Source organism: Malania oleifera, chromosome 5, assembly GCF_029873635.1.
Source record: "Malania oleifera isolate guangnan ecotype guangnan chromosome 5, ASM2987363v1, whole genome shotgun sequence".
In the NCBI taxonomy this organism is placed as follows: Eukaryota; Viridiplantae; Streptophyta; class Magnoliopsida; order Santalales; family Ximeniaceae; genus Malania; species Malania oleifera.
In genome coordinates this window covers 90,581,917-90,654,005 of record NC_080421.1, presented here as the reverse complement: position 1 = coordinate 90,654,005, position 72,089 = coordinate 90,581,917, and the positions used below count along the sequence as shown (strand labels likewise).

Here is a 72,089-nt window from a genome sequence, read left to right as displayed (position 1 = left end):
TGTGTTTAGTTCAGATATTCAGTTTTGATATTATTTAAACTGTGTGGCATGAATATCATTTTTATAGATAATATGTTACGTCAGATTTTCAGTAAATATATATTTACAACAATTTTCAGAAAAACCATAAATATTACAGGCAATTATGATCTCAGTATTTCATGATGAACAGTACAAATAATCAACTCAGTATGTTATGATATGTACGACCCAAGGCCGTGATTGATAGCCGGAGCAAGGCCGTAATTATGTACGTCATCTGGCGCAAGACCATGTTTATTATGATATGTTAGAACTAAAAGAAATGCTATCAGTCTAGTTTCATGTTAAACCAGTATATGTAAATGTATTATATGTTATCAGAACCCATATGGTAGTTTAGATCAGTATTCAGGGATCGGTACCATAGCTATTTAGCTAAGTTTAGACTTGTGCTACCACTTCTACCAGTAGAAGGCGTGGGAGATGGATAGTCGATGTGACTTCAGTGTAGTGTTGTATACGTCTCCCTAGCAGTTCGAACTAGGGTGGGGCGGGCCCATTGTACTTACAGACATATTTGACTTGGCAGTGGTCGACCAGCCATTGTCAAGTCCCGCCTTCAGGCTGCACAACCCGTCATGAGGGGTAATACATGACATTAGCATTAGCTAACTCTCCATCCTGGGTATATTTCAGTGCTATCAATTATAGTAGATGATTTTATAATAACAGAAAACCAGTATGATTTAATATGCTTATGTTTATATATCTATTACTTAGTTATCATATTACCAACTTTTACCAGACATGTATCACGTACTGTTTATTTATTTATAATAAGAAAATATTCATGTTGCCATACAATTGTATTTAGTTTATTTCCCTTACTGAGAGGTGTCTCACCCAAGCTTAAAAATATTTCAGGAATTTTTGTGGATTGTGAATAGCTGATAGTGTTATTATGGATGAATTATATATTTTTTGCTGCTTAGGCGTCCGCTTTGTATGACATGTGTGTCCTTATTACCCACGGGTTCAAGTTGACTTTGCTATATCTTCAATTAATGGTATCATAGTATTTAATGTGATTGATTATGTAGTAAATTAAGCAGGTCATTACACCTTCACCTGAAAAACACAAACGAATGCATTAAATTCAATCATGAAAACATCACAAGAACAAAAATTTAACCAATTCACACAAGCATCATAGTCAAAAGCACAAGGACCTAACTTATGCCATAAACCCAAACACAGCCCAATCTCATCAAAAACCAATTTGTCCCAAATCAATGTTGTTTGTCCCACATTGGTAGAATAGTTTCACATTGGTGTAAAAAGTTGTTTTGAATTTTGTCTTTATTTGTCCCACATTGGCGAGAAGTATTTTTTGGACTTGAGGTTGAAGCTATATAGAGAGCTCAACTCTCCATTTGTAAAACACACCTCAAAATTTTACTTTGTCAAGAAGTAATGGATTGATTGTCGGCCCCCGAGGACATAGGTAATTCTGTACCGAATCTCGTTATTGTCTTGTTCTTTTTACTGTCTTTTATTATTAGTTTTTGTATTTGCTTTAGTTCTTTATATTTTTAATAACATTAGTTGTAGTATTGGTGTTTGGCACAAGTGGGGTGCTCGACACAACAATTGGTATCAGAGCTAGGTTGAATAGTGACGATACGGAGGTGTTTCTCTATTAGGATCCTTTATTAGCTTTGGTGTATTCCCAAGAGGGGGGGTGAATTGGAACTTTAAAATTTATTCTCAAGTTTAGCTAATCTAACAGCAGTATATTCGCAACTTAGGGTCTGTCTATATAGTTCCAAATGCGTAGATAAATATAACGTTTGAAAATCAAATCATGCGTGGCATTCAAAATATAACATACATGTGCGATAAATAAATTACGGAAAAATAAAATGCACACACGATATGTTATCAGGGTTCGGCCCCGCCTCTAGCTCGCAAGCTCGAGAATTCTACAATGGCTCACTTAAAGGGTGGGGCGACACCGGTTACAACCAGGTAAATTCAAGAGGTTGACCTCAACCAACACGCCTTACCAGGATGACGCACCTAGCTTTCCTAACTGGGTCTAAGCCAATCCGGGACTATTCAACAGGGCTAGTCTCCCTTTTCAGGCCCGTACCTGGAATATAATAGATTTGAAATACAATTTTTGCGTACAAGGAAATGCTTCTTACATAAGAAAATTTGCACCAATATGCTCAATCAAATAATGCACTCACATATGATAGGATATTAAGCTCAAGTGAGATTTTGTTAACTCAAGTGTTAACTCTCAATCAAGTGTATATCAATGTATGCGTGTGAGAGTGAGACTTTTGATATCAAGCTAATATGCTTCTTGTGGTACAAATCAAATTGTTTCAATAACCCTAAATAGATATCACAAAAATATTTCTTAAATATTAAGCACAGTAGATAATGGGGTTTATAAGCTTGCTAAAGATGTTATCGTCAAAGCACAAATCAAGCTTATGATACTTGCAATGAGGATGCAAGATCTTAAACCACACAAGGGTTTTTCCCAATCAAATATTTATGAATGAAATATTATGGGAAAAACCTTAAGCAACTCTCCAAAAATCAATACACAATCAAATAAAAACTAGGGAGAGTTTAGCCTATGCAAAGAGTATGAAGAATACTACCTTTTTTCAAGATAAATAACTGGATGAGTATAGGAGGTAGATTTTTGCAATAGGATTGAAGAGATATGAAAATATAGAGATTTTGGACAAAAATATTTTCAGAGAGTTTTTCCTAATCTCAAATCCTAATCCATGTTTAATCTTAGCAAATGAGGGGCTATATATAGAAGTGGGAAGAATAATAGTCGTTGGGGACATATAGGTTATTATTATTATTGTTTTAAAACATTTTAACACAATTAACCCTATTTAAAAACTTAACCGCGGTAAAAATAATATGGCAACCCGAGAGCACCGGTCGACCGAAGGCAAGGTTCGGTTGACCGAGTGTTGCAAGTTCGGTCGACCAGGTAAGATTTGAACTAGAAGTTCGGTCGACCGGACATAGTGACCCAAAGGTGATTTTTCTTTCCGCATGGTTCGGTCGACTGTGAGGTTTTGAACTAGGTAGTTTGGTCAACCAGAGCATTAGATTCTCCCACGTGTGGGTACGATCGACCAGGTTGTTGGCTTATGATTTTGGCTTGGTCGATCGTATGGTCAAATGGTTGACTCAGAGGGAGTTCGATCGACCGGGTGAGAATGAACTAGCATGTCTCAGTTGATCAGGCAATTGTCAAATAGTTGACCCGATCACCGATTCGGTCGACCGACAGATTTACACTATGAAAGTTCGGTTAACTGAACATGCATTTTTAATGCATTTCGGTTCCAAATCCCTTATACATTCACCTTATTCATATAAGCATATATGTTTATGCATGCATTTGAATCCTAAGGTCATTCTAGGTCTTTTTTAGGACACTGAAAAAATTCGGCGTCTGTCCTATGGTCATTTGAGCTTATTTAGTCATATTATGCATGAAATGCATTAATTATTACAGACCATTTAAGATTACAGACCCAAATGATAAATATAAAAACATAATACAACTTGAAATATAAATCGGTCTTCATGCGCTGCTCCTTTGCAATTCTATGGAATACGTTGGGATATGCTCGTTCAGGTGCTTTTATGGCTTTCACCTCTCATCTATCAACCATGCTTAGAAACATACACCTGTTCATACACTTAGCACACAGATGAGATACTGTGATTTGTCATAATCAAAACAAGAGACAGACTCAAAAAGTCAACATCCTTGATTCACATTTAATGCCTAAGAAAGACCTTGTCTAAGCGAGTGCTCAGAGACCATTGCAGCTCAGTTGCTCCCTAGAGGTCAATTCGGTCAAAGTGGAATTTCATAGGATAAAACAGAGTAGACACAGTTGGTACGTACTATTCATCCTAGGCCTTTTGCTTTGTTGGTTGCTATTGAATATATAGAAGACGGCAGAAACTAGTGTTGCAATAGAAGAAACTCTGTCCACACGAACTCCAACCTTTCGGCTTCAACATCATCGTCAAAAACGATAGCTAATGCTCGGTTTGAGATGGAGAAATTTGATGGTACCAATAATTTTGGTATGTAACAATGTGAGGTGATGGACATCCTATATCAGCAAGAGTTAGATATTGCTTTGGTTGATAAACCATTGGATATGGGTGATAGAGATTGGGAAAAGATCAATTGTTAGGCATGTGTTACGATTTGTCTGTGTCTCGCTAAAATTTAGAAATATTGTATTATGAGGGAGACATCTGTAAAGAAATTGTGGAAGACATTAGAAGATACATTTATGACCAAGAGTCTAGAAAATCGGCTCTATTTGAAAAAAGAAATTGTTTCGCTTCCAGTATCAACCAGGTATTTCGATTAATGACCACATAAATGCTTTCAATAAAATTTTGGCCGATTTGTTAAATTTGGATGAAAAAGGTGAAAGATGAGGATAAAGCCATATTGTTACTGAACTCTCTCCTTGATGAGTATGAACATTTGGTCACCACTTTATTGTATGGGAAAGATAAAGTTACTTTTGATGTTGTTTGTACTGCATTGATTAACACTGAATGCAGGAAGAAGGATCAGAGGGTCCATAAGGAAACAACAGAAGCACTAACAATAAAGGAATGTGTAGAGACTTGAAGAATTTTGATAATAAAATAATAAGAGAAAAGGAAAATTTAAGAAGGATACTCAGTCGGGTCTCGTCGATGAACGCGCTGCGTTCGTCGACAAATTATCTTCTTGGGCTCGTCGACGAGAGTTTACTGAGAGGCCTATTTTCAAGCCTGAATTTCATCGATGAGGTGTAAGTGTTCGTTGACAAAACCCCTTCTTAGACTCGTCGACGAGGTGACATGTCTCATCGACGAGCCAGCACCTATAAATATACTAAGCTTCCATTTTCAGCGTGAACATTTTGCATGTGAGCTTTCACTCTCTAGAAAAAACATCCCCCTCACCTTCTTACTTCGTTTTCGGCTTCGTTCCTCACTGGTTCGACGATTAGATCTGCCACGTCACTCTTGGGAAGATTCTCTTTATATCTGCTGGAGTGATTTGTTGGTTAGGCCAACTTGGGCACCATCCCAAAATTTGGGTAAGTTGGTTAATCTTAGTTTTAATAGGTATTTGGTATTTCTGGAACTGTGAAAAAGTAATATTTGGAGTAATACTGAAGTTTTGTTAGGGAAAATATTAATTTCAGGGTGTTGTGTTGGGAACACTGCAGGTGCAGGATTAGGTTTTTTTTAGGCTTCTCAGTAAGCTAGGTAAGAGAACAAATTAAATTAGTAATTTTCATGGAAATATTTATTATTTTACAACATTTGATTTCAGGCAATATGTATATTATATAATTATGTATGGGAAAATACTACAGTGATCATGGATATGATTTAAATATATTTTATCAGAAAATATGATTTTAGAATAGTTTTATGTTTAGGGAATTACTCATTTTTGTGTGGCATGAGTATTATTTACCATGAAAATCATGTTAATAAAACATTACGTTTTCCATAATTATTATGTATTTTCAGTTCTTAGGGAAATTATTAAGTAGTACAGAAAATTATGATTGTAATGAATATTATGTAAAATAGTACAAGAAAATCATGTTCAGTATATATAATATGCCGGCGCAAGGGCTGTGATTTTTATGATATGATATGAAGAAATTCATGAAATTATTGTTACGACAGTTATTGTTATGAAACAGCCATGTAATATTATTATATGAAATTTACTATATGATATCAGAACCTGCATGGTTTGGTATAGGCTTTCACACAACACAGTACTGTAGTGAAATTAGGAATAACTTCCCAAGAGGGGGGGTGAATTGGCTTTTAAAACTTTCGTTTTAGTTCTTTTAAAAGTCCTTAACTTCTTTTAATATTTAACCAATTCTTTTACTTGTTTATCTATTTTGTCAATCAAACAAGAACTAAGTAAACATTCAATCTTCAACCACAACACTTATTGCTTAACCAAACAAGTAATCAACTTTTCAACCAAACCAATCAATTTGCCATGATGATCAAACCAAACAATCATAAGAATTCTCAACTTGTGTGTAGCCCTGTTGTTAATATGAATTTGAACCAAGCCCTGTATATATGAATTTGTTCCTTCAATATAATATCCAATCCATCATCCAATCACTCTTTCCAAGTATTTAGAATCCAAATAAACTCTCAGTTAATTTATCTTTGGGTGTTTAACCAAGTAACGTACTCTTGTATGGTTTTCGCAAAGAATGGTTCAACCAACGTACTCCCTTTTGGTTTCCGCAACCCAGATCAAAATTAAACCTTAAGTTTGTTTGATTTCCAAATATACATAGTTTATATGATTTTCAAATTTAAACCATCCACACAATATAAATATGCACTGAAAATAAAGAATAGGGAAAGAGAGAGTGAGACGGAGATTTTTACGAGGTTCGACTTTAACACAGCCTACGTCCTCGCCTTTGGAAAAATCACCAAAGGATTCACTAAACTTTTTCCGTTAACGGGTGGAACAAACCTTTACAACACTCCTTTGTTAAGGCTAGAGCCCGCCTTCTCCAAACGATATCCCCTCGTTCGGTCACTCCTTAACTAGGCCTGAGCCCGCCTCTCTAAGTAATATCCCCTTGCTTAGCCAACGATCCAAACAATCCTTGGAATCGTCAATCTACAAGAAAAATAAAAAGAATAGCTGTGTACAAGAAACACTCTCTAGAAACAGCAAGTTAGTACAAGTTCAGCACTATATACTTCAATGTAAAATATCAATATGAAATAGAATGAAGCTCAAATGTAGAATTCACCATTATCCTTCTTAGATGAGGATTAGCAGTAGGAATTCAAAAGATGAAGGATTAGCACTTCAAAATATCTCAGCCAAAGAGTTTGTCGATGAGTAAACAAGATAACTTGTAAGAACAAGAGTGCTTTCAGCTTTCTCAAACAGATTTTTCAATTCTTGGTGTGTTTTTTATTTGCAAAACCATGTATTTATAGGCTTTCAAAAGTTTCCTTGTTGCTAAAGTTTTCTTAGATAATTTCCTAAGTTTTTAGAAAGTTTGGAGCACAAGAAACTAATGTTTAAAAAATAAATTTTGAAAATTTTCTGCCCGTTAACAGTGTTCAGATGACTGAACTTTCGGGTTCAGTTGTGTGAGGTGGTTCAGCCTAAAAAAAAAATTCAGCAAAAAATCTTTAGATGACTGAACTTAATCTTTGGTTATTTGAAGTTATTCTTCAGACGTTTGAAGTTACACTTCGGTCGTATGAAGTGGTTCTGTGTGCTGTTCAGTCAGCTGAAGTGTCTCCCGTGAACAGTGTTTGGTTGGCTGACAGTTGTGACCCCGCTTCAGTAGTTTGGCCATAACTTTTTCTGTATAACTCCAAATTAGATTTTCTTGTTGTCGAAAAAAAGCTAAGAGAAAATCCTATAACTTTTATGTTGAACACTTTTTAAAAATAAATATTTTTTGATAGAGAAAAATACACCTCGATGCAGATGTATAAAAACTGATAGCATTTGAAAAAAACTCTTTTTGGTGTTTTTCATTCCAAAAATGATTCTAACCTTTTTAAAATAATTTTTAACCTTATAAAAATATTTTCCAAGTATGTTAAAAGGTATCTAGGTCTAAGACGTTAACCTTAAGAGTTTCAAAATATTTCAAACGATATTTTAAACATTAAAGTACTTACATGAGACTTCTAAGACATTAACATTCTAAACGCGTAAGTCTTCATGCTTGCTTTGGCACTTTCTTGGTCTTCAAGCTTTAATATTCTTTGAGCTCTCTTACTTTGCTTTTCTTTGGCTCTTTTGACTTTAAACATTCCTTGGCTTTCAACAAATCATGCATGACCTCATATTCTTCAAGATTTAATATATCATCTTTAAATCCATGCTTTGACTCATTTAAGTTTCATTTGATCCTTGTGAGCATTTTGACCTTACTTTCTCATATGTGAGCCCTGAAATAACATTACTCACACAAATATGTTAAATTCCACTTGTTTGTTAGCATCAAAACAAGATAACAAGATTTTAAGCCTTGTAAGGCCAACATGTAGCTATATGTTCACGATCATGTATATGTTAGTACTATCACATGTCACAAGGGACTGTTGGAGAATGGCAGTCGATGTGGTTTTATGGTAGTGTAGGCTTCCCTCTGGCATTTCGGATTAGGAGGAGCAGACCCATCATACTTATAGACTTATTTTGATCTAGTGTGGTTGGCCAACCATTGCTAGGTCCCGCCTTCGAGTCGCACAACCTAGTCATGTAAGGGTAAGACATGACACCAGCCAGCTATCCATCTAGGATGTTATTTCAGTTACATAAGATGATTTTCATGTATAAAAGCTCAGTATGTTATACCATGTTATGATAAATTATGTTACTCGGTTATGATAAAGACAGTTTTATCAAATATGTTTTATGAACTGTTATTATGTATATCATGAAAATACTCATGTTGTCACACACTGATATTAATTTATTTCCCCTACTGAGAGGTGTCTCACCCTAGCTAGGTAAACATTTCAGGGAACTTGGATAGGAGAGCAGATAGAGCTCCACAACGTTAGAAGTTGACTGTTCTACCTTGTTAGAAAAATAAGTCGTTATCCTAGGGTTAGTTGGATTTTTGGGTTTTGACCCTAGATCACTTTTTGGGATAGGTGTATATGTATATGACAGGTTTTTGTAAAACTCTGGTATTGTGTTTGGTTGGATGATTTGATACGTATATGATGTATGTTTTTCGCTGCTTAGGTATCAAAGAGGTATGACAGGTTTATCCTCAGTACCCACAGGTCTAGGTGATTTATAATTATGGTTATTGTAAATGTTTTTATGGAAAAAAAATGATAAAATATGATAGAATAGGCAAGTCATTACAGGACGTTCTCAGAGTCGTAAGCCTGGAAGGAGGAGTGAGTCTCATGCGAGGAGTAAATCTCATAGGAGGCCTGCTAAAGATGAGTGCGCCTTTTGTCATGAGAGAGGGCATTGGAAGAAAGATTGCCCTAAATTACAGCAAAAAATAAGGGCAAAGCACATTCTAATGTCAATATAGCCAATGATGATGGAAGTGAGTCCGATTCTTTTTTTTGTTGGGACATCTTTGTCACATTATTTTGGTGAGTGAATTTTGGATTCTGGGTGTTCCTATCAGTACATGTGTCTTAATAAGGAATGGTTTTCTAATTTTGAAGAATTAGATGGTAGGGTTGTTTTATGGGAAATGATAATACCTGTAAAACAATTGGAATATGATCAATACAATTGAAATGTCAAGATGGAACTATTAAAACCTTGACTAATGTTTGGTATGTTCCAAGTCTAAATAAAAATATGATTTCATTGGGTGCCTTGGAATCTAAAGGGTTCACTATCACTTTGAAATATTGAACCTTAAAGATTAAATTAGGTGCGTTGGTGGTGATGAAAGGAATAAGGAAAAATAACTTGTATTATTTACAAAGTAGTATAGTTATTGGCTTAGCAGCTGCTGTTTTTGAGAAAAATGCAGGTTCAGATACAATCAGGTTATGACATATGCGATTGGCACATGCAAGAGAAAAATCTTTGCAACAATTAGCTAAGAAAAGTTTGTTGAATGGTGCAAAGGTGTGCAAACTTGAATTTTGTGAGCATTGCATTCTGGGAAAACAAATTAGAGTGAAATTTGGCACTGCAATCCACTAGACTGAAGGTACGCATTGGGTGGTATGCATTATTTTGTCACTTTTTCTTGATGATTTTTCTAGAAGAGTTTGGGTGTATTCTATGAAAAATAAAAATGAAGTGTGTGATATTTTCCTTAAGTGGAAAAAATTAGTTAAAACTCAAATTGGCAGAAAGATTAAATGACTCAGATCAAATAATGGTGGTGAATACAAGAGTGACTTGTTTATGAAGGTTTGTCAGGATGAAGGTATTGTTCAACACTTCATAGTTAGAGATATACCACAGAAGAATGGGGTTAGACAAAAGGTTTTGGGCTGAGGTTGTTAGATAGGCATGTCATCTCATCAACCGTTCTACCATCATCTGCAATAGGGGGAAAAACACCCTACGAGGTATAGTCTAGAAAGCCTGCTAGTGATTATGATTCTTTACATGTATTTGGTACTATGGTTTATTATCATGATAAAGAATCTAATTTGGATCCAAGAGCCAAGAAAGCAATATTCTTAGGGATAAGTGCAGGAGTCAAAGGATACCGTATTTGGTATCTAGAGACGAAAAAAATTATTTTAAGCAGGGATGTGACTTTTGATGAACTTGCGATGATGAAGAAACAATGCGCAAGTAGTCATGAGTTGAAAAGAAAACTAGTGGTACTCAACAACCGGTGGAGGTTAATACAATTTTGGGAAACCTAGTGAGGAATGAGACTGCACAAGATAACTCTCCAATTATGGTGGGGAATGGTGTACAAGAAGAGGAGATTTCAATTCGAGAATCTTCATAGCAACAAGAATCAATTGTTTCTCAGAGGCCAAGATGAGAAATTCAAAAACCAGCTTAGTATACAAATATGGTGGCCTATGCACTTCTAGTTGTGAATGATAATGTTCCTTACACTTTCAAAGAAGCAATAAGGAACTCTTAATTAGACAAGTGGAAAAGAGTGATGGATGAAGAAATGCAGTCTCTTCATTAGAATTAGACTTGGGAGCTAGCCTAACTGCCCAAGGGTAAGAAAGAAATTGGTTGCAAATGGGTTTATGTAAAGAAAGAAAGATTTCCAGATGCAAAAAATATTCACTTCAAAGTTAGATTGGTAGTTAAGGGCTATGCATAGAAGGAAGACATTGATTATAATGAGGTATTTTCTCCAGTTGTTAAACATTCTTCTATTCGAATTTTGTTGACTTTGGTAGCACAATTTGATCTTGAACTTGTTCAGCTCGATGTAAAAACTGCATTTTTACATAGTGATTTGGAAAAGGAAATCTATATGACTCAGCTAGATGAATTTCAGGTTGCTAGAAAAGAAAATTGGGTATGTAAAATGGGTAAATCGTTGTATGGTTTAAAACAGTCTCCAAGACAGTGGTACAAACGATTTCATCAGTTTATGATGGGTCAGGAGTACATCAGAAATAAACACGATCATTCTGTCTATTTTCGCATACTACAAAATGGATCTTTTATATATTTACTATTGTATGTTGATGATATATTAATAGCTTCAAAGAACAGGGAAGAAATCAACAAGTTGAAAAGTCAGTTAAATCAAGAGTTTGAGATGAAAGATCTTAGCGAAGCAAAGAAGATACTTGGCATGGAGATTCATAGAGATAGAATGAAAGGAAGAGTTAATTTATCTCAGAAACAGTATTTGATGAAGGTAGTATAGAGTTTTGACATGTCTGAGCAGTCAAAACCAGTAAGTACTCTTCTTGCTCCTCATTTCAAACTTAGTGCAACTTTATCTCCTAAATCAGATGAGGAACGTAAGTATATGTCACAAGTTCCTTATGCAAGTGTTGTTGGTAGTCTGATGTATGCAATGGTTTGTACTAGACTTGATATTTCACAAGTTGTTAGTATGGTGAGCAGGTATATGCATGATACGGATAAAGGACATTGGCAAGCAGTGAAATGGATTTTTAGATATATTATGAATACGATTGATGTTGGCATAGTATTTGAGAAAAATAATACTATTGAACAACGAGTTGTTCGGATATGTTGGATCTTGTTATGGACTTGTGCTATTCTTTATTGGGTTATCGTTTTCTTATACAAAAATTTGGAAATTCACTTCGAGGAAAAAAAAAAGCGAGTAGCCAAATTTATTGGCTTGTAGTAGTAGAGCAATCCAATAGCACTTTGCATGCAAAAGAATCTCTTATTAAGGAAGGAGGAATGGGAAGTGACCAAGAGAAATCTGAAAAATTTTGAAAGGCCAAATCTCTAGGCAGCCTATTTGGCATTCTATAGTAAGAAAGAAACATGAGGAGCACCATTTGTGCTGGAAAAAAGGAAAAAAATCTGTTGACCTTATAGGTCACACTCGGTTTTGATAATGACAAAGACTCGAGTATTTGATAGCTTTCAAGTTTGTATGCAGGTTTATATTAGAAAATTAATTGATGACACACGAAGTAAAGCCTGAAGACCCTGAAGATTATTTCTTATTGTAATTTATATTATTTGGGTCTGTAACAATTTATATTGGTCTGTAATAATCTCTGCATATCATGCATGTAAGTTTTGTAAGTTCAACATGACCATAGAGACCGAATGACCTTAGGGCACCCTTCGGTCAACCAGCCCGAATTTTTTTGGTGTCCTCATAGACCCTAGAAAGATCCTAGGTCCCTACATAAATGCACAAAATAGTCTCCATATCACATATATTATTAAGGAAAATAATTGAATTAAAAATTGGACTTAATAGGCATAATTGTGAGATGTCGTGTGACTGAACCCCAGGTGTTCAAAACACCTCGAGCGCCCAAATTGCTGGAAAGTCAGCAGTTTGACCAGGCTTTGGGCGACCGAACCTAAATGACCCTATCGCCCTTGAGCAACCGAGCCCTTAGAAGGTTACTTGACACCAACTCGAACTGCCAAACTTTTCAGTTCAAAACAAGCCTCAGGCGACCGAATCCCTTAGTTCGGTTAATCGAATGTATCTTCGGGCACCCAAACCGCACACCAAAACTTTTTGACTTTGGTTCAACCAACCGAGGCCAAACTCGAGCACCCGAACTTGCAGGAGTAGTTTTTCTAACTGAGTCTGTTTGGGCAACCGAACCAAGGTTCAGCCACCCGAATCTTCTCGAGTTACTTATTTTTTACCAGGGTTAAAAATAATTAAACGGGGTTAATTTTCCTACGTGGTTTTAAAACAATTCTAATTATAACCCCTATGTCCTAAACGATTATATTTTGGCCCTTGTCTATAAATATGAGTTCATTTGAGAGGATTAGTAAGAGATTAGCCAAAATAATTAGCAAAAATCCCCTCTATCTTAAAATCTCATTTTGCCCAAAATACTCTCAAATATTTATTCCCTTGATACATCTTGATACTGTGAGAGTTTATTGATTTTTCTTGTGTTTATTGGATAGTGCTAATACTCCCATTTGTTTGGTTGATTGTTTAATTCATTTTTAGGAGTTTGGTTAAGTTTATCCCACAAATTTTAATATTATAACTCTTATGTTGGGATAAACTAACAAGTTTAGGATATTTGCATTGTTATTGCAAGTGTCCCATAGTTTTGATTTTGTTGTGCAAAATATTTTCTACAAACTAAAATATTTTTCAAACTACTTGTGTGCTTATTTCATTAAAGAAAATCTTTTGAGTTAGTTTGAATATTTGACTAGCATCTTTGAAACTTTCATTGAACATTGAGATTTGATATAAACCTGTTTCAAAGATATAGCTTGTTTAGAACACTCTTGAACATTATTGTGATCATATCTTGTTGAGTGTTATTTGCACATATATTCACATCATTAAGCTTACATTACCTATATTGTTGATGTGCATGTGATAGATTACATTGGGTACATATCTGCTTTACTTGAGAAGTATAATCACTGTACCTGTTATTTTGTAAAAAATATTGTTGTATTCTAGGCGTGGCCTGAGGGGGCGGTAATCTAGCTTGTAAGGATTGTTAGGACCTTCTCCAACCTGTAAGGAGAATTTGTAAAGGTTGAGGTCAGTCCTGTGTTAATTGACCTGACTGTATTAGGTGCTGCTCCACCCGTTAAGTGAGCATTAGTGGAATCCTCGGACTTGCGAGCTAGAGACGATGATGTAAGCATAGTTGGTCGAACCCCGATAACATATCGTGCGTGTTCTTTACATTTTCATAATTTATTTACTAGACGTGTATGTTTTATTATGAATGATTGGGTTTATTTTTGCATAGATAGACCCTAAGTTGAGTAATACTGCTGATCTAATTTGACCTAAGAGGCAAAAGTTTTAAATACCTAATTCACCCCCCCTCTTGGGAATACACCAAAGCTAGCAAAATCCCTATTTGTGTGTTTATATAATTCTATTAATGATGTTAACAGAAATTAGCCACAAAACAACTATTTTCTCTATTTGAACTTTCATCATTGATTTTGAATCTACCAAGTGTCAATACATAGGGAGCAGAGGACAATGATCATTTGCCCCCTAGGATGGAGAGGGTTCAAGCTGATATTTATGTAAATAATACAAATTCAAATTCAAGACTCATAATTTGTGTTCTCAAAAATATTTTTATATAAATTTTAGAACTTTGTATAATGGATATTATCGCAAAGACATAATTTTTTTCTCAAATATCTCTCTTGTTAAACCAAATTTAAAGTAAATAAATTAAAGTAAATATCTCTCTCCCTAACAAGACCAAATGCTATGGTTTTGCTAATGGGTGTTTCTTTGAAGTTGGATCAGACTAGAGAGACAACCGGGACTGTTGTCTATGTCCCACTCACCACCGACCAAAGCGATGATGCTCAAGTATACCAAGAAGGGCTTTAGTAGCGAGTTTAAGGCCATACAAATCAATTTTTTGGCTCCATAACAACCAAGTGCCCTTAGTCTTATGGCACTTACTAACACTACTATTTTGGGCAATGCTTATTGATACTATTTTCAGTTTTGACTATAAGATATCTTTAAAAAGACACCTTCTTTTAATACATGCAAATTTATTACACTTAGTTGTAACAATTTTATTAAATGGAAGAATATTTAATAGGAGTGATTTTATAAAATAACTTCTTAATTGGAATACTCATTTACCAAATCATAAAAAAAAAAAAAAATTAATACAAAACTTTTTAATTAAAAACATATTATTGCATTAAACCATCCATTTATTCCCAAAGTAAAGTGAACTTTATTTATTTACGAAATAGTTTGCATTGCTTACTTTATAAAAAGAGTTCAGCAAAAATTATTCACTTATAAGTCAGTTTTAAAATTAAAATTTATTGGAATAATTATAAAACATGACACGTGTCACCTAACATTCATTAATTTGTATTGTTTTATTATTTTATGCGCCTTATTAATTAGTAGACAAAATATGTGAGTTGCTTAATTAATAATTAATATTACTTTAAGGGTAATTTTGTTTAAGAAAATAAAAATAAGAAAAAAAATTATTTTTTCTATATCACACACCACTAAAAATTAAAATTTACTTTTAATAAGATTGATAATTAAGAATATCAAATGTCAGTCGCCTGTAAAATTTTAATTTGTTATATGTTTTATTTTCTTTTTTCATATTTTTCTTTCTTTTTTTTTAAGCTTGATGGATCAAGGATTTTTAATCTAGCAAGAAAAAATAAAGCAAAATAAGAAAGAAAATTTTTTGTTATTTTTTTTATTTATACCAAATCTTATTAAAAATAAAATTTAATTCTAATATGGTAAAAAAATTATAAATTAAGTGTCAATAATATGCAAAATCAATATATTGGTTAGTAATTTGCTATATATTTCACTTTCTTTCTCACTTCCCTTCATTAAAAAGTATGAAAAATTAGATTTATCCATATTTTCTTTTAAATACAAGGAAAAGTTTTTAAGGTTTTAGACCAAAAAATTTGTTCGCAAAAATATCGAGAATGACAAAAGTGGTCTCCAATGCTGTCCCTAGAAGCTCTGTCTTCTAAAGTATGAGGGGCGGTATTGTCCCCACACACGTGTATAACGACTAATTGTTCCTAAATCTTACCTGCGTAGGATATAAGGTAAGATTGGAATTGTCCCTATTGTTGCTTGTGTTTTGATTTCAAGGGCAAGATGTATAGGTTGTCCCCTCTTTTCTTTTTTTTTTTTCCCCCTTGTATCAGTTTTCTTATAGTATTTTTTTTTTCTAATGTTTTCCAAACTCTAAATAAGATGTTAATATGTTTCCAGTTTCAAATACAATCTAAAAAGAAAATTAAAATAATTGACAAATGCTATGAAAACTACAAAAGAATAATGTATGTCACCCCTTCGTTTTCCACCACCATAAATTATGTGTTATCCTTATTGTCCTGTAAAAGAGCACTTTCTCCTTCTCATTTTGACACACACATTTCATGCTTGAAGTAAGTATACATATAGAAAGGATGAGAGAAGAGAGATATTTTGTAAGAGATATTTTGTACAAGACCGGTTCCAAATCATCTTGTAATTCCTCCGAAGATAATGAAGTTTTTTTTATCCCATTCACCCGTGAAGTAAGCATAGTTGAACCACGTAAAATTTCTGTCTCATTACTATTTATTTTCCTGCATCTTTTGTAACACGTTATTAGCACGAGACTCTAACTATATGAGATATTTCTTTAAATCCTATTTAATTCATTTCGTGTAAGTTTTACTCTACAAGAGCATAATATTCTTTAGAAGAGAATATGTCTTTTAAAGTTTGAAGAGTATCAATCTCTAGAAGAGATGGTAAGATAGACCTCCTGAAGAGGCTATATATTTAATCTCCCGAAAAGATAGACTTCTTGAAAAGGTTATGTATCTAGTCTCCAGAAGAGATGGTAAATATTTACCTCTTGAAGAGGGTATATTTTTGACCTCTCAAAGAAATGTTAAAATCAACCTCCTGAAGATGTGAGACATTTATCCTCCAGATGAGATAGTACATTTAACCTCCGGAAGAGGTGGTAAATTATTACTCATTTCTATATTGTAATTGAAATCATACTCTTGAAGAGTACAAATTGCAAAAAAATAATATTCTTAAAGAAACATATTTAAGTACCCCCAAAAGGGTGAAAATAATATTGTATTTGTTATTATCTCAGTTTTATTTTATTTTTTACATTTTGTTTTTCTAAATTGCCTTATTATTATTAATTTATTCAGATGTCGAACCTAAACAAAGTTTTTGTTCCCCTTGACATCAAAGACAACAATTATTTATCTTGGATTCTTGATGTTGGTATTCATCTAAATGCAATGAACTTGGGAAACATTATTTTAAATGAAAATACCGTATCCCTGCACGATCATGCAAAAGTTATGATCTTCCCCTATCATCATTTATATGAAAAATTAAAGATTGAATACCTCACTATCAAATACCCACTTGTCTTATTGAAAAATTTAAAGGATAGATTTGATCATTAAAAAACTATAATTTTACCAAATGCTAGATATGAATGGTTGCACCTTAGGTTGCAAGATTTTAAAATAGTTAGTGAATATAACTCAGCTCTACATAATATTAGCTTGAAGCTAAAACTATGTGGTGAAAATATTACTGATGAAGACATGCTTGAAAATACATTTACTACTTTTCATCTCATTAATGTGCTCATGTAGCAACAATATAGGGAGAGGAAATTTACTAAATTTTATGAACTTATATCATGTCTTCTTATTGCTGAGCAAAATAACGAGCTTTTGATGAAAAATCACCAAACTCATTTAACTTATTTAACCTCTTTCCCTGAAGTGAATATGAATACATCTCGTGGTCGAGAAAGAGATGGCGGATATGGTCATGATCATGGTCGAAATAATCACTGGCATTGACGTGAGGCTACAATCCCCCATAAGAGGGATGACCCCTAGAAGAGGGATGGGCCCCAGAAGTGAGATAATGATCAGGATCAACGACCCAGTTATCATGAAAATAAATGCTATAGATGCGAAGGAAAATGTCATTAGTCACGTTCCTATTGTACGCCTAGACACTTGGTAGATCTATACCAAGTCTCTATAAAATAAAAGGAAAAGAGTATAGAAGTTGAAAGAAATTTTGCTGATAATGTTGTTCCAATAGATCTTGATGCTGGACCATCTAACACTGTTTATCTTGATATTGTTGATTTCCTTGTAAATTAAGACGAAAATAATGATGTAATATTTTAAGATGTAAAGTAAGCAATATTGTATTTGGATTTGAATAAATAAACTATCGTATTTATTGTTACTATGATCAATTATATTAATGAATTTTTAAAATATGTGTTGTAGTGTGAATTGTCTTAAAGCTTTGATCAATTCTTATATGTCTTTAAAAGAAGTTTGTTTAACTGATCGTGCTATAACACACATAATTCTTCGAGATAAGAAATATTTCCATTATTTGAATATATCTTCAACAAATGTTAATATAACATCTGGTTCTACACATTTGATTAAAGGCTTTGAAAGAGCTAATATAAAGTTACCCAATGGTACTTTATTACAAATTGATGAAACTTTATATTCCAGCAAATCCAGAAGAAATTTGTTAAGCTTTAAAGGTTTAAGGCTCAATGGATATTACATTGAAATTTAAAATGAAGGTTGTAAAGAATTCCTTTATATTACTTCTATTGTTTCTGGGAAGAAAATTAAGAAAAATTGCCAACTTTATCTTCTGGATTATATTATACAAAGATTAAAGCAGTTGAATCATATAATGTCTTGCACCAGAAGTGCAATGACTCAAAGTTATTTATACTTTGGCATAATCGTCTTGGATATCTTGGAGATGTAATGATGTAAAGAATCATTGAGAATTCACATGGTTATCCACTAAAGAACCCGAAGATTCTTTTATCAAGTGATTTCATGTGTACTGCTTGCTCTTAAGGGAAATTAATTGTCAAACCATCCATTTCAAAGGTAAGTCTTGAATCTCTTAGTTTCTTACAAAGAACTTATGGTGATATATGCAGACCAATACATCCACCATTTAAACCATTTAGATATTTCATGGTTTTAATTGATGCATCTACTAGATGATCATATGTTTCTCTACTTTATACTCGTAATATTGCATTTGCTAGACTTCTTTCTCAACTGATTAGATTACGAGCTCATTTTCTCGATTATCCAATTAAATCAATTCATTTGGATAATTCTGGTGAATTTACATCTCAAACTTTTGAGAACTATTGCATGTCACTTGGAATAGATGTTGAACATCTTGTTACTCATACCCATACAAAAAATGGTTTAGTTGAATCTTTTATTAAGAGACTTCAACTCATTCCTAGAACTATGATTATGAGAATCAAATTGCCTTTATCTATTTGGGGACATGCTATTCTTCATGCTGCATGTTTAGTTCATATAAGGCCAATTGCTTACAATAAACTTTCACTCATGCAATTAGTTTCTGGGCAATAGTCTGATATTTCTTATTTAATAACTTTTGGTTGTGCAGTATATGTTCCTATTGCCCCTCCTCAAAGAAAAAAAATATGTCCTCAACGTCAGCTTGGTATCTATCATGCAGCTACGCACCCCCGAGCTTTTGGCCATTTCAGCCATCACCTACTGTGTAAGAACCCGAATTTGGAGAATAAGGAAAAATACAATATGAAAGAATATAGAAAAGAGAAGGGAAATTAAAACAGCTTAAACAGCAGAGCTCGTCAACGAGGATCCTTCTCTTGTCTATGCAGCTCAACGACAAAGTTCAGAGGCTCATCGATGAGAAGAATCTGAGAAATTTTGGGAAAACCTGAAATATCAGGCTCGTCGACAAGTTCTATAACGCCCCAACCCCCTACGTGGGCCCGAAGTGCTACTAATCCATCCATTTACCTGATAATCCACATACTAATATCATGTATACAGTAGAAAACATAAATATAATCTCCACAAATATAATACCCGAGTTTACTATTCCTATACATAATTCATATTAACTATTCATCACCTATAACCACATATATACATGTCTCCAAAACATAATCCCCAAATACCAGTATTCTCAACCATCCATATCTCAGAAAACTTAAAACATAGAATATAAAATATAAATTTATACATCTCAAAATTAACATAAAAATATACCCTTTTCTCTTTCTATTTCCTAAAAATGCTATAAAACCTCGAGCTCTCTAAGATCAATCTCGAGGAAATTCTGAACAAATAAATTCATATTCGGGTAAGACACGTCTCAGTAAGCAAAGAAAAAATATATTAAAACAGTGTGTGGCTAACATGAGTTTATATAACAACATAATATTTAACATTTGAAAATCGTTTAAATAATTTCTGAAATCATTTTTTGATCTTATTAAAACACATGCAAGGTATTTTACCAATGAGATTACTTAAGGGTAGGGGTGATTACCCGCCCATACAAGTAGCACCCCTTTACTCTGATACATTTGGCAATCTGAGGGTCACTAGTGAAGCATATCAAGGCACTCACCTTACTCAGTAAGCCCTCCAGTATTAGATTGATCTCGTACTCACACAGTTCAAACAAAGGTTTACTAGTGAAGGCCTCAAGGATAGGGAAATCTACCCGCCCATACAAGTAGGTTCTCTCTGCCCTAGTACATTATGTAGTTACTGCCACCTCTAAAATTACTAGTGCATTTGCCTTTTTCAGCAAGCCCTTAGGCGAAGAGTACACCCCGCCCAATCGTAACATGTTCTATGAGCATAGAAACTTCTAATATCATAATACATTATTCTTTCTGTCATTATTCAACCATTCACGTCTGTTCATGTTCATACTTTAAACATTACATTGCATTTCACTTTAAGTGACTCTTTCCTATTTATATCGTTCACATTTCACATTTCATTCCATTGTTATTTTATTCCATTTTCATTTCATTCATTCGTACTACAGCCGCTCTTTAGCCGTCATTAGTTAGTCCACATAGAAATGTGCTAGCATCTGCTAACACAACTCCTTTTAGTTGTCATCAGTTTGTGTACATGGAAATGCCCTAGAATTTACATGGTTGCATTAACATACACAAGCAGCTTGGTTCATATCATATTTCATTCTTAATGCTTTACTTACTTAACATGCATCTCATACATTTAACATATATTTGCACATAACTTACATTTACTCATACCACACAATTTAGCAATAAAATTCATACATATTCCTTGTAAAATAAGTCAACCTATATTTAGCATTTAAATATTGAAAATAAAATTTCCATTTCTTACACAATTTCCCAGAAAATACCTTTCACTTTCATTAGTTCATTTTCACATATACATAGCTAAATAAGCGGTCCTAGGCTTAAAAAACATAATTTACATGGTTGACATTTTAAAACCCATACCAAAACATATACGTAAGTATAACATAATTTATTATCTTTTATTTCAAAAAACCTGATTTAATATATAATTTCCCCTTACCTGGTTTCTTGAACTACACCAACAAGGACCTCGAAAAATACCTGCAGCGCTCACCCGTACCTTGAATCAAAAATCTTAATTTCATTAAAGTAATCCTAAATAAAACACTATTTTAATATTTATTAAGCCCATAAATTCTCAATAAATAATTATATCCTCAAATATAACCAATCTACCTAATTTCCCAAATCCCACTCTCGCTTTGGTGTGGGGTCTAAAAAAGCCCAATTGGAAATTTACTCATGCCAAAATGACGACGATCACGACTAGGACCCCGTGGTGGTGCCTGATCGTCAACTTAACGTCATATTTAAGGAGAAATTAAGGATTTAGAGGAAATATACCTTTCCCCAGGAGTGGTGCCTACGTCACTCCCACGATAAATCTGCTCTAGTAGAAATGTCGGTAGCGGAGTTAGGAACCCAACGACACCTTCCATTTCCTAATCAGCCCAATATTTGTCAAGAAATGAGAGGAGAGAGAGATGGAGAATGGAGAGAGTGAGAGACAAGAAGAAGACTGACGTCTCCAAGGGGCCGTTGTTCAAATGAAATTCTCCAATTTCATTCCTGAGGAAGACTTCCTCAGGTTGTCACTTTATGTATATATTTTATATATTATAACTTTACTTTTAAATATTATATTATATTGTATATATATATATATATATATATATTTCTATATATCCATTACATTTTTTTATCTAATAAATCCAATTTAATAATGTTTAATTAATTATAATTAATTTTATATTTATTTTTTTTTTTTTCGGGATCACTATATTCTCCCCTCCTTAAAAGAATTTTGTTCTCGAAATTTTATTGGCTAATCATCCTTTCACATTACTTGAATTCATTACCTAACGATATCTAACACAATTCAGCATTTATATCGTCATATAAACTTCTCAATCATCCATAGCCAAATAAAATCATAATTATCTTAATCATAAACTCATACCTGCACTCCTGATATTATCTAGCTCAGTCAGGATCAACGAGTTCACTCATCCTGATCCACCTCTACCTAAATGTTAGAAAAGGTGTATTCCCAATAGGGGGGGAGTGAATTGGAAATTTTAATTTTTCTCCTAGGTTAAGTTAGAAGTCAATATGTTTTGGTAACCTAGGGTCCTTCTACACGGTTCCAAATGTGCTGATAAATAAAATACGTGGAATTTAAATCATGCACATCATTCATACAATAACATATACGTGCGGTAAATATAAAGTGCTGAAATGTAAATAGACACACGATATGTTATCAGGGTTCGGCTAACTGTGCCTACGTCCCCGCCTCTAGCTTGCAAGCCAAAGGATTCCACTAATAGCTCACTTAAGGGTGGAGCGGCACCATTTATAATCAGGTCAAATTAACACAGGACTGACCTCAACCTTAACCAGGTCAATTAGCGGGGCTAACCTCAACCTACACGCCTTAACAGGACGATGCACCTAGCTTTCCTAACCGGGTCTAAGCCAATCCGGGACTATTCTAGGACTAGTCTCCCTCTTCAGGCCCGTGCCTGGAATACAACAGGTTTGCTCAATAAAACAAACGGTATAGTGATTGTGCTTTCAAGTAAAGCAGATTTGTACCCAGTTACGTTCAATCACATACACCACAATATGAAATAATATGTAAGCTCAATGTGGTCTAAATGGATCAACTCTCAAAGGTATTTTCTATCAGTATAATGCGTATGTGAGAGTGACAAACAAACAGTCTTTGTATCACAAGATATGTTCAATAAATAAGTTCACACAAAGATGTCTAGTCTCAAGTATTTCAATCAGCAGGATATTTCAAGCATGTGAGTATCAAATGAAGTATATGCTCAGTTTGCAAAAGATGCATAATCTTTGTATTCAGCAAATAATATATGAGTGAAAGAATATTGCAACAAAGACCACTATCTCATAAACAAATATCTCTTCAAATATATTTATCAATATAAAGCACATTAGATATTTGAAAATGATTTTGAAAAGATTTTGCAAACAAAATACTATAAGATCTTCTCAGGATATTGCAATGAAGATGCAAGCTTGGAAGATCCAACAAAGTCTTCTTAGGGTAGACTTATCAACAAAGTCCCCTAAGAATCCTTAGGTTTTGCTCTCAAATAAAATTATGTCTAACGAATAAAATACGGAGAGCAAACCTTCCCAAACACAAACTCAATCCACTTACAAATGATGTAGACAATAATAGAAGGTAAGCTTGAGTGATTTGAGTAAGAAAATGATTAGTATAGGGTTTTTATTTTTCAGAGAAAAATTCCCTAATCAAGGTGGCTAATCACACTTAATTTTCTCAAATGAACTCATATATATAGACATGAGAGAAAATATGACCATTGGGGACTTATTGGGTATTATTAGGAAAGTTTAATGATGTTTAAGACATTTTAACCCTATTTAAAAAATATAAACTGCGGTAAAAAATCAAGACAGCCCGAGAGGTCCAGTCGACCAGAACAAGTTCGGTCGACCAAGTCTCATATGGTTTGGTCGACCAAGGAAATATTGAACTAAGGGCTCGGTCGACCAGGAGAGGGCGATTTCCCAATTTTTCGAGTTTCGATCAACCAGGCCATTTTGAACTGGCTGGTTCGGTCGACCAGACCGCTGAGAGTTCTCCCGAGGACCTTTCGGTCGACCAGGTAGTTGGAGTACAAAAAGGGTCGGTCGACCAAATGGTCAAACTTTTGACCCCAGGAGGTTTCGGTCGACCAGGGCCTTTTGAACTACCTGGTTTGGTCGACCAGGTGGTCAAACTTTTGATCCAGGGAGGTTTCGGTTGACCAGGGCTTTTTGAACTACCTGGTTCGGTCGACCAGATGGTCAAACTTTGACCTAGGGAGGTTTCGGTTGACCAGGCCAAAATGAACTGACTTTGCTGGTTGACCGAAAGTGCACCATGTGTGCATTCCGATCCTGTTTCGAAACAGACAAGCCATATTCAAGTGCCTAACAAACATATGTGTAAATGTGTGTGTCCTAGGGTCACTTGGGATCCAATTTGAAGACACCGATAAAGTTTGATGTTGGTCGACCGATACACCCTAAGGTCTTTCTAAGGTCATTTCTCATTTATAGTTTGTTTGAGCTTACGTAATAAATCATACATGTGATGTGTGTGAGCTTATTACAAACCAATCCCTATTTACTATTACAGACCTTTCCGACTTAAATATTATAGATCCGAATATAAATTACAACAAATAAATTATATCTAGGGTCTTCAAGGTCTTCGTTTTCCTCCGGGTCTCCGAGTGCCATCATAGGATACTACCAAGATAAACCTGCACATCAACTCGACAGTCATTAAATACCTGAGTATTTGTCATAATTAAAACAGGGTATGACCCATAGGGTCAACACTAGAGGTACTTGCTAGTTTCCCCCGATACCATAACCTCAGAAATCAACTAACCAGCCTCATACCACACATTTCCATATACTCTAATTTAAATATCAAACACTCAAGTTGACCACAAACCGTTAAACCACAACACCTAAATTATTCTTCTTTAAGATTTTTCTCCCTAAATCAACGAACCTAACCATCGAGTTTAAATTCCAAGTTCTAATTTCTCTACTTGGAAACATCACCATCGATGGATTTACCATGATTTTCTGAAACTAGCTACTTCTTCAGAAAAACACAGAAGACCATCAAGGGATTTCTGCCCCCAAGCTTACGAAACACAACTCAGAATTCCTAACGGTATCTTAATCTACCCATCCTTATCTTTATCACAACTTAATCCTATACTCTGGTATAAATCATTCTTAACTTAATACTCTAACATTTCCATATCCAGGCGATGTGAAATTAATCACACTTCCGGCTGGACACTGCTCTGATACCTTCTGTAATGCCCCGACCCCCTACGTGGGCCTAGAGTACTACTAATCCATCCATTTACCTGATAATCCATATACTAGTATCATGTATACAGCGAAAAATATAAATATAATCTTCACAAATATAATACCAGAGTTTACTATTCCTATCCATAATCCAAATTAACTATTCACCACCTATAATCACAAACATACATGTCTCCAAAACATAATCCCCAAATACCAGTATTCTCAACCATCCATATCTCAGAAAACTTAAAACATAGAACATAAAACATAAATTTTATACATCTCAAAATTAACATAAAAATATTCCCTTTTTTCTTTCTATTTCCCAAAAATGTTATAAAACCTCGAGCTCTCTAAGCTCGATCTCGAGGAAATCCTAAAAAGATAAATTCATATTCGGGTGAGACACATCTCCATAAGGGAAGAAACAATATATTAAAATAGTGTGTGGCTCACATGAGTTTATATAACAACATAATATTTAATATTTGAAAATCATTAACATAATTTCTGAAATCATTTTAATCCTATTTAAACATATGCAAGGTATTTTACCAACGAGATTACTTAAGGATAGGGGTGATTACCCGCCCATACAAGTAGCACCCCTCTGCTCTGATACATTTGGCAACCCGAAGGTCACTATTGAAGCGTATCAGGTCACTCACCTTACTCAGTAAGCCCTCTAGTGTTAGATTGATCTTGTACTCATACAGTTCAAACAAAGGTTTACCAGCGAAGGCCCCAAGGATAAGGAAATCTACACGCCCATACAAGTAGGTTCCCTTTGCCCTAGTACGTTATGCAGCTACTGCCACCTCTGAAGTTACTAGCGCACTTGCCTTTCTCAGCAAGCCCTTAGGTGAAGAGTACGCCCCACCCAATCATAACATGTTTTACAAGCATAGATACTTCTAATATCATAATACATTATTCTTTCTGTCATTATTCAACCATTCAAATCTGTTCATGTTCATAGCTTAAACATTACATTGCATTTCACTTTAAGTGACTCTTTTCCAATTACATCGTTCACATTTCACATTTCATTCCATTGTCATTTCATGTAAGAACTCAAACCATGATATATGGATTAAATTAATAAAGAGAAGGGTAAAAAAGGTAATTGAGTAGGCTTTATCGATGAAGCCAAAGTTCGTTGACGAAGGCCCTTTATTACTCGATGACGAATTTGAGGTGCTCGTCGATGAGAAGAGGCCGAGAAGTTTCAAAAAATTGGGAAATCTCAGGCTCGTCGACGAGGCCATCGTTTCGTCGACGAGCTGACTATTTTGGCTCATCGATGAAGTCGCCGTTCATCGGCGAGGTTGGCCAAGTCAGAGGGCAAAAAATATCAGTTTCCTTTTCTTCTAAGCTAAGTTAACTAAAAATCTTCTCTCTCTCTCTCTAAAACTCGAAGGGCTCTCTCTCTCTCTCTAGATTCCTTCGTTGTACATTGCTGGAATCATCGATCTGATGTTACCACGAGGATCAGGGAAGGATTCTCTTCAAGATTTGTGGATTGGATCTTCATTTCGGACGTTTTCGAGTTTCGGCTCAAAATCGAGGTAAGGCGCGGTTTTCAATTCCATTTTGGTAGTTTTGTAGAGAATGGAGTTGTGAGTACTTTATGTACTGTGTTTTATAGGTTTTGAGAACTCGGTTCGCTATTTAGGAGCCGTAGAGTTTGGGATTGGTCATTTAAGGAAAGGTAAAGGGATTCTATTTATGTCGGTTATTTTTGAAATCGGACTTGGTAGAACTGTGGTTCACGGTGCTTTATGCATTTTGGTTACTCATTTGAGAGAATCTAATGGGTAAAATTATTGGTTTTTCATGTTACAGTTTTGGGAAAAAGGGGGTATTGGGTTGCATCCCTGGTTTTGTTGGAAAATTGTAACTATATTATGATATATATTGTGCTATAGGGATGACCGTGCCTTGACTTGTTTGAACTGTATATTTTTGGAAAATCATGATTTTTGGATTACCAAATGGGTGTGGTTTGTTTGGTTATATGAGCATGCATGGTTGTGTTTTGATGAAATGCAATAGGAACTGGGTTATGAATTGTTCCAGGTACTGAAAAAGTGTCAAACTCTATATCCGAGGGCGTGAAATATCGCTTGCCATGTGTGGCAAGAGTGTTCGACTCTATATCCGAGGGCGTGAGCCTTACTGGCTGATCACCGAAGGGTGTAGATCCACCAATTGTACCGGTATGACGCCATAGGAGCCTGGGGCTACGCCATGTGCCGAGGACGCCGTGTAATACGGGCCAGCTTTGGGCCGAAGGGTGTGACAACACCGGGTTGCTTGATCATATGTGTGTGCGTGTATGCACTATACTGGAACTGTTTGGTTAAAATACCGGAATTGCGTTGAACTATGTATGTTTTGTGTCATGATAACACTCAAATGCCACACACCGATATAACATGTATCTGCCGTACTGAGATGTGTCTCACCCTTGCTGTATATACATATTTTTTAGGTCCTTCGAGTAACCAGAACTAGCGTCCTTGAGTGGGAGCGTAGTAGCTGGTGTACTGTGGATAGCGTTTGTGTAAGCGCTAGGACTTTTGTTTTTCGGGTTGCCATTTTGGGGTATGGTTGGCGCCTGGGTTTATGTTTTGTATTATGGAGCCTGGACACTTGATGTATAAACTTTGGTATGGTACTCTGTATGTATAGAAAGACCTTTTTTCTGCTATGTATCTGTAATGTATGTGAATGTGTATAGGGTGCTCGAGAACCCCACGAGGTCTGATCCTCATTCATTTGGTACTGTATCTTTGGCTATTTGTATGATACAAGGATAGGTTAGGTTACTTATTCACCCCTGGGTCCCGTTATCGGGGTCAGGGCATGAGAAATTCCATTTTTATTTCATTCATTCGTACTACAGCCGCTCTTTATCCATCATTAGTTAGTCCACATAGAAATGCGTTAGAATCTGCTAACACAATTCCTTTTAGCTGTCATCAGTTAGTCCACATAGAAATACACTAGAATCTGCTAACACGGCTTTCAGCTGTCATACATTTACATGGTTGTATTAACATACACAAGCAGCATGGTTCATATCATATTCTTTCTTAATGCTTTACTTACTTTGCCTGCATCTCATACATTTTACATATATTTGTATAGAACTTACATTTACTCATGCCACACAATTTAGCAATAAAATCCATACATATTCCTTGTAAAATAAGTCAACCCACATTTAACATTAAATACCAAAAATATAATTTCCATTTCTTACATAATTTCCCAGAAAATACCTTTCACTTTCATCAGTTCATTTTCACATATACATAGCTAAATAAGCGGTCCTAGGCTCAGAAAACATAATTTACATGGTTGGCATTTTAAAACCCGTACCAAAACATATACGTAAGTATAACATAATTCATTATCTTTTATTTCAAAAAACCTGATTTAATATATAATTTCCCCTTACCTGGTTTCTTGAACTGCGCCAACAGAGACCCCAAAAAATATCTGCGACGCTCACCTGGAGCTAAATAAAAAATCCTAATTTCATTAAATCAATCTTAAATAAAACACTATTTTAATATTTCCTACGCCCATAAATTCCCAATAAATAATTATACCCTCAAATATAACCAATTTGCCTAATTTCCCAAATCCCACTCTCGCTTTGGAATCAGACCTAAAAAAGCCCAATTGAAAATTTACTCACGCCAAAATGACAGCGATCACGACTAGGACCCCGTGGTGGTGCCTGATCATCGATTTAACAGTAGATTTAAGGAGAAATTAAGGATTTAGAGAAAAAATACCTTTCCCCAGGAGTGGTACCTACGCCACTTCCACGATAAATCCGTTCCAGTAGAAATGTCGGTGGCGGAGTTAGGAACCCAATGGCACCTTCTGTTTCCCGATCAGCCAAATATCCGTCGAGAAATGAGGGGAGAGAGAGATGGAGAACGGAGAAAGTGAGAGACGAGAAGAAGACTGACGTCTCCATGGGGGCGTTGTTCAAATGAAATTCTCCAATTTCATTCCTGAGGAAGTCTTCCTCAGGAAGTCACTTTATGTATGTATTTTATATATTATAACTTTACTTTTAAATATTATATTTTATTGTATATATATATATATATATGTATATTTCTATATATCCATTACATTTTTTTATCTAATAAATCCAATTTAATAATGTTTAATTATTATTATTATTATTATTATTATTATTATTTATTTATTTATTTATTTATTTATTTATTTATTTCCGGGGTCACTACAAGTTCACCTTCTTGTTGATGAACTCTTTTGTATGGCTCGTCAACGAGGTCGCCGTCTCGTCGATGAGGTTGGCCAGGTCAACCTAGTTATAAATATCCATCTTGTTTGCTTAATGAAGAAGAAAACAAAAGCTCTCTCTCTCTCTCTCTCTCTCTCTCTCTCTCTCTCTCTCTCTCTCTCTCTCTTTACGATTCTTTGTCATTCATCGTCTATTTCTACGATTTGATGTGACTGCGTAGATCAGGAGGAGGATCTCTATAGTTATAGCGGATCAGATCGTCGTTCTAAGGATTTTTGGGTTTTTCCCTAAAATCGAGGTAAGGATCTGATTTCGTTTTTTGTTCGCTAGATATATAGTAATAGGAATTATATTGAAGTTTTGTTCTTCGGGTTATAGGTTTTGAGGATCCCGTGTCGTTGCTTTGGATCGATTCGTTCATGTTTCAATTTTTAGAAAAAGGTAAGGAGATTTTTTTACATTAGTTATTTTAGAAAACTAAATCGGTAGAAAGTTAGCTTATGTTATTATGTATGTATTGACTGTCTGTTTGCGAAATTCTACCGGGTAAAAGTGTCAGTTTTACGGTTTTGGTAAAAACGAGGGTTTTGGCCTATGATCTCCAAATTTATTTAAAACCACTTTATTTACATTAAATTTAACATAGGAGAAGTTTGGAACCCTTGCTTTCTGTTTAAATGATATTTTGAGTTGTAAATTGTATGTAATGGATTTTTGACCAAATAAGTGTGGCGTACGATATATATGGAACATACTGGATTGTTAGACATGTTTATGAACTTTGGGAACTGAGGTTCCAACTAGGTTATTTGAATATATGAAAAATAGGTGTCGGTTAAGTACCGAGCTAGAGATCCAAAAAGGGTTAAGCCGAAAGTGATTGTGCCGGTTTATACCACAGTATGATTGAATGAGATTGTGAAAATATTGGAATTGGACAGATGATTTGTGAAATGAAAATAGGTTATTATGTTTTATGATAAATTGTATATATGATATTGGGACCGCAGCTTGTTACCAGGAGAGTTGAAATTATACTCTGAGATATATGTGAAGCACGGTTCCGTTGCTAATAGGGTACAGTGCAACCACACTTGTGAATCAGTGTGGGTATAGAGATAGTTGACTTGCATTGGCAGGTACCACTAGTGGAATAATAGACCAGGTGGAGCATTCGTACTATAAGTGATGGCCTACCAGTGCCTGCACGAACAGGGCTCTGTCAGAGTTTATCTATGCACAACCCGTGCCATGGGGTAATCGAGCATAGTTATGATGTTTCTAAGCTGGTCATCGTTCTAAATATGCATATACATGATTTAAAAATCAAAATGAGCTAAGTCACATGGTTAAGTACTGGGAGGAGGGATCGTACAGTGTATGGGCCTATATCTTACCCTAACCTCGAGAACTCTCACTTGTAATGATGTCGAATTATCTACAGTATGGGTTATTTAATTATCTCCTATATTATAGAATTGTGAATGTGTTATTTATACAACTATCTTATACTGGAATAAAACTGTACAGTTACGCACTAATGTAATATCTTCCACCTTCCTGAGAAGTGTCTCACCCTAACATACAACCTTTGTTTCAATTCCTGTAAGGCGTCGGTCCTAGTCTAATAGGGAGACTTGGAGCAAGGGTATCTATAGTTGACATAAGTTTTTGTATGGGTACTAGATTGTTAGCTTGACTGGATTTTGGGAATGTATGACAATTTATGTTTTATGCACGTATGGGTGTATGTAAAGAACAGTTAGAATACTCTGGTTTGTGTCTAATAGAAACCCTATGGATGTTTATGTTTTTCGCAATGATATTAGAATGTAGATCAGTATGTTATACTCGTATGTCCCTGTTTAGGGTGGGTTGTTTATGTATGTTTATCAGGATCTATACAAGTTACGTATGTATAATAACACTCTGAGGTCATACCAAGGGCCAGGGCGTTACATACTAGGTGACGCTACGCAATATTGTATCGGAATCTCTGCCCCCCATATTGGATGGTCTTACTCCATCACCCCCAGCATTAGTGTCACTAACCCCAGGGTCCATCCTGAAAAGAAAACAACCAGTCTCAGAATTCCATCACTATCACACAATCAATATATATTTATTCATCAGAACATAACTCATAAAACATCCTTATAAAATCATTTATCTTATCTTCCTCAGATCCCATTTAAGATTCAATCCTACCACTCAAAAATAAGGACCTACGATAGTATCCATGATATTCCTGAAATCGTCACCTTAGGAAAAACACAAAAACAACCACGGAACTCCTACTTCCTGGTTGCAAGATAAAATCTTAAATTCTCAATCTCATCCTTTAATAATCTCATACTCATTTCTCATTCTATCCACTTTCCATTTTCCTCAAAATCCATTTCTATACTCTGGTATTGTATTCCGTTGTCTACCAAAGTCTACAGAACCTAACAACTTAGACTCTGATAACAAACTATAACGTCCCAATTTTCTACTCCATTTATTTATTTATTTAATCATACATATCGGCCACGTCATCAACCCTGACACCAAACCCATAACCCGACCAGCATGGGGTACATGGTGTACCAGTCATATCATAATCAAAATACCTAGCAGCGAAAGTCACAATACATATACACCACAATGAATACACATATCAGAGTATCAACCATATAGAAGTTTATACAACAACATACATCCCAAATTAACATAACTCTAGGGGAATCATCCATCCTTAGTTTACGCACTCACCCTATATGTTAGGGTATCAGCTCCACTCTATCGGGGAGCTCTATCTCTAGCTCGATCTCGGTTTCTTGAAATGTTTAATAGTTGGGTGAGACACATCTCAGTAAGTTGGAATAAGTTATTGACAGTGTATGGCAACATGAGTGTAATTACATCAAAATATATATACATAATCTTTAAGATCATTAGTCATTTGAGAAACTAACAGATATGTGCATATAGCCATTTAACATAAAACACAGCTTTTATAAAATTTTAAACCCATTTCTAGTTTCATTCATTTTTCCCTTTATGCGTCTTTCTTTCATTTTCCCCCTTTTTCATTATTCTTTCATATTTCATTTATTCGGCCCATAAGTATCCTCGGTAACCATTACCATGTCGTGCCTGTAACTTATAGCTATTTCCATTTCACTATCTAGCCCATGGGTATCCTCTATAACAATTTCATGTCGTGTCTGTAACCCATGGCTGCCCTAAGGATTTTTCTCCACATCATGCTTCCCCCCATGGTCAGAGTTGTGTGGCCCGAAGGCCGGATCTAACCGCAGTTGGCCAACCCAGTTAGATAAAATAATACCATATACTTGTTTGTAGTAACAAATGGCTTGCCTCATACCCTGGTCCGGAATCCAGGGGGCAATATACAACCCTTCTCTAGCCCATTCGTACTACCACGCCATACACTCCGCGAGTCTGTGTGGTTGCACTTTTCATCCGCTAGCATCGGTACCATGCTCGATATCATAACCCATCGTTGGGGTTTACATATCTTTCCATCTGGGTTTATCATTTCCACTATTTCACTTTTCTCATATCAACCTTTCCCATTCCAATATTCATTGCAATTGTTACGTTGCAATGTTCACGTTTCCATTATTCACATTCATCATTCATAAATCAGTAGTTGCTTATAAATAATCTCATTTCAATATTCCCAGTAGATTCACATTTGTCTACAATTTGATTCTCAGTATTTCAATACTTGTTTCATCTCATAATAAAGTGTACACATATACAAGAATATATTGCATTTCACATGTTTCACCATTTCCAATATGCACTTATGAAGATTTCATAATTTTCCCCATTTCATAAAGCCATTTCTCCATGTACACATATATCAGTGTTTCATACTTTCATTGTTTTCATAAAATCATTTCCATACATCCATTTATCCCATTTCATCATTTTCCAGAATTGTGTTTACATTTCCACATTTCAAATCACAAGTTACACTATACATTTCATCATTTTCATATAATCATATGCCACACAATTTTCCACCTATTAATCATATCATATTAATTTTAGGAAAAATACTATAATTCATTTCACATATAATTCAATCAGTATTTTACGAAAATACCTGCAATAACTTATTCCCTTACCTAACTTACTAAGATGCTCACAGTCAACCAATCCCTACACCCATGGCATTCATAGCTCAAAAGCCTAAAATTTTCATTTCCTAGGACATTCAACAAAATCTCAAAACAATTTACATAAAACACTTCCTAGGTTCCCAATAATCCAAATAAACCATTAAATTCCAAAATACAACTTACCCTGGTTTTGAAATGTTACCCCGGAGCTCCAACTGAAATTCTATTCCAGTATGGTCGTAGAGAATCTTCCCACGAGCACCATGGCACCTCCCGATTGCCGATCCGGGATTTAAAGAAGCCAAAAATCTAGAGAGAAGGAGGGAAGGCCGTGGTTTCCATGTGTGTGTGTGTGTGTGTGTGTGTGAGAGAGAGAGAGAGAGAGAGAGAGAGAGAGAGAGAGAGAGAGAGAGAGAAGTTTAAAATTTTGTTTTAAAAGAATTGCTCTCGGGTTCCCTATTTATTTCAGCCTCTGCATGGAAAACCGGCGACGGTATTCTATTCTTCATAGAAAACCGGCAATGGTTTTGACTTTAACCGTCCTCTTTAACCATTTACCTTTCACCGTTCCGCAGTAATTTAGAAAATCGGCGATGGTTTTCTAGTTCCCCAGAAAACTAGCGACAGTTTGGTCTACACCAAACCAAAAATCTTCTCTCTTTCATTTTCATTTCATTTATATTTCTAGGTCTCTACACTAATAGTCACTGAACGACTGAGTATGTGTCTTATGGACGTACTAACAGCATACCTATGTGGATCGTTGGATTGTGAAATTTATATGAAAATCCCTAGAGGATTTAAATCGCCTAAAGCAAAACCCAAAAATTTATATTCAATTAAACTCCAACGTTCTTTATATGGATTAAAGCAATCTGGAAGCATGTTGTACAATTGATTAAGTGGGTACCTTGTTAAATAAGGATTTATAAATGATCCAATTTATCCATGCGTTTTTATTAAAATATCAAAATCCGGATTTGCTATAATTATTATTTATATTGATGATTTGAATTTAGTTGGGACCCCAAAAGAGCTCACTAAAGCTGTTAATTATCTAATGGTGGAATTTGAGATGAAAGATTTAGGAAAGACAAAATATTGTCTTGGCCTACAGATTGAACATGTTAATGGTGGAATTTGAGATGAAAGATTTAGGAAAAATAAAATATTGTCTTGGCCTACAGATTGAACATGTAAATGGCGGAATTTGAGATGAAGGATTTAGGAAAGACAAAATATTGTCTGGGCCTATAGATTGAATACGTAAATGACGGAATTCTTGTTCATCAATTTAAATATACCGAAAAGATATTACAGTAATTCTATATGGACAAGGTTCATCCTTTGGGATTTTCAATGATGGTACGATCACTTTGTGTTAAGAAGGATCCATTTCGACCTCATGATGGGGGGAGGAATTACTTTGTCATGAAGTACCATATTTAAGTGTTATCAACTCTTTGATGTATCTGGCCAATTGTACAAGACCTGACATTGTATTTGCTGTAAATCTACTAACAAGATATAACTCTACTCCTACTCAGCGATACTGGAATGAAATTAAGCACATTCTACGCTATTTGAGAGGTACATTTGATTTGAGTCTATTATACTCATTTGATTCCAAGTATCAATTAGTAGGATATGTAGATGGTGGATATTTATTTGATCCTCACAATGCTAAATCTCAAATTGGATACGTATTTCTTTATGGAAAAACTGCTATATCTTGGAAATCAATAAAGTAGAGGGTTACAGCAACGTCCTCTCATCATTTTGAAATACTAGCTATCAATGAAACTAGTAGAGAATGCGCGTCACTCAGATAAATGATTTCTCATATCCAAGTGAATTGTAGTTTTCAATCAATCAAAGGTATTTCAACAGTTTTATATGAAGACAACGCTACATGTATAGCTCAACTAAGAGGATGATACATAAAAGGTGAAAAAACGAAGTATATCTCTCCAAAATTTTCCTATACACATGAATTCCAGAAGAATGATGATATAGATGTTCAGTAGATCCAATCAAGTGATAGTGTAACATATTTGTTCACCAAAATTTTGCCTACTACAACATTCAAGAAATTGATTCATCTCATCGGAATGAAACATTTTAAAGATCTTAGAAGAATGAGTTAATATATGAGTGACATCAAAGGGGGAGTGTTATGAAAACCATAAAAGAATAATGGCTGTCACCCATTCGTTTTCCACCACCATGAATTCTTTGCTATCCTTATTGCCCTATAAAAGGGCACTCTCTCCCTCACATTTTGACACACACATTGCATGCTTGAAGTAAGTAGACATATAGAAAAAATGAGAGAAGAGGAGAGATAGAGAGGATAGATATTTTGTAAAAGATATTTTATACAACGCCGGTTCCAAATCATCTTGTAATTTCTTCCAAAATGGTGAAGTTTTTTTTATCCCATTCGCCTGTGGAGTAGGCATAGCCGAACCACATAAAATTCTGTCTTATCTCTATTTATTTTTCTACATCTTTTATAATAACAAAAATATTTATGTAATTTTATAGTAATTTTTATTCAAATAAAAAATTAAATTAGTTGAAACACAATTTGGGTGAGACAAATTTGTATTGTGATATTCAAAAAATTACATAAAAAGTCCCATTGATTACTTTTATGTCAAAATATGTTACATGTTACCTAACAATATAAGAATGCACTAGTCATTGTTGAGTGAATTATTCATCTATCTCTCTCTCTTTCTCTGTGATGACCCAAAAATATATATATATGATTAAAGTACAATAATAATAAAATAATAAAAATAGTCATTAAGTTAATATCAATACAGAAGTGTTTTTCTGTAGGATCTTTGATTCCATGTTTGATGCCTAAGAAAGACCTTGTCTTAGCGAGTGCTCAGAGACCATTGCGGCTCAGTCGCTCCTTGGAGGTCGGCCTGGTCAAAATGGAATTTCATAGGATAAACAAGATAGACACTGTTTGTACACGTAAATAAGTATATATACATGAAATAGTGTTTTGACAAACATAATTTGTAGAAATACATAATAAAATGATAATAATATAGGTATCATATGTGGGGCCCACAAGACTATGTGGGGTCCACATGAGTCTCGGAGCCACAAGACACTGTTTATATACGTAAATAAGTACATAAAATAATGTTTTAACTGATATAATTTGAAAAAATATATGATAAAATAATAATAATATAGGTATCCTATGCGGGGCCCACAAGACTGTGTGGGGCCCACATGAGTCCCGAAGCCATATGGAGGTTTACACAAGTCTCAAAGCTATGTAAGATGCATAAAATCGTATAAGAGTTATTCGAGTTACGTAGGATCCATTCGGGTCTCGAAGTTGTGTGGGGCCCACAAGACCGTGTGGGGCCCACATGAGTTTTCAAAATTCAAATTTAATTCTTATTCAAAAATAAATAAATACTAAAAATGGTTCAAAATTAATAACAATGATAATAATAATGATAATAATGATTAAGAAAAATAATAAAATAATTAAATAATTAATTAACTAATTGATTAATTAGGTAAGTGATTAATTAAAAATTTATTTAATGGGAATGGTGGCAAGCACTCCCACATGGCCTCCATCCCCATCCCATACTCAACCCATACCTTGCCCATCCCTTGCCCATTCTTTAATTTTTAAAAATTATAATTTCATCAATCTCCCCACACTTTTATAAATTTTATTTATTCCCCAAAATTTTCCTATAAATAGGGAGCTCTCAACCTGCATTTTTCACAACAATTTTCCAAGGAAGAGAAGGATTAGTGAGTGAAAGAATTTGTGGTGGAGAGAGAATTTTGAGTAAGTTCTCACTCACCCACTCTTTCCGATCTCATTGCTTAAAGATAGTTTTTGTGTTCGTAGCACACGGTAAAAGAAGAAGGTAAGTAAATTTTGATTATGTTAGTTTCTTTTTATTTTAAATTCATACCCAAGTTTATTTTGTACGTAAATTTTAATTATGTTAATTAGTTCCACAAAATTTCCATGAGTTTATTTTTACGCATATTTAATTATACCAATTCTATCTTTAATATACTTGCATCTATTTTTGGGTTAAGAAATGTTCCAATCCCCTCGGGTAAATTTTCAGCATTTCTTTCTATTCAAAAATAAAATTATATATATTTTTAACACAAAAATTGTGTGGCATGAGTTTATTTCTTCGTTGCATTTTTTATGAAAATATGAGTAAAGATGAGATTTTTACGATATTATTTTAAATTGCATAAATTATAATAAGATGATTTTAAAACCCCTTATGACAACGAAAGTTCAAAGTTACAGATGCTCGGTACCGCAGCTTAAAGTTTATACGGATCAGAGTGCACCCACATTGTCTACAGAGTGATTATTTATGTTAGTGGATTTCTCCTGAGTGCACACCTGGTTCCGGACCAGGACTTAATAAGAAAAATCTCACTTAAAGTTTACGTACGTTGATTTAGTTTGGTCGGCCAGCCAGCTAAGTCCAGTCTTCGGACCGCACAACCCAGTCATGGGGGTAAACATGACTTACGGCAAACAGGCCTAAGGGTGGTTTTTATAATATATGTTTATACATATTTAATTACGTGTACAAAGTTATTGATGATTTGAAGGAAAAGTGTAAGTTTACGTGAAAAGAATCATTTTGGTGCTTAAATGACGATCTAAGGAAAACGTATAAGGAAAAGTATATGTATGTTTATCATTAAATATTTTTATAGTTTTAAAGTTAAAAGTTTAATTTAACAATTATAGTATATGATTGTAAAAATTTACTGTTGAAATTGATGACAAAAGTTTTATGCAAAAATTTTTAAATCTATATTTATTCTAAAAGCAGTCTTGAAGTTATAGTATTAAATATTATTTTACGAAATTCTTTAAAAGCTCATTTTGGCCACACACTAATAATAATTTTATTTACTTACTGAGCGTCGTCTCACTCCAATCATATTTTTATTTCAGATAACTCTGAAGAGCATGTTGGAAATCAGGCTTAGCAAGCATACGGGTGGGGATAGAAAATTAAAGATTGATTAGAAATATTAGTATGGTTTCAGATATTTATGTTTGTGTAATTTTTCTTCTTTTGAAATAAATGATTGTAATATGGATAATTAGTGATCTGGTTTAATAAAAATTGAGTTTATTTTACTTCTACTGTAAATCAGTAGTAAAAGTTAATATCCCAGGCCCCTAGGGGTTGGGGTGTTACTCTCTCTCTCTCTCTCTCTCTCTATATATATATATATATATATATATATGCCAATATATTTGTGTTTTATTTTATACTAGATTTTTTTACCCAAAATGTGCGAGTTGATTACTAATATATTTATAATTAAAGTTCCTTTAAAATTTGTTTCCATCAAAAAAATTATTTGAGAAAAAAAATAAAATATAAAATAAAATAAAATTAAGTTTTCATTTATTTTCTCTATATCACATACAACTAATGTTGATATTTTGTAACAACCTAAAAAAAAAATTAATTACCTAATTAATTAAAAAATTATTATTAATTAACTAATTATTATTAAGAAATTTAAGAATTTTGGGTATATGTATATATATATATATATATAAGTATATATAAAAGTAAAGTATGGATAAAGGAGGAAAAAAAAAAAAAAAGATTTAGTGGTTAAGTCTCTGATGGAAGCACTTGGAACAAAATAGAAGTAGGAACTCACGCTGGCGCAAACAGAAAGAGAAAAAAGAAAAAAAGAAAAAAAAAATTCACTTAACTTACGTTCTCCACTCCTCTTTTTTTTACGATTTCGCTGCGGATTTTCGTCCAATTGAAAATCTAAAAATACCACCGAACTCCATTCTCCGCCACCGACATATCTACCGAAGTGGATTTGTCGTAGGAATAACGTGAGCATATCTCTTGGGGTAAGCCAAATCTTCATTCTTGTCTCAATTTTTCCTGAATTTTAAGCCAAATGGGCGATTGGACACTACCACGAGAATCTAGGGATGATTCTCTACAAATCTAACGGAGCGAATTTCTTGTGGGGTCGTTGTGGAAATAGCCCTAAAACTAGGATAAATGAGTTATTTAGAAATTAATTGATATTTAATTATTATAAATTAGGAAATGTTAAAATAATATTTTTTTGGGGTTGATATGATTGAATCAAGGTTCGGGTGAGCACTGCGGGTATAAGTTTGGGAGCCTTGCAGGTGTGATATAGGGAATCAGGTAAGGGGGAATAAAATTATATCAGTATTTTATTAAGGTGAACCAGTTATTTACGAGTGTATGAAATTTATTATTTATCTATATGATTTTTAGAACCGTCTGAATACTAAAAAATGATGATTTTGTTTAAGGTTTATATTTGGGATAATTGCATATGATATTAAATTCGTGTGACATGAGAGAAATTTTTCCTAATAAATTGAATATGAATTACTGTGGTATTTTGGTTTGCATGTGGGGGTGTTTGAAATGATTATGACATGATGAATGAATTGTTATGTTTGACTCCTGTGTGGAAATGTATTGATCTGTTGGATTCTTATTTGGAAATGTATTATGCGTCTGTGTGAACTAACTGGTGTGGTTATTCGTATGCATCTCAATATAACGTTGGCATGAGGAAGTTATTATATTGCCTAGATATAAATCATGATGTGACGTTAGCAGGTCGAGGAGTTCGTCATATTGTCATTTATATGGGGTAGGACATTGGAAGGTCGATGAGCTTGTTCTACTGATGTACGACAGGTAGGTCATGGGAATTGGATACTGGTGAATAGTGGTGCCTGTGTGGGCCGCGTGTTGCAGAAGCTAGAGTGGTGCTTGTGTGGGCCACGTTATATCCTGTGTGGATAATGGCGCCTGTATGGGCCATGTTATGTACCCTGTGTGGGTAGTGGTGCCTGTGTGGGCCATATTATGTACCTTGTGTGGGTAGTGGTGCCTGTGTGGGCCACGTGTAGATAAGAAGTACGTAGGTGCCTGTGTGGGCCACGTACTGACATGTACGCAGTTGCTCTGTGTGGGCCACATGCTGAGGACATTGGAAGATTAAGTATAAATTGCATGATTCCTGTGTGGATGTGTTGTGCGCATGTGAATTTTATTATAGCATAAAAATAATGGTATAACATATTATGAATGTGTGTGCATGCGGTAAGGTAAACATACCACCGGAGGCTTGCTGAGAAAGGCAAGTGCTCTGTTAGGTAGTTTCTTGGTATTAGTGCAAAGGGATGCTACTTGTATGGGCGGGTAGACATCCTGATCCTCGGAAACCTTCGTCTTTAAAATAATAAAGATGTGTGTACTGACGGCGAAATAATACTTCACCTGAGGGCTTACTGAGTAAGGTGAGTGCTCTGGTAGGTAGTTTTTAGTACCAGAGCAGAGGAAAGCTACTTGTATGGGCGAGTAATCTTCCCTATCCTTGGAAATTTTCGCTTGCATAAAATTTATGCACTTGTGCATATTGGATGTGTGTATGACATTAGATGTCGGGAGTGTTATTAATGATACATTTTCTTAGTTGTTATTGACATTATGTGAGAAGCAGTTTATTTTGATATGTAAATATTAAAACTCATTTGTCACACACTGTTATAATTTATTCCACCCTTACTGAGAAGTGTCTCACCTTAGTGGATTAACAATTTTTCAGGTTCTTTTGGAGACCAAGTTTGAAGGCCTAGGCTGGGACTGTTATTGTTGGTTTTTTTTTGGGGTATTATGAGATACTGATATATGTATAGATATATTTGTACGAGATTATGTTTTAAATACTGGTTGTGGATATAGATATCTGGATATTGTAGTGTTTGTTTTTGGATTGTTATATAGAACTCTGATATTTATTTTTGGTTATTTATTTATTTATGTGCCGCTGCGTGTATGTTAATTATGGTATCGGATATAGGTGACTGGAACACGTAGCACCCGGGCCCCACTTGGCGGGTTCAGGGCGTCACATATTTAGTCATGAAGTTTGGTCTCTAAATTTTGATAACAAGATTAAGAAAAAAAAAATTGAGCAAGCATTTTCTTAATTTGCTTATTTTATTTTAAAAATGGAGTCATTACTTTATTCTTTTTCTTATTTTACACACGATGTAATTATATATGTGTGTCTCTAAGATAGTATTTTTCTGAAAAATATCTTTTGAAAAAAAAAAATGAAGTAGTGATAGGGAGCAGTCAACCATTCACTTTAACTGAGAATTGATTGCAGCAGTAGAACTGTAAAACTTCTAATTTTTTTTTTTTAATAAAGAAAAACACAAGTTGCCCTAAAGCTCTCCGGTCTCCACTACTTGAATTGCAATTTTAATTCCTTTATTTTAATTAAATGCACAACGCAAACACAAATTTTAAAATATAAAAATAATTTTATTTTGAAAATTTGGCTAGACTTACAGAGATTACAGGTTGGCTGACTGCCCGTGTGCCATACCTACCAGTCGATCATTCCCTTGTGAGCAATCAACCTCTTGTAAGTCACTTTTTCTTCAAAAGAAAAAATTATTTTCATGTAATATTAGACGCTAGAAACATAAAATGAAACGTGTACTAACTTTAAAAGAAAAAGTTTTGAAATGAAATATCGTGAAAATGACATTAGAAAGTAGATATTAATCACGTGTAAAATTTAATTTTTATTCTTATTTGATTTTTTTTTTTTTGACAGTTATGAAAAAATAATTTCTTTCATTTTTTTTCTTTTTCTTTAAATTCGTTTAGCTTCATTTTTGACTGAAATAAGAAAAATAGTTGAAACACAAATGAGGTAAAACAAATTTATATGTCAAATTTATTCACTTTCTGAGCAGAAACGTTTCAAAAAAAATACGGCGAGTATCAGCACACCGTGCAAGTCAGCAAGTACGGCTGAGTGCGTTCCTTCCCATTACCAATAATAATTCCCTGTCAGAAACTCCGAAATCCTTTATAAAGCCTCCAACCATTCATCTTTCATTTCCATTTCTCTCTCTCTCTCTCTCTCTTCTCGAAACCCTAGAATTTTACCTTCGCGAATTGCAAAACTTTCGCTGAGGGACCTAGATTTTCTCACCGCAAGATCGTTTCCCCGAGAAAATCTGGATGAGTTGTTCCGATTCGGAGTCCGCATCCGTTCGATTCATTTGAATTTCGGGCATTAACCAGGGATATCTCCGAACGTGCAATTCGCGTTACTTTTGTAAGAAAGTCGCCAAGGTGCCAATTCTTGAGCTGGTTATTCGTTTCCGTTGGGTTGGGCATGGGAAGGGTTTTCCGGGAGACCGCCAAGCCCTCGTCTTGTTCTCCTTCTTCTTCAGGCGCTCCCGATGTGACCACTTCGACCTCGATTACGGAGACCGTTAACGGTTCTCACCAATTCAAGATTACGGGGTATTCTTTGTCGAAGGGGCTTGGGATTGGCAAGTACATAGCCTCTGATACGTTCATGGTTGGCGGGTATGCGTGGGCGATCTACTTCTACCCGGACGGGAAGAGCGTGGAGGACAATGCAACGCATGTATCTCTGTTCATCGCGCTTGCGAGCGAGGGAACGGATGTGCGGGCGCTTTTTGAGTTGACCCTTTTGGATCAGAGTGGTAAGGAGAGGCATAAAGTTCACAGCCATTTTGGGAGGACATTGGAGAGTGGTCCGTACACGCTGAAGTACCGGGGAAGCATGTGGTAAGTTGGTAAATTTTGGGTTGTTAATTTTGAAAATGTTCATGTCTAAATGGGCTTTTATTTACCTTGGCAAGATGCATATTTGGACAGGCAATGCTTGTTTGTTTAGGCAGCTGATTCCTTGTTCATATTCTTTATATTTAGGAATATAATGGTAATTAATTTGTGAGTGGAAATGCTTAGGTGCAATGCACACAATTCAAACCTGTAAATCCTACCGGTTTTTGTGACAAGATATATTAAAAGCTTAAGCTAATTTTGAAGAAATGAGTTGCTTGTAAGGCTGAAGTTTTGGTCAGTGAGACATGGATCTGGCTGGCTGGCCGGGCTTAGTCTTGCAGCATGGAGTTTACAGGGTGGAAAATTCCTTCTCATCGTTTGAGCTGATGTAATTCAGTGCATTTGAGCAGATAGTAGTTTGACCTATTATAATTTCCCATTTCTAGCCTCTTCTCTTTGAAGGCAATATCTCGGATATTCCATTTTATTGGGAAATTGAATGAAAAGAACGGCTGGCCTCATTTTGTTGGGGAATGCTCAACTCTTTCCAGGATTTTGCCCAGGCTTGATGGAATATCTTGGACCTTTGATGCTTCTGGAATTTTTTTCTCATAAATTTTTATTTGCCCATTTGATTCCAGTTCCTTATGCTGGCCATTTCTATATATATTCTCATATTTGGGAAGTTATGACCTCTTTCAATTCTGAGCCTTTTACCTGGTTTGAGTCTTCAATTGAAGATGAACTGTTATAGAAAATAAGACCTAATTAAAGCTTAATCCAAATGCATTTGCTATTCAGATCGGTGAGACTACATCCTCGTGCTGTATTTGAAGTAAGATGTTTAGAGGGTTTTTGGGAAGCAGTGAGTTTGTCTTTCTTCCTTAGAGGCCTTTTTCTTAAATGTTGAGGGGTTTAATTGGTGGTAAGGGAAGGGTATTCTTTGGAAGTGTTCTACATTTGCTGTGGTTTATGATATATTTACTTGGAGTCTAGCGCTCAATCAAGTTCAAGTGGTTTTAATGTTCTATCTTGTTCATGTTTTTGGTTCTGTTTTGTTGTTCTATTGTTGGATTTTTTAAAGGTGTGCACTTGGTTGATATGTTGATGGATTGGTGAGCCTCGCTTCATTTATCTTTTCAGCTTTGTTTTGCTTCTTTTTCGGATAACTTGCCCTTCTCTTTGTATTCTTTCTTTTTTCCGTAATTGATATTTAATACAGTTCTCTGTTTATCTCAAATGTAGTTCTACTTGTGACTCAAGAAAATTTGCACAAAAAGTGAAAATCATAGTGAAAATGATGGATCCTTGTAGGCTAATGATTATTATTTTTTAAGAATAATTATATTTTTTGATGTGGAAAAAAATCAATAAGCGGAATTTGGTTAGTTGTTTAACAAGACTCTGATGTTGTCTACTTGTTCATTTTTTTTTTTTTTTTGGTGTGGTTTTCAATTTAATTCAAAAATAAAAATAGATGCTTATCTATCATTATTTTTTTGTTTGATTGTTTATCATTAACTGTTGTAACTTTAAGTTTGAACCTTGATTCGTATTTAAAAGATTGTTATACATGTCATGATAAAGGGGATTAATCCTTGGCTTATATATGCCTTCCAATGCTTCCATGCGGGATTAGTCTGTTAATTTGTTCTTAATACATGGGAATGGATGGTATTATGAGTTCGATATGGTTATGTTTCAAACATCAAGCAACTGATTAGTAATTACTGCAAGTGTTGGTCAAAACACCTGGAAACTTTAAAAAAAATTGAGGATTTTGGTTCATTGTTAGATTGGGACTCTATCTGATAAAAGCTATATTTGGATTTTAAAACATTTCTAAAAAATTCAATGAGGCAATGATTTGAAGTTGGGTGGAACCTGATGTTACAAGAGGACGGCAAGTATAAACTCAGATCTATCATTCTTGACTAGTTTTGAAGTTGAACTTTGTTGAAATGAGACTTAAAAGCTGGAGTAGCCTACATCAGAACAGTTATGGTTATTTGGCAGTATTTAAAATTTCCATTTTATTTTTTAAAAATTCTAATTTTTTTTTTGTTTTTTGTAAGGATTGTGATTTGAAATTAACTTTCTTGTGAAAATAGGTTTGTTGCTATCTATATGCTTCAGTCTTATATTAAGGGGTTCTCTTCCTGGCTCTCTGCTTTTAAATGTCCCTCTGTTACGAGGTATTAAAAGGACAAAATGTATGTACCTTCAATAAGCACTTCATAACTGCTAAAGAATTTTACTCTCAGTCCCTTTTCCTCAATATTTTTTGCTAATTATGGCAATATGCGATCAAGAATGCACATCTGCTACTAAATATTATATAAATATTATATAATCTAGTCTAAAATTCCTAAGATTCTAAAATCCTAACTGATTACATGGACTTGGGAACTTAATAATTGGGATTCTGGATGTTGGCCTTTAAGGGTTCTCCCTACTGAAGACATTGGAGAATACATATTGAACTGGAAAAGTCAATGCTAACAATAATCATCTCTCATCTAATTGGTGTCAGGATGAGCATTTGATTTTTTGACCTTGTATTCTAGAAATAATAGAAAAATAATTTTGCTTTTTTCATGCTATGTTCTTTTTAAGAAACTGTGTGCATCCCTTCAGTGAATATCAGTTGAAAAATGTTGATAACTCCCCGTATCTCTATGTTTTGCTGAACCATTAGAAATTCTGGAAGAAAGAGATGAAATGGGGTAAGATTTTTCTTTTAGAGAGAGATGAAAAAAAAAATGGTGACTTGATCGTTTGCTCATGAAGATAATTCTCTTAAGAAGATCTTTTACGACCAAGAATGTACATCTGCAATGAAATATTATATAATCTTGTCTAAAATTCCTAGGAATCTAAAATCCTAACTGATTACATGGATTTGGGAACTTAATAATTGGGATTCTGGATGTTGGCCTTTAAGGCTTCTATCAACTGAAGACATTGGAAAATACATATTGAACTAGAAAGGTCAATGGAGAACAATAATTATCTCTCATCTAATTGGTGTCAGGATGAGCATTTGATTTTGTGACCTTGTATTCTAGAAGTAGTTGAAATTTTTTTTTTTCTTTTTTCATGCTATGTTCTTTTAAGAAACTGTGTGCATCCATTCAGTGAATATCAGTTGAAAAATGTTGATAACCCCCCATATCTCTATGTTTTACTAAACCATTGGAAATTCTGGAAGAAAGAGATGAAATGGGGTAAGATATTTTTTTTTCTGAGAGAGATGGGAAAAAAAATAAAAAAATAGTGACTTGACTGTTTGCTCATGAAAATAACTCTTTAAGACGATGAATCTTGTACTTAAATAGTTGTACACATGAAGCGGTGAAAAAAGCCTTGCTGTTGCAGACAGATATTTGTTACTTGTATATTCTCTCAATGGAGGGGCTCGAGATTCATCCGTTATGGAAATGTCTTTAGGAGTGAAAGCTGGAAGGAAGGCTTGTTTCGCTAAGCTTGTACTGACTGCATACTGTTTCATTAATCTTTCTTTTGTTGAATTTGAGAAACTTGTTTTGGATCTTAAGGAAATTTTATGGAGTATATCTGCCAAATACCTGTGTTGAAGAAGTAAGAACTCCGATAGGCTGTGTTTCTGGTAGCTTGAGTGGGTTTTATTCTTCTACATCCTTATTTTAGATTCCTTCCACTCTGGCCCTGCTCCATCTTAGTTCCCCTTTCACCTTTCACACTTTGTAATCCTATCAAGAATTTTGCACTGTTTGAGCTGAGCTGGACTTTTGTGTGTTGAAGCTCAGCTTGATAAAAAATACTCTAGTTTGAATTCAAGCTTGAGCTTGACTCAAGGTCAATTATTTGTTTGAACTTGGTTCAAGCTTGAGAAGATTGAGTTCAAGTTTGGTTAGGCCTATTAAGAGTCAAATTTTTTTAATTTAAATTGTTCTCATCATGGTTTTAAAAACCCGGATTGGTTAGCAACCCAGTGAAGTTGTGTGTTGGTTCAACCAGTCTGACTGGCAGGTCGAACCAGTGATAAATATTTGTGTGTTCGTAATAAGAATGTTTATATTGATACTTATTATTGTCATTAAAAGTTAAATGAATAAATATTAAATAATAGTGTGAGAGAATTGATATTTTGAATTTATTTAAAAAAATAAAATGTTTTGATTGATTAATAAAATATTAAATTATAGTAATATAGAGTTTTATTTACTTTAAATTTATTTACTGTCTAGTTTTAGATCAAGAATTTATTTTGAAGAAATAAAATATGTAGAAAATTCATTTTCTGTTATATTTTTATATTAAGAGTAAAAATTTATTTTAGTATTACTCAAAATCAAGAAAACATAAATGTTAATATTCAAGAGTGTAAAAAATTAAAATTTTGATAATTAATTTGCTATATATTTTTGTTTTCTTTTTGTCTATGTATAAGCCCAAGTATAAAAATTTTAAATTCCTTTGTATTTCGATGTTATTTCTCTTAATATTTTCAAACAAAAATTTTATGGTAATAGATTTCAAATTTTGATGAATTTAATATTTTAGAGCGTGTATTATATGTAAATAAATTTACTGTGGTTATCCCATATACATAATTATTCAGTTCATGTGGTAGGTCAATTTCCCCGCAGGCGGGAGGTCCAGGGTTCATTCGCATAAATTAGCCGGAAAAGGATTCATGTATTTGAACCCACCTAGTGGGACTTATGGCTTGGTTTTTGTTGTTGCTGTTGTTGTTGTTGGCGGGTCCTGGGTTCAAACTCAGGATGCTGCAAAAAATGCCAGCATTTTTTATTTTTAATGAAAGCCTGGTTAAACCAATTCGACTTGCTGGGTCTTGTGAGCTGGGCCAAGTCACCCGAGGCCAACTGGGTTGACAATGATTCATTCAAAATCTGGTTCAAGTCTCCTGTCCGGACTGGTTACTTGGCCAGTTCTGGTCCAACTGGGTCCAGTTTTTAAAACTATGGATCTCATATTGAGTTTGGATTAAATTTCTTATTATAGTATAAATAGATTTAATTGCTTAAATATATAAAAATTACATTACAAATATGTGCCTGTTTGCATGTCTATTATGTACAAATCCATTTCGAAATTCCGCAAACAAATGGCAAATGCCTAGAGTTGCATATAAAACTGTGACGATGAAATTGCCTGAAGTGCCTCCATAACTTTGACTGAAGTTTAAAGTTATTGTCTTTAACCAGATTGTAAGATTTGCATACACCATACCTATCTTACTAAGTTCTGCAACACAGGGCATGTTTCCCAACTAGTTTGTCCCAATTCTATTTGGTAGTCCTTATTTTATTGATATGTTGCATCTTGTTAAAAAATAACATTTCTTTTTCAGCATGCTACAGAATATAACCATGTTTTTTAAAGAAAAAGTGTTATGTTGTTGGACAATTTTTCCTTAGTGTAGAATAGAGCTCTGGTCAATGTGGGTTTTGAGGAGGGCAGCAGTCTGATGCTTGCAGCCTTACTCCACATGCAGGGAAGCTGTATGCACAGCTTGAACCAATAATGCCTGCCAATGTGGGTTTTAAGGAGGGCAGCCGTCTGAAGTATGCAGCCTTACCCTACATGCAGAGAAGCTGTATGCACACCTTGAACCAACAATGCTCATTTCACAATGGGCAACTTTTCTGATGCACCAAAACTCACCCTCATGAAATCTTTTTCTTTCAGGGGATAATGTATTGCATGAGATGTTCACAACTAAACCAACTTATTTATTAGCGTAACATTGAAAAAACTAACATAAAGGCCCTTGTTCTTGTATAACCTCAAATATAGTGACACTGGAAATTTTAAAACTAAAGAAGACATATTAAAGTTTTGTTTTGGGAAAGTCTATACAAGAATTTCCAACTTGACCAACTGCTTAAGGTAAAGGGCGGTGAATTTGGTTTCATATTTTCTTTAATCTTTATGATGGATTTTGAACCATGTTTAAAATTGATGTACTAATTAAAGTCATGGATTAAACCAACACACGATCCTGTAAACTATTGCTGTAAATGTAGACATGAATCCAACCATTTTGGGCAGGGTTCTTTCCTCGGTATATTAGAAAAATCGGAAATATTTGTTGATGAATAATTAACTGGTAGGTAATTGGTCAGCAGTTTGTAGTTCACCTATTTTTAGCCCCATCTATTTATAATTGTGATTGGTCTAGATGCCTTAAAACTAATATCAATCTGAGCTTGTCTATTTCTAGCATGACCAGCTGGGTTGCTGAATCTTGGTTTGAAACTGCCAAGCATGCCTTTTTGCCATTCCTACATATTGGAAACTTGTCCATTTCCAGCTTGTTGGCTGGGTTGGTGAATCTTGGTTAGAAATTGCCCAACATGTCCCATGGCCTTACATTTTGGAACGCTAATTCTGTATTTGTTATGATATTGAAATGATTTTTTTAAATGTAATATTTTTCTTCTTTTTCTCTACCAAGTTGCTCATAGGGGTAGGAAAATGCTGGAATTTAATATTTTTTCCAACAACATTGTTTCAAATATTTCCATTTAATTTAAGATATTTTATGAGAAATAATTGTATCTTAAGTCATGGGCTGGGGCAAGTTTTTTGGTTTAAAGCCTACATGGAGGTATTGGAGGTAGATATGCTTGTTTATATTGAGAGAATAAAACCAAAAGGAGAATGTTTTGGTTTTGTTCCTTCTTTTGTTGTTTATAGAGACTTAGGAAGTGATACTTTTCTGAAGAATGGAGTTTGAAAATTTTGATGCAAAAAAAAAAGGGAAAAGGTTAGAGGTTAAAGAAAGCTTCTGGCTTTCATTTTATGAGAATTTGGATGACGGTCTTACAAGTAATTGATCAATTTACTTGTGTCATGTGCCAACCAGTGTGTCAAGCAAATATTGAGTATTGTATCTTGCTTCATTTTTCTTTAAAATTACTCTTTTTGATCAGTAAAGAGAGAATTAATTACTAGGGCATCATGGCGGTGCAACTCAAGTATAGGAAGAAAAGATGGGAATGTACATATTTTCAAAAAGAGGATCATTATACTCTTGATGTGTGTATGAAAAATAATCAAATTTTCCACACAAAAACCTTCTAACAGTTTGTAAGAATTAAAAACATGTCCTGAACATTTTAGCAATCATAAATTGAAAAAATTCAACTCTTAATTATCCAATTATCCAAAATAATGGGGCACTATGGTCTCAAAGTTTTGATCTTTGAGTTATAATAATAATAATAATAATAATAATAATAATAATAATAATAATAATAATGCTCTCATTTTTTTTTTATTTCTATTTTAATTGTAATAATTTAATATTTAAAATACAATAATAGCATATAGAGGTGTTAATGTCCAAACAGCCACAAAAGATGGGAAATTTAGTCCCAAAGATAACTCTTGAAACTTACAGTGGAGCATGAGAATGAGATTCTTATGTTTTATACACACTCTTCATTCTCAGGGAATGTGAGCTTAACACGTCATATTCTAACTGCAAAGCAGACATAGGAATCGGATGTTATGGACATCACATTACAATTGCATCCCATTCCTAGAAATGTTGAAAGATGCTGTGAACCGAATTACAAATTCTAGTTGTAGACTTCTCTAGGATAGGGTTTGGTTTCCAATATCATGGATTGCAAAAGGGGACCTTCTCTCTGCTTAGCATGAGACTTCTAATTTGGTGTCTGCTTTGTTTCCCAAAAGACTAGTATAAAAATTGATTGAATAGTAAAGCTAGTGCAATTTAGAAAAATATTAGGTATTGTGTAACAATGTTTTAAAAGGCTCAATGAAGGCTCGCCTCAAGGCAATACAAGCTTAAAATGCCTTGAGGCTCAACCTAAAATGCCAAATCCCAAAAAGGCCAATGTATTAGACGCTGAGGCTTGCACATTTGTACAAAAGGCATGCCTTTTGTGCCTTTTTAATTGGGGCTTGCACGTTTTGGGGGTGTGGTTCTCAAGTTAGATTTGGCTAGAAAAGTTCTATTCAATGTTTATATAAAAGGATTGTCATAGTTTGAGTTGATTCTAATACTTTTTGTTAAAGCTTGATATACATTGTTGGTCTGCAACCTAATAGCTTAAGCTTTTAGGTAAAGTGGTAATCTAACATGGTATTTGAGTTGGTTACCAAGAGGTCCTAGGTTCAGTCTTGTTGCCCATGTTTATTGTGTGGTGTTTAAAAAATTATTATATTTTCTGTAATGGGTGCTTTTTATTGTGTGTTTATCTCTCCAGATGCTGTCAAGCTGCACATGTTGGGGAGTGTTAAATCTTGATATACATTGTTGCCCCATAATCTAGTAGCTTAAGCTTTGAGGTAAAGTGGTCTAATACTCTTGAACCTCAACTTTACAAAATAATTGAGAGTTGTATCTTAGATCTTGGAAAAAATTGAACTTTTTATAGCCATCTCTTGTCATGATTTATGTAATAAATTCAAGTTAGCAATTTTTGAATGACCAACAAGTAGTTTGCAAATTATATTTGATGATTTTTAACATTATACTTGTGAATATTTTTTACAGTATATTTGTTATTTTTTATTACAAATTTTAGCATATATGTAATTTATTTAAATATTTTATTGGAAAATAAAATTCTCAAAAGGCTTATGCCCCATTGCCTTAAGGCTTAGGCCTCACCTCTTAATGGTTAAAACGCCTCGCTTTACACTGTTGCCTTTTAAAACGTTGTTGTGTAACTAACCCAAAATTACTCATAACTAACACATAAATATTAAAATGTGAAAAATAAATTTATTATATTAAAAATTAAGATGAAATAATAATTGAAAACAACATATGAATCTGCATAGAGTGGTGCAATCATGGAATGTGATAGTACATGTCTTGGTTTTCATGTGTGTTTGCTTGTGCGCACTTGTGCAATACTGATGTATTATTTTCCCAGACGTTCTCAACCTTCTCAAGTTTTTAATTGCTATTTGTGAGTGAATGATTTGTTGCGGGGTTCGCTATGATATAATGTGTTCCATTCATTATGCAGGGGTTACAAGCGGTTTTTTAAAAGAACTTCCCTGGAGACATCAGACTACCTGAAAGATGATTGCCTTTCAGTTCACTGCAGTGTTGGCGTTGTTAGGTCTCACACTGAGGGGCCAAAGATTTACTCTATAACAGTACCTCCCTCTAACATTGGTGAGCAGTTTGGGAAGCTTCTGGAATGTGGAAGAGGAACTGATGTAAATTTTGAAGTTGATGGAGAGAGATTTTCTGCTCACAAGTTGGTACTTGCAGCTCGCTCACCTGTATTTAGGGCCCAACTTTTTGGTCCAATGAAGGATCAGAATACTGAGTGTATAAAAGTCGAAGACATTGAAGCTCCAGTTTTCAAGGTTCTTTTTCATTTGATTGTAGAGTTTGATGTGTCATCCAATTTAATGTGTCATCCAACTTTGTCCAACATTCTTTTGCTTATAAATAAGTTGTAAGAACTAGCATATTGATAAGCATTTATCGATTCATGCTTACCATGTATGCACAAAGTAAATCCACCTTAATGTACTGCTCCAATGTAAATAATCATTAAATTTTTTGCGGACAAGGTATGGACAGGTAAAAGCTCATCTGACACTGCATTTGAGCAGGGCTCAAATATCACTGTTCCAGTGTTCCCCTCTTTATTTATCTGTTTTTAAAAAATCATAATTTTATTAAAAGTTGCCTATCATTTGTTTGTCTATATTTTTTTATGTAGAGCCTTAGTGCTTTGTTTGGCTGGATGGAAAGGTATTTTTAATCTAAAAATAGGAGAACTATATTTCAAGAAAAAAGTAACATTTTTGTTACTTTTTTGTTTGTTTGCTTGGGGAGATAGTACTTTCTTTCTTTGTGGAAGTTATTTTCTACTCTTAGATCGAAGATAATTTTTTTCAAAAAATATTTCTTCTTTTACTTGTGGCATCAGACCAAGGAAAACATGTTAACCATTCTCCAAAAAATATATATATTTATTTTCCCTCCATAGCCTACATTTAAAAAGTTTGTGAGACAAGTAACTGATAGGGAATTGATGATCATTAGCCATTAGTGGCCCAAAGTCTTGTTATGCTTATTTTATTAATTTTCCCTTAATAATTATTACCTTATTAATAATTGATGACATTAGATAAGGCCTGGATTTTGAACTAAATATTTATTGGTTGATTGCTGTTCTTGTTATTTTGTGTGTGGAGCATGTAAAAGTATCAGTTCCTTGTGTATTCTAATTTTCAATAAGGAAAATTAGCTGAAAAAAATTGTAATAATAGAGATGGTCCAGATCCAATTTGCTTAACTGGAATGATGTATATAAGGTTCTATTTTTGCATGTAATTTGTCTATATTACAACTGTGATTTCTTGTTATTTGTCTATATTTTTTTGGGAGGCCATGACTTTGCATTAAAACTTGGTATGAAGATGACCATTGTGTTGCTTATCAGCTCTTTGTTGCCCGATGCAGGCCTTACTTCATTTCATATACTGGGATACTCTACCTGATATGCAAGAGCTTACTGGTTTGAACTCAAAGTGGGCGTCTACTTTAATGGCTCAACATTTACTTGCTGCAGCAGATAGGTATTGTCTAGAGAGGCTCAGGTTGCTCTGTGAGGCCAATCTTTGTGATGATGTTGCAATAAACACCGTAGCAACTACATTAGCCTTGGCAGAGCAGCACCACTGTTTCCGGCTGAAAGCAGTTTGCCTCAAATTTGTTGCATTGCCTGAAAATTTAAGAGGTGAATTGCACTTTCATGACCATTGTTCCCTCAATTTTTTTCTTTTGGTAGCTAGATTACTTCTGTAAGGTAATATTCTGCTTACAAATTTCTAAACCAGCTCCTCCCTTGAGATAAACACCAAGGGAAAAAGATTAACAACACCAAGGGAAAAAGATTAACAACTGGTTTTGTTAAGGATGATTCCACGTGTAAGCTTGCACCTGGGTAGTGTCATTTATAATAAATGCTAACTGACCATTGTTCCAAACAGTGGTGACTAGAAAAGCTGTTGAGAATCACCTCCAGAGCTTAGATCTACTAATGAGTAATGATCGTTAGCTGTCAAATGTGAAGTCCTTTCAGTGTTTTAAGAGGCTTAATCAAGGCTTGTCTTGAGGTGTGCCTCAAGATGAGGCATGCCTAAAATGCCTTGAGAATAAAACAAATCCCAAAAAAGGCCAACATAACACAGACTGAAGCTTACACATCTGTAAAATGAAAGGAATGTTGTAATTTTAAGTTGATTTCTAAAGACTCTTGAACCTCAAACTTTCCAAAATAATTGAGAGTTGAATCTTAAATCTGGAAAAAAGATTTTTAACTTTGTAATGTTATATAGCTGTGGCATGATATACATAATGGCTTCAATTTAGTATCTTTTTTTTGAATGACCAACAAGTTGTTTACAAAATACATTTCTTTTTAAATATATTTATTTGTAATTTTAATTTTTTTAAAAAATATATGTAATTTATTATATACTTTAATCTAAAAATAAAATTCTTAGAAGGCTTACGTCTCTATTTTTGGAACAGCCAACTAATAGTTTACAAATTATATTTGATTTTTAAAAAATATATATTTTTATAATTTCCTTAATTTCTTTATTTTAAAAAAATTTATATAATTATTACATATTTTAATCTAATAATAAAATTCTTAGAAGGCTTATGCCTCAATTTCCTAAGGCATACACCTCGCCCTTAAGGGTTAGAATGCCTTGCATTACGCAGCCTTCACCTTTTAAAACGCTGAAGCCTCATACCATCAGCTGTATGCCTTATCTGGAAGCTGATGATCATAAATGCTTGAGCCTGTGGCTAGAGGATTCATTGATCAGTTCAGTTGAACCGAGCTGACAAATCCATGCATTAACCTGGTTCGTCAACAGCAATGACATGCACGTACAGCAGAAAGAGGTATTGAGCTATTTTTTGTTGGGTACATTGGCAATGCTCATTCAAAACTCCTGTTCAAGTCCTTAATTCTCACATCCTGGTTGAGGGATGATGCAGAATATATTCAATTGCGAGCGTGTGGGTTGATTACATAGTGCAGTTTCAATTACAATAATAATGTAAGCCTTAGGTCATCTTGCACTAACCATCTGGGAGCAGCTTTTGAAAAGTCATGAAAGTAAAAGGTAGAGGAAATGTGAGTGTAGATGTTTTCAACATTGCAGGTGGCAACTAAGATTTGGTTTGTCTCGTTATGAAATCAAATGACCCCAGTATACTCCCCTGCTTATTTTGGAACTGGCTCATCTGGCCCTCGTATTGGACTGTGTCCAGTTTATTATTGCCAAACAATGTAGTAGATCATAAAGAGTTACAATTGAATGCTGTTGTGCCATCCAAAGTGTTTTTTTTTTTAAATTTTTTGGGGCAGGGGTGGCTTGATACCTTGATTTATGATTAGGCAGTAGCTTATTTTGCAGCCTCAGGCTTCTGTTCATAGCTATTTTGTGCATTATAAACAACGTATTTTAATTTATTAATCATTCTTGTTAGATTATCACTTTACCTAAAAGCTTAAGCTATTAGTTTGTGAGCCAACAATGTATATCAAACAATGTAGTAGATCATAAAGAGTTACAATTGAATGCTGTTGTGCCATCCAAAGTGTTTTTTTTTTTTAATTTTTTGGGGCGGGGGTGGCTTGATACCTTGATTTATGATTAGGCAGTAGCTTATTTTGCAGCCTCGGGCTTCTGTTCGTAGCTATTTTGTGCTTTATAAACAACGTATTTTAATTTATTAATCATTCTTGTTAGATTATCACTTTACCTAAAAGCTTAAGCTATTAGTTTGTGAGCCAACAATGTATATCAAACAATGTAGTAGATCATAAAGAGTTACAATTGAATGCTGTTGTGCCATCCAAAGTGTTTTTTTTTAAAAATTTTTTTGGGGCGGGGGTGGCTTGATACCTTGATTTATGATTAGTTTGTGAGCCAACAATAAAGCTTTAACATTTCTAATTCTCTTTTTGATGTCATAGATTAGCATGCTGAATCTTGTTCTGCTGTTGTTTCTCAGCTGTGATGCAGACGGATGGTTTTCAGTATCTAAAGGAAAGCTGCCCTTCAGTCTTGGCTGAGCTTTTGGAGTACGTAGCTAGGGTTAGCGAGCACTCTGCCATTGTATCAAAGCACGCAAATGAAGCTATCTTTGATGGCAGCGATTTTAATGGCAGGCGGGTTAAGCAGAGGCTGTAGTGTAACTGGCTTTCAACAAGACCTCTTTGTAGCCTATTGAGGTGGACTAAAAAATTCTAGGAAAAGTTTTCTAGGATTAGAGTTCTTTTTCAATGTTCAGCTTTACAATTTGTGAGAGATGTAAATTGAATGTTGTGTGTATGTTTGTCTGTGTAATGCGAATTCATTTTTAAAAATAGTTTGTGTTCTCAAGTTTTCCTTTCAACTGCTTTGTCTGGGGGTTATCTGCATCGAAGAAGAGTCGATATATTTGTTTTTTCTCTTTTTGAGGTGGTGTTCTGTTGTTTCCTTCCTCCAATTTTGTGTGCCAGTGCTTCCAATTGTTTTTTTTTTTACCTACTCGCTAATGCTTCGTTTGGAGATCATTTGGAGCAGTGGGATGAAATGGGTGCCGATTATTATTTCATTCCACTCCTATCTACTGTTGCATTGGGTGTATGTGGCTGGAAAATCTGATGCATATGATTGTTGTATAAGCAGGTTTTATAATTGTATCGGGCAGTACCCCTCCAATTCTTGCTTCAAGCTTCGTCTTTGTAGCATGGAAGAGTAGGAACACTCTGCTAATTCACTCTATGGGCAAGAACAAAATAGCAAGTTTCATTGGAACCATACTCTGGAGAATGAGCTTTGCTAGACAAGCACAGGCATGAACAATATGGCTGATATATTATATTTACGCTATACTTGATGATGTCAAACAGCATCCATGGACTTGAGAATGCTCATAGAGTAGTTTTAATGTTTGCCTGTTGCATGTCCTAAAATTAGGTTGGCTGTCACGAGGTTGAGTGGTGAAAAAAGGCCATTTACGCTGACTGACACCTCACTTGGGGATGGCAATATGAGATGCTGTCAATAAACAACAAAATTGTTTACGAGTATAGGCTATATAGCATACAGGTGATATGGTTTAGACATACCTGTGAAAGCCATTAATATTGACGTATGATCTAATGACCAGACCCAAAAAAGACACCAGCATGCATCACTGGGCTAGTCTTTAGGAAATGAGACCTAGTCTTTTATAGAATTATATACATACCCTAGGTAAAGTCTAACCCAATATTTTTTCCTTGTACATTTCTTCAATGACTGATCTCATGTTGTAAATGGTGGATCACAACTCAAAAGCTATCACGATTACAACCATCAGTCTTGAGCAACATTCTACTTTGAGGTATGGCTCCTCATTTTTTAAAAACATTAAAAAATCAAAACAAGCCCACAAAAGGTCTCATATATAATAGAAAGATAGGATTTAGTATCATATATAATAGATATGATTTTAGTACCTTGATTAAAATCCATTTATTAAAAACTTATATAGATTGTGTTTGGAAGTGTGGAATTCAGAATTTGTTTGGATTTGTACGAAATTCAGTATAATTTTATATTGTATCTTGTTTAAATTTATATAAATCCAAATTTAAGATTCAAGTTTAATTTAAATTAAACTCTTGTAGAATATTAAAATTCAATTATTTGAAAATATTGGATACAAATTATTATCACATTCACCATTATATCTTTGTTTTTATTTTTATTTTTTTTAATTTTATAACTTTTAAAAAGATAAGAGAATAAAAAATTTAATAATTCAGGTTTTGAATTGATGCATATTGTTTATTGAATTTGACAAGTGTTAGTATATTAATATTATAAGATTTTATATATCAACTTGGAAATAACATGTACCTTAAAGTTAGATGTTTATCTACTTTATTAAGTTATTTGTAGGGCCAAAAAAGAGACGAGCCAATTCAAGTTAAATAGAGCTTTGCCTTGCTCAAGCTTGTTCATTAATTTTTTAACCAAACTCGAGCTCAAGCCGAGCTTAGACCGAACTTTCATATATTGACTCAAGTTTGTTTATTATATAAATAAATGAACTCATGAGCCCTTACTGAGTCAAGCTACTGAGGTGCTCACTAACAATTTGATTTTTTTGGAACATCTCATTTTGAGAGAGAGAAGATTTTGTGCCTTAAAGTTTTTTTTACCCCACCAAGCTAGCCTATTAACCTTATTACTAAATCAAGATTATGGAGTTTGAGCTAAATAATTTTTATGTAAAAATAGTTTCTACTTTTAAGATCATTGCAGTCTATCAAGTTGATTCGATCTTATTTGTTAAAATTGGAGAAGGATAGATGTCTTAATGTATCGAAGAATACGTATAGCATCATCATAATGTGGCCGTCTAGGCAGGTGCATAAATTGACTGAGAATGTTGACCGGAAACACAATGTCGTGACGAGTGATGGTGAGATATATCAAACTTCCAATGAGTTGCCAAAACAAGCTTGGATCGGAGAGAAGATCACCATCAGTATTATTGAGCTTGATATTTTGTTCCAAGGGAAAATGGGCAGGACGAGCACCAAGATGACCGCTTTCAGTGAGGATGTCAAGAACATATTTGCGTTGATTAAGAAATATGCTAGTGGGAGAGCGACCAACTTTGAGGCCAAGAAAATATTTCAATTTGTCAAGATCCTTTAGTTTGAATTTATGAGCAAGCATGACTTTAAAAGTACTAATATCAGAGAGATCATTACATGCCATGAAAATATCATCAACATAAACAAGAATGAGAGTAAACGACTGATTCCGAGAGCGGGTGAAAAGAGAATGGTTGGCCTGAGATTGGGTGAAACCCGCAACAAGTAAAATAGAAGATAATTTAGAGAACCAATTGCGAGAGGCTTGCTTAAGACCAAAAATGGATTTCTGAAGATGACAAACACGAGTCTCCCCCTGTTTGCAATAACCTGGTGGAGGGAATATATAGACCTCCTCATCGAGGTCACCATGGAGAAGAGCGTTGTTGACGTCCAATTGAAGGAGATGCCAATTTTGAGTTGCAGCCATTGCAAGAACACACCTAACAGTAACGAGTTTAGAAACAGGAGTGAAAGTGTCAGATAATCTAAACCTTCTACCTGAGTGTAGCCCTTGGCCACCAAGCAAGCTTTCTGTTGCTCTATGGATCCATCGGTCCGAAGTTTTGTTTTGAACACCCATTTACAGCCAATTGATTTTTTTTCCAGGTGGAAGGTGTTGAAGAACCCACGTATTGGTTTCTAAAGCTTGGGTTTTAGAAGACATGACAGCACGCCAATGTGGGTGTAGCACAACCTGAGAATATGAGGTAGGTTCGGGATGTTGGGACATGACAAAAAGAAAAGCCAAATGTTAGTTAGAGAAACGATGATAAGATAAAAAGGAGGAGAGACAATGAACTGTACTTGAGGAACATCTTGAAACCGTGGAGGACTTTGGTAAAGTAGGACAGATATAATCAACCAAGTAAGAGGGATGTGTGACAGCTCTTTTGGGTCGTGAAGAGGTGGGTGGAGGGGGTGGTGGAAGAGGTGAGGGTGGAGGTGCCGGGGAGGAGACCAAGGGAGAAAGAGGGAGAGATGGGGGGTTAGGGTTAGGTGTGGATGGTGGAGGAGGTAAAGTGTAGGAAGGATGTATATCAGGAATAGGAAGAGGAAGGACTTGAGAAGATGTAGGAGTGAGAGAGATGAGATGATAGGGAAAAATATTTTCTTCAAAAATGACATCACAGGAGATGAGAATTTTTATATTTTCAAGATTGTAGACACGATAAGCCTTATAATGAGCAGGATAACTTAGGAAAATACATCGGGGAGCATGAGGAGAGAATTTATCGCAGTGTTGACGAGCAGTTTGGGCATAGCACAAGCACCCAAACACGCGCAAGTGTGTATAGGACAGTGGTTTCTGAAAAAGAAGTTCATAAGGAGACTTATGATTGAGGCTGGGTGATGGAGTGCGGTTAATTAAATAAGTGGCTGTAAGAATGCATTCACCCTAAAAGGAGATGAGAAAATTAGCTTGAAAACATAAATACCGAGCCACATTAAGAAGATGATGATGTTTACGCTCGGCAACACCATTCTATTGAGGTGTATCCAAACATGTGCACTTATGAAGAATACCTTGATCATGGAAAAAAGTTTGAAGTGAAGTGGATAGAAATTCTCTGCCATTATCAGTGCGCACGTGCTTAATAGTGCAATTGAATTGATTTTTAACCATGGTGCAAAAATTCGTAAGGTAAGAGAAAGTATCAGATTTCATGCGCATAAGATAGACCTGTGTAGCACCTGAGTAGTCATCCACGATTGTTAAAAATTAATGTGCAGCAGAAAGTGAAGCCATAGGATAATCACCCCATATATCACAATAAAGCCGATTAAAACAAAATGTACTCTTAGTTGTAGATAAATAAAAAGGTAAACGAATATGCTTTACTCTAGCACAAACATCACAAGGTAGATGAGAAGAAGAAATATTTAAGGTTTTTGGAATACATGAGATAGAAGAGTGACCAAGACATTGATGCCAAAGAGTGGTGTCAGAAACACGATGAGAGTGGAAAACTGAGGCGGAGGGAGGTTTATAGTGATAAAGCCCATCCCGTACTTCACACGTTAAAATCTTGATAGGTCCTGAAAGATACAAAAGGTGGGAAAAAATATAGCAACACAATTGAGATCCGTGGTAAGTTTGCTGACGGATAATAAGTTAAATTTAAATGAAGGCACATAAAAAACATTAGAAAGAAAAAAAGTAGGAGAAAACAGCATAGTGCCGGTATGAGTTACAGAAACAATGTCACCATTTGGAAGTTTAATGGGGCATGGCTGATTGAGAAGTTGAATATTATCAAGAGAAAACAAATTTGAAGTCATGTGATCGGAGACACTTGAATCAACAATCCATTCAGTGTTAGAAAGAGAAACAGAATGACAAGAGACAAGATTACCGGCAAAATTGGTAGAGTTGGTGTTCAAAGGCGATAGAAGATCAGTTGACGGTATTGTACGCTGGTGAGACTAGAGATATCAATCTGAAGAGGTTGGGAAACCGGTGACAATATTTGCAGCCATTAAAGAACCAGATGTTTCCATAACGTCAATTCAGATGAATCAAACCTCCCAATCGAGGCAGATCGAATCTTTGCGACGGCCAAAAAAGCATAAATCTTTGAGTTGATAGCCTCGCCGTAAGAATTGAAAAGCAAATGCAGCGATTGTTTAATCAAGAAGCCGAACGAACAAGTCACAGCAGTTGATTCTAGAAGCAAGGCCTTGCAGCTTTTGGGTCAGTTGTGATCATGTCTTTTGAGAATATCCCTTCGTGGATCAGCAGATGCTTGGAAGAGGGGGCAGGAGATTTCTTCCTGAAGCCAGTTCAACTCTCAGATGTAAGCAAGCTGAGACCCCATCTGCTGAAGGGTAGAGCTAAAGAGCAGCAGCTTCACATTAATGTGAAAGATGAGCAAAGAGGCAATTCTGCAGAGCGAAAAATTACGAGAAACAGAACTATTGGGTCGGAGAGGACTACCATGACTGCTTTCACCGGAAAAAATGGAGCTGGCGGGGACGAGGCCGAAGAAGACGAGAGAAATGAGAGAAGCTTCTGGACTGGTAACAGAGAGGGACTGAGAGATATGACCGGAATTGCAAGATGGAACCGAGAATGCTGGACTGAGCGCTGGGACTACAAGACTGAATGATGGAAATCGAGGGTGATGGCAGATTGCGATGAAGTCTGAGATCGAGGGCGACGGCGACTGAAAATTTGGTCAGTAGTCGTGCCACGGCGACTGAAATCGAGGGCAGAAGAGAACTTCAGAGGAACTCCAGAAGAGACGGACGACGACAATGACGATGACGGCGACGGCGAACGACGAACGATGATGATCGACAACAAAAACTGATAAAGAACTGCAATGCCAAGGGAAACGACGAACGATGATCTGGGAGGAGAGATATGACGCCGGCGACTAAACGGTGCACTGAGATGAGGCCGGAGAAGGTAGAAGACGTTGAGCGAAGGCGTCTGGCCTGAGAAGACAATCAGACTGAGACAACTCCGAGAGATGTCGAAAAAAATAGGGAGTCGAGAGACAGAGAGCAGAGAGAGCAGGGAGCGACGCCGGAACGGAATGAGCCAGAGAAGCCGGAAGACAGAGATGCAGCCGAGGACTACGTGCATGCGAAAGCTACGACGAAAACACGCCGGAGAAGACAAGATACCGCTGCAAAAAAAACAGAGAGAGACGGGAGAACTGCGACAAGAACAGGGAAAGCCAAGAGATATCGCGGGAAACAACGATAACTTGAGCGGACGGCGGCGGCGCAAAAATAGGTTAAGAAACCATGCTCTGATATATATACATGAGATAGTTGAAAAAGAGGAAAATTTATATTTTTCTAAGATGAGAAGTATATTTCTCTAATATTATAAAACTAGCCCATAAATGGTTCTAATTCAAGTCTATTAAATAAGTTTAAACTTAGCCTATAATTGATCCATGTTCAGGCTCAACTTTTTTATTAAATGAGCCACAAAATTGAGCTTGGGAATCACTTATTTACATAATGAACATGCTTGAACGAGGTCTTCTCGAGCCAAGATTTCAAGCCACTTGTGAGCGGCTTGGTTTGTTTGCAACCCTAGTTATTGGTTGATGTGTTTCATAAATTTAGAATATTAATTATGTGAGTGTACCTTGAATTTAGGTGTGATCAATTTATTTTAGATACATTTTATTTTTTAAGTGTGTGGATAATAAAAGGTCTTGTGTGCCTATAAATAGACTCCTAAAGCATTGGCTTTGCACATAATTTTTATATACCAATCCCTTCACATCTTCGCACCATCTCATTATGGAGTGTAGAGATTCTAATAGCCAAAAAAAGGGTTTTTTTCTGGTGGAATTTTGGACTTTTCTATTTGTGCAGAATTAGAGATAGTTGTATGATTCAAATTAGGATATTGTATCCTAAGGTAGACAAGTCCAGAGAAACTCTATTGCACTAGTTTATGGGCTAAGCCAAAAATCGCTGAGACTTGAATCTCCTTGAAGAGAGAGATATTTGTGTCTTAGCCTAATTGTGAATCATATTTGTATTTGATTTGTGTTTTAGTTTATTGTTATATTTGTACTAAATTTATAACAATTTTAAGGAGATTCAAACTATGAAGCTTATATTTGAAACATCCAATGAAAACATTAGAGATCTCAACAAGCCCTTTCGATTTAAAGGTGTATCTTAGTCTCCTCAAGGTTGCCTATGTCCTCACCAAGAAGCGTCCAAACGAAATCAATACTAACTCATAAATAAAGATAAGTTGGTCGATTACCATAATAGTTAGAACAATATGAAAGCGATGATTATAAATGCCTATATTGTATTTTAAATGTTCTTACTGATCATTTTTAAGATTATTATGATATTACTTACTCCTCTGCAAAGAAAATTTGGTAGACTTTGCAAAATAAGTATGATAATGGAAGGTAGGTGTGAAGAAATATGCAACTAGCTGATTTTTTTTTTGGCTGTCAAATGGTGGGTGGAAAATCAATTTTAGAACAAGCACAATATTTCCAAATGATAGTGGCAGAAGTTACATCTAAAGGGGTCAAGATTTGAGACAATCTTGTTGTGACTAGAATTATTGATAAGCTACCCTCATCTTGGAGAGAATTCCAAAAGAGCATGCGCCACAAGTAGAAGGATATATCTCTCAAAACTTTGATCACTCGAACCCACGTAGAGGAGGAGACAAGAGGACAAGATGCACTTATACAGTAAAATAATGGTAATACAAAAAAGGTAATTTAGTTGCTTATGAACAAAATACTTTGCCTTATAGTTATTTTCCTAAAAAAAACATAATGGTAGACCTCAAAAAATTAATAAGAGCACCAAAAGAATTGGAACTAAGGACCCCCTTATAACAAAACAAGCAAAACAATAATATTTGTTTCATTTGTTGTAAAAGTGGAAATATTGCTCAAATTTGCAAACTTCAAAAAATGTGGACCTAATCCTCAAGCCAATGTAGTTAAGGAACTGCTTGTGGCAATGATACTGACATAAATAAGGTCCACAATATTTTAGGGTAGTGGGTAGACTTAGGTGCTAATAGACATATTTGTTATGTTAAAACTTGGTTTAAAGTGTACAGTGCTTTTAAGAAACCCAAAATGGCCATACTTGATGATTCACATACCACCCAAGTGCTTGCTAGGGGTGAGGTTGAATTGAAGTTTATTTCTGGAAAGATATAAGTATTCAAAGTTGTGTATTATACTCTTTTTGTGAGAAAGAATTTGGTGCCAGATTTTCTTCTTAATAAGATTGGTTTAAACAAACCATGAAATTTAATTAATAGGTAATTGCTAAGAATGGGACATTTTGTGGCAATGGTTATGTTTGTGATGTGATATTTAAATTAAGTATTGAGAAGGACAATAAAGCGCACCTTGAGTTTTGTTTACTTGCTTTCTTCCTTAATTTTTTGACATTCTCGTTTATGCTATGTTGATAGTATATATGTTGGAATCATGAATAATTTGAGATTAATTCCAAATATTGTAAAGGATTTTGAAAAATGTGAATCATGTAATAAAGCTTAAAAAAAAAAAAAAAGGTCTCATAAGTGTGTTGAGAGAAATACCAAATTGTTGGACTTAACTCACACAAAGATTTATGTGAATTTGAAGGAATTTTAACTCGTGGAGGAAATATAAATTTTATCACTTTTATTGAAGATTTTTAAAAATATACGTATTTTTATTTGTTCAAAAATTAAAAGTGGTGCTTTTGAAATATTTATAATTTTCCTCTTCAAAGTTGAAAATCAATTCAATAGAAAAATTAAGAGAATTGGAAGTGATAAAGGCTATGAGTATGAATCTTTAGAATTCAACTCATTTGCACAATCCCTGAGAATAATCCATAAAACTACTCTACTATAATCACCTGCTTCTAATAGCATAGCAAAAATGAAAAATAGAATTTTAATAAATTTGACTAATGTTATGCTAATAAAATTAGGTGTACCTCCTAATCTTCAAGGAGAAACATATTTAACTGCTTGTCATGTTTTGAATAGAGTGCCACACAAAAAGACCAAAGTGACTCCTTTTGAACTTTGGAGGGCATTACAGAAGAGTTTGGGTTATTTAGTCTTTGTAAGATTTCCAGACCTTAAAAAGCCGAAGTTAGGTGATAGAGCTTCTACTTTTGTCTTTTATCAATTTTTAGATGTTGACAATAATATTATTTTTGAATCAAGTGACGCAACCTTTTATGAAGAGAAATTTCCTTTTAAGACTAGAAATAGAGGAGGCCAAAATATTGGTAATGATATTGATTTAGAACTAAACTCATCTACTCCTAGTTTAAAGAATAAAAGAGATTTTGAGGTTGAATCTAGAAGGAGTAAAAGAGTTAGAGTTAAAAAAGATTTTGGTCTTGAATATTTTGTTTATATTTTAGAGTTAAGTCAAATCATCTTACAAGATGCTTTAACAACAGTGGATGCAATTTTTTAGAAAAAGGCTATGAATGATGAGATAAAATCTTTGATTTCTAACAAAGCATGAAAACTTGAATAGATTTACCACATGGTTGTATATCCATATGTTGTATATCCATATGATGTTTTGATATTTTTCCCCTAGTTTCCAAGACTACATCCATTAGACTATTAATTGCAATTGCTATAATTTATAATCTACAAATTCATCAAATGGATGTAAAAACTGTTTTTTTACATGGGAACCTAGATGAAGAAATTTATACGGACCAACACAAAGGCTTTATAGAGCGTGACCAAGAAAATAAAGTGTATGAATTAAATAATTAACTTTGACTCAAACAAGCTCCAAAGTAGGGAGATGAAATGTTTGATTCCTACATGATAGAGAATAGATACAAAATAAATGAGTCTAACAAGTGTATATGTTATAAATCTTGGGAAAACTCACATGTTATTATTAACCTTTATGTGGATGACTTACTAATCTTTTGTTCAAATTTGCATGTCGCAAATAAAATATTAAGTATGTTTTAAAAGAATTTAGAGATGAAATATTTCAGTGAGATTGATGTTATTTTAGGCTTGAAAATTATAATATCATGCAATGGTATATTTCTTGATCAGTCGCATTACATTGAGAAAATTTTGAATAAATATGACTACGATAAATGTAAGCATGTCTCTATTCCTCTTGATTCAAGTAATCATTTATTTTTTTATTGAAAGTGAAAATGAAGTGATTAGTCAAAAGAAATATAGTAGCATTATTGGTAGCCTATCATATGTAATTGATTTAGTTAGATCTAACATTGCATATGCAGTAGACGTATTTAGTAGATTCTCTAGCAAACCAAGTAAAGAACATTGAAATACCCTTGGGCATCCAGTCAAATATTTAGCTGGCTCCAAAGGTTATGACTTGTTTTTAACTATCCTACAGTACTTGAAGGTTTTTGTGTTACTGATTAGAATACTTTGTCAAGTGACTCCTTCTCTACCACTAGTTATATTTTTACTTTAGGTGGTGGTGCCATTTGTTGGAAATCTAAAAAAAAAACAAACAATAATTGTTAACTTAACTATAAAAATTGAGCTTATTTGTAACGACCTCAAAATTTCATACCATTTTTTTAAAAGTAAAATATAAATATACTGATAATCATTTACTCTTATACCCCTGTAACAACCACTGGGCAAACCTATGCAGCAAAAAGCATAAAATTGTACAACCATTATTACAATACCAGAATTTAATATTTTTTCCAAAAAATATATATACATCAATACACATCCCCTAGCATCATCTATTTAAACTCCTGAAACCTCCCAAAAATGCATCTTTCCGAAAACACTCACCCTACAGACAGCGAAGGGCAAATAACCTCTCTACCTCCTAGCTTGATCTGCTCGTTTAGCTGGATCACTTGAAAAATGTTAATTTACTGGGATGTGACAAATCCAAGTAAGAAGAAATATGCTATTACCAGTGTGTGACAACTGAGTTTACATAAATAATTTATTGATAAATAACTGAAACTGAGATAGCTTGTAAAATAATACATAGTATAACTCACACCTACGTGGACTAAAAGTATATTTATAAAATCTGAGCTTTCTGTGAAAACTACCTTGGAAAACTATATATCATGATTTAACCCCTCATGACAGGATTGTGTGGCTCTTGAGCGGGACTTAACTTTGGTTGGCCTACCAGGACAAGTAACTGAAACTTTATCAATCATCAGGCCGACCATATTGCAATCCCTCCAAAGGTTCGGTAACTGATCTCTCCCTCTACAAATCGGCCCTCTCAATCAAGATTTCTGGGGAGCCTGCAATCCTTCCAAAGCATGATTGTCGGAAATCCACACACTATCTGAGATATGTGGTTGCATCTAATCTGAAATAGCTACGGTATCGTGCTTTACTGACTGAAATAATTCATCAAGGTCTGATACTATATAATACTAATATATATAATTATCTTTCTGATACTATATAATACTAATATATATAATTATCTTACTGTTTCATCATGATTCCAAAATAACCATAACACTGTAAAACTGATATGAAAATACTATAATATCTTACTGAAATAACTGTAATATCTGATTTGTAATATCTAACTGAATATATTGTAATATCTTATGGTTTTGAAACTCTGAAAATTATGGTATGTTATAAAAACTGTAAAACATCTGTCTGTATATGCATTGTAATTCATAATTCTGTAAAATTTGGTAAAACATATTTTTGTGCAAAAATACTGTAAACCATGATATTTTGAAAAACTGTATAAATTCTGAACTATTATGATATTAACTCATGCTACACAACTAAATAAATAAAAACTCCTGTATTGAAATCTGCATTTTCTGATAATGATAATAATTTATACTCTGTAGAATTTACCCTGAAACACATATATATATTACTGATAAAATTTCTAAAATTCCTAGCATAACATATTTCCCTTACTTGACTACTAAGCTTGTTTGTTAATTTCTAACTCACACCCACGACATCCATAATACCAAGATCCTGAAATTACACACACACACACACACACACACACACACACACACACATATATATATATTCCCCTTTCAATCAACTGAGTTTCTCAGAATAGTTTCATACTCACTTTTCCTGAATTTATAAACTATTTATCATTTACCTGGATTCCTAAGAACACCCATTAGGTTCCCTAACCTGCCTACAGTATAAGCCCCAAAACCCTCAATTCACAACACCCAAATTTAATCATCCCAAACATCAGTATAATACATCTACAAATAAATCTGAGTTTAGAAAAGCCTACAAGCCAAATAATCCTTAAATAACCTACTTACCCTGATTTTGGGATGGTTCCCAAACTTCTCAAATCGAAATTCTGTTTCAGTTAAGTTGTAGAGAATCTCCCCAGGATCATTGTGGTAGCTTCTGATCGTTGAACCAGAGAGAAACGGAACCGAAATCTTAGAGAGAAGTGAGAGAAATCGAATTCTAGAGAGAGAAAGGAGGAAAAACTGTTTCTGCTCGCTGAAATCCTGATTTTGCAAATTTATAGGTGACTTGACACATGGCTTCGTCGACGAGACACGTGGCTTTGTCGATGAGGTGAAGAAGGCAGTTCTTCGACAAAGGTAAAGAAATCGTTGACGAACCAAGGGTTTGAAATTTACCCTCTCAATATCTCTTCATTGACAAGCACTAAGACTCGTCCACGAATGCTACAGGGAGTTCATCGACAAAACCAAGGCATTCGTTGACGAACCATATTTTAACCCTTTTGAAAATTTCCTTTTCTCTATTATTTAATCATTATAATTTCCGAGTTGCTACATTCTGCCCCCCTTATAAAATTTCATCCTCAAAATTTACTATTTATACTATACACCATTTCCTAAAGAAAAATTGGCTACTTATTTTATTAATTGCCCTCACTTATGGCAGAAGAATACCGTGGTAACATATACGATTATGTGAGATTATTAGTATATATATAAAATAAAATTCTCCCAAAACCCAAAACACTACCTATCCTATAGCCTAATATGCAACTTGTACATACATCATTCTACTTTGTATAAAATAAAATCCAAACTACATAAACTGAATTTACTTTACCTGAATTTTTATTATTCTTTCTGTCTAATACTGGTCCCCACTGAACAGATGTGGATATCTCTATCGTATCTCCTCCTCTAGCTCCCACGAAGCCTCCTCCACTGCGTGATTTCTCCACATGACTTTTACTAGTGGAATTCTCTTAGTACGCAACTCCTGTTCTTTTCTGTCTAGAATCTGTGGTGTTTCCTTATATACTAGTGTATCTCTGAGCTCTATCTCCTCGTAGCTGATCACAAGGGAGGGATCAGGGATGTATTTCCTCAACATGAAAACATGAAATATGTCGTGTATCCTAGATAGTATTGGTGCTAACGCTAGCTTGTAGGCGACTGGACCCACTCTCTCAAGTATCTCGAATGGACCAATAAACCTAGGGCTCAACTTACCCTTCCTCCCAAACCTTATAATTCCTCTTAGTGGTACTACTTTCAAAAACACGTGATCTTTCACATCAAATTTTAGTTTTCGACAACGAGTATCTGCATAGCTTTTTTGTCGACTCTGAGCTACACTAATTCTGTCTTTAATTAGTCGAACTTTATCATATGCCTGCTGCACTAATTCTGATCCCAAAACTCGCATTCTTACCCATTTCATCCCAGTATAGTGGAGAACGACACCTCATACCATATAATGTCTCATAAGGTGCCATCTCGATGCTGGTCTGATAGCTGTTATTATTGAACTCAATCAGCGGCATATATTAGGTCAAACTACCCCCAAAATCCAGCACACATGCTCATAGCATATCCTCAAGTATCTGGATCATCCTCTCTGTCTACCCATCAGTCTGAGTATGAAAAGTTGTGCTGAATGATAACTGAGACCCCAAAGCCTCCTGTAGGCTCCTTTAAAACTGTGATATGAAACGTGGGTCTCGGTCTAAAACTATAGATATTGGCACTCCATGAGGTCGAACTATCTCTTGGATGTATATCTTTGCCAGTCTATTCATAGGATAGCTGACTTTAATAGGTAGGAAGTGGGCAGTCTTCGTCAGCCGGTTTACAATCACCCAAATGACATTCTGTCCATGTAGAGCAGACGGTAACCCTGTAACGAAGTCCATAGATATATGGTCCCACTTCCACTCGGGAATGTGGAGTGGCTGTAACTGTTGGCCTCTAGTGCTCAACCTTTACCTGTTGGCATGTTAAACACTGCTCCATGAATTTTGTTATCTCTCTCTTCATGCCACTCCACCAGAAGGATTCCCAGCGATCTCGATACATTTTAGTACTATCAGAATGAACTGTGAATAAAGATTTGTGTGCCTCCTCTAAGATAGCCCTCTTAATCTCAGCATCTGTAGGAACGTATAGTTTAGTATGAAATCGTAGGGCTCCATCATCTGATATAATGAAATCTTCTCCATGTCCGTCCTGCACCTTTTCTATCAACTCTACTAACTCTGCGTCATTTCTCTAGGCAACTTTAATTCTTTCTTGTAAGGTAGACTGTATCACCAGGTTGGCAATAAATTATTGGTGACCATCTTCTATAAACTCCATGCCTAGCCTCTCCAAATCCATCCAAATCGGATGCGGAATCTCCTCTGTTGATCATGTTGTACTCACTGACTTTCGACTCAGTGCATTAGCCACAACGTTTGCTTTCCCTGAATGGTAGCTGATCGTACAATCCTAATCTTTAATGAGCTTTAGCCATCTTCTTTGCCTCATATTCAATTCTTTCTAGGTGAAGAAATAATTTAAACTTTTATGGTTTGTGAAGATTTCATATCTCCCACCGTAAAGATAATGCCTCCAGATCTTTAGAGCATACACAACGGCAGCTAACTCGAAATCATGTATTGGGTAGTTCTTTTCATATTCTTTAAGCTACCAGAAGCATAGGCAATAACTTTCCCGTGTTGCATCAACACGAACCCAAGTCCCTTATGGGAAGCGTCACTTATATCACAAATCCATCCTCTTCTGATGGAATAGACAATACTGACGCAGTGACCAGCTGCCGCTTTAACTCTTGGAAGCTTTGCTTATAATAATTGATCCATTCAAACCTCACATTCTTCCTTGTAAGTCATGTCAGTGGACCTGATAATCTAAAAAATCCATCTACAAAGCGTTGGTAGTAACCCTGCCAAACCTAGAAAACTCCTGACCTCCTGAACATTTCCTGGTCTCACCCAATTCACCACTGCTTCTATTTTACTCGGATCAATAGATATGTCATCCCCAGAGATCACATGCCCGAGGAAAGTAACCTGCCTCAGCCTGAATTCACATTTCTTGAATTTAGCATACAATTTCTTTTCTCTCAGTATCTGAAAAACCAACCTCAAATGATTTTCGTGCTCCTCAAAACTTTTTGAGTAGACCACTATATCATCAATAAATACTACAAAAAGCTAGTCCAAATACTGACGGAACACCCGATTCATTAAATTCATAAACACTTCCGGTGCATTAGTCAATCTAAATGACATTACTAGGAACTCATAGTGCCCATATCTGGTTTGGAATGATGTCTTCGAAATGTCCTCTGCTTTAACTTTCATTTGGTGGTTACCTGGCTGAAGGTCAATCTTGGAGAAAACCTGGGTCCCCTGGAGCTAATAAAATAAATCATCAATTCTGAGAAGAAGATATTTATTCTTGACTGTCAGTTTGTTTATCTCTCTATAATCAATGCACATCCTCATAGTCCCAT

The 72,089-nt window shown here is 34.7% G+C and overlaps 2 protein-coding genes across 2 annotated transcripts; both read left to right on the top strand.

The window, feature by feature from the left end:
- The first annotated feature begins 42,403 nt into the window (after positions 1 to 42,403).
- Positions 42,404 to 56,610, top strand: LOC131156333 (BTB/POZ and MATH domain-containing protein 2-like). Its single transcript, XM_058109930.1, has 4 exons — positions 42,404 to 43,175; positions 52,193 to 52,541; positions 53,650 to 53,926; positions 56,227 to 56,610. The coding sequence occupies exons 1-4, from the start codon at positions 42,754 to 42,756 to the stop codon at positions 56,403 to 56,405; spliced, it is 1,227 nt and encodes a 408-aa protein (XP_057965913.1). The 5' UTR covers positions 42,404 to 42,753; the 3' UTR covers positions 56,406 to 56,610.
- Positions 56,611 to 61,557: 4,947 nt separating this feature from the next.
- LOC131156042 (two-component response regulator ORR9-like) lies at positions 61,558 to 61,959 on the top strand. The gene has a single exon (XM_058109493.1). It carries the CDS (start codon positions 61,558 to 61,560, stop codon positions 61,957 to 61,959), a length of 402 nt encoding a protein of 133 aa, XP_057965476.1.
- The last annotated feature ends 10,130 nt before the right edge of the window (positions 61,960 to 72,089 follow it).

Excerpts from the sequence above, each read along its gene's own strand:
- LOC131156333 (XM_058109930.1), top strand. The coding sequence starts at position 42,754 with ATGGGAAGGGTTTTCCGGGAGACCGCCAAGCCCTCGTCTTGTTCTCCT. Across the intron at positions 43,176-52,192 it reads AAGTACCGGGGAAGCATGTG|GGGTTACAAGCGGTTTTTTA; the intron begins GTAAGTTGGTAA and ends TTCATTATGCAG. Across the intron at positions 52,542-53,649 it reads TTGAAGCTCCAGTTTTCAAG|GCCTTACTTCATTTCATATA; the intron begins GTTCTTTTTCAT and ends TGCCCGATGCAG.
- LOC131156042 (XM_058109493.1), top strand. The coding sequence starts at position 61,558 with ATGTCTTTTGAGAATATCCCTTCGTGGATCAGCAGATGCTTGGAAGAG.